The sequence below is a fragment of the Adiantum capillus-veneris genome, chromosome 1 (genome assembly GCF_014529385.1).
Source record: "Adiantum capillus-veneris isolate H3 chromosome 1, ASM1452938v2, whole genome shotgun sequence".
Taxonomy (NCBI): Eukaryota; Viridiplantae; Streptophyta; class Polypodiopsida; order Polypodiales; family Pteridaceae; genus Adiantum; species Adiantum capillus-veneris.
Window position 1 is genome coordinate 148,675,058 of NC_140931.1, and position 72,089 is coordinate 148,747,146.

The 72,089-nt window shown below is 43.5% G+C and overlaps 1 protein-coding gene and 1 pseudogene across 2 annotated transcripts; both read right to left on the reverse strand.

Annotated features, from left to right (window-relative positions):
* Positions 1 to 2,436: 2,436 nt before the first annotated feature.
* Positions 2,437 to 5,273, reverse strand: LOC147465774 (uncharacterized). 2 transcript variants are annotated; one of them, XM_086521673.1, is made up of 2 exons: positions 5,021 to 5,273; positions 2,437 to 4,626 (listed from the first exon to the last, which is right to left on the reverse strand). In XM_086521673.1, the coding sequence occupies exon 2, from the start codon at positions 4,444 to 4,446 to the stop codon at positions 2,689 to 2,691; it is 1,758 nt and encodes a 585-aa protein (XP_086377799.1). In that variant the 5' UTR covers positions 4,447 to 4,626; positions 5,021 to 5,273; the 3' UTR covers positions 2,437 to 2,688. The 2 variants fall into 2 exon arrangements, with proteins under 2 accessions (XP_086377799.1, XP_086377790.1); XM_086521664.1 differs by having other exon boundaries at positions 2,437 to 4,765.
* Positions 5,274 to 27,993: 22,720 nt separating this feature from the next.
* LOC147465775 (protein TIC 20-I, chloroplastic-like) lies at positions 27,994 to 36,641 on the reverse strand (annotated as a pseudogene).
* Between the last annotated feature and the right edge of the window lie 35,448 nt (positions 36,642 to 72,089).

Sequence of the window (72,089 nt, forward strand, 5' to 3'; positions counted from 1 at the left end):
TTAAAGCTTGAGCTCACTATTTTTGCAAGTTCAATTAGCTTCAGAGGGGAATGCATCAAGGCCATGTGGGGCATGGCGGATAGCCATTAACTAATTTAGTGGGGGGTGGGGCGGGGGGGATGTGAGCATACCTCAAAAAGGCATCTAATTGAATTCAATGCAATTTTAGGTCTGTTAGCACGTATTTATGCACGTATTAAATCTCTTTGAAAGGCTATCGAATGCCTTGAGTTCATTCAAAGCACCTTACTCCTTGTTTTAGGGTCACGTGACCTTGTTTCCATGCTTGGCTTGAGCCCTTTGTACTACCAACCTAGGGATCACTTCCGGCACCAAGGCTTCCAAAGCCCACTCATCGGCCGAGGGAAAGATTCTCATCAAAGAACCAGAGACACTCCATGTTAACAGGCATTTCACTTGGGTAGCAGAATCTCATCTTTAAAGTTGTCAAGATATACCCAAAGAAGTTTCAATGCCTTCCTAAAGGAACTCTAAAAGGAATGTTGCAAGGTGAATTTCTCATCTCTCTCTCTCTCTCTCTCTCTCTCTCTCTCTCTCTCCACTATACAATCAGCTTCAAAATCTTTGCCACCCAAGCACAACATTGCATTATATACAATCATCATCATGTATGAATATGATTTGACCTCGGTCGTGCTAATGTACGGAGCCCGAACACTAGTCCAAAAGGGAGATTCATATTCAAGGGGAAAAGTATTAGTAGCATTCCTTTAGCTTTGCATTAGTGTTAATTAGCTTCATAATTCCATTCAATAAAGTTCACGAGAAAACTAGGGTAGTAGCAACAACATCGAGATCAACGAAGCACTAAAGTCAAAAGACGAAGATAAAGTAGAAAAGTGAACAACCAATGGCAACGATAGAGTTGAAATTTTCTCTATCTCTTATAGTGGAGTCACATTAGGATGAGTTTGGATTAGTTGTGTCTTGAACTTATCGACATTGTTTCAAGGGAAGCATTTCTTGCAAGCTCTTGGATCAAAGATTTGCAATAGCTCTTATTTGTTTGTCTCTTAGATTGGGGATGTTTGATCTTAAATTGGAGTGTGCCATAGTTGTCACCTTCCATAGTTCAAACCCTAAGGGGAGGGTTGTTGATGTTTGTGGCTTTTAGCCTATCTTGGTATGTATCATCCTTTGTCTACTTGACACCTGAGAGGAAGAATTGTATGGTAACATGTGGAAAAGGCACCTTAAGTATGTAAGTACCCACTTTCTCGCTTAAACTTGGTTAAAGGGTGCAAAAAAAGCTTAAAAGAGTACCCACAAGTTCTCTAATAATTTGAATAGATTTGGAGCTTCTTATGATGTCATGTACAATGCCAAATAAGATACCTTGGCTATTTCTCTATAATGAGCTTCTTTGTATTCACTTTCTATTCAATCTAATTATCATTTTTGTGTCCACACTCTGCTCCAATCTCTACTATATGATTAGGTAATGATTAGCTTGTTAATGCCGTGAATCATCCTCTATTTTGTCCTCCATAATCTCTACATTGACTTAGAATACAAACTTGGAGCAAAGAGCAAACCATGAGCACCTCAAGGGGTTCAGCTATAAGAGATAATCTAGAACACATGCATTCAAAGGGTATTAAAAAATCCCCATGTACTTCCATGCTGGGAGAGAAAAGGAAGATCCCTTTTTCTCAAGGGGTTCACTTATAAGACATAATCTAGAACACATCCATTCAAAGGGTATTAAAAAGTCCCCATATAATTCCATACTGAGAGAGAAAGAGAAGATCCTTTTTCTCAAGAAACTTACATATTCATCTTAAAAACATTGTCAAAAAACCCCTTTTGAAAATGTATTCTTGTATTGTTAAAATTTTTATAAAATAAAATACCCCTTATTTTGAATTCACGTGGTACACTCCTACTTTTGGAGGTGTGACCCACCAAAGTGAGTACAAGGTTTTGAGTTCAAAAACCTTTGAAAGAGAAAGGCAACAAGCCAACTTAATCAAAGGGTCAATCTTTTTTCTTTTTCTTTTTGCAAAACTCACAATCGTGAGTGAATTGTATTATAACCATGGAAAGAAATACAGAATGGCCTCAAGCTCAAACCGAGGCTTGAGGTTCGGAAGGTAACAAACTGGACGCCTTTACATCATAAGGTTAAATCAAAGGGTCAGTCTTAAAGGTGCTTGAACAATGTGCTCAAGCTTGAGGATTCAAAAACCAGAGAGTCTATACTAGCTATACATGCAAGCCTAGAACTTAGAAGGAGGTGTGGTGTGTTTGTGTCTTCTCTTCTTGGCACAAATTGAAACACAAACAATGTAGTAAGAACAAGTTACCTTGAAATGTTGTGAGAGGCTAAAGTACAAAATGTCTCGAGTTCAAGAATGGTCTGAAACATAAAATTGGTGTGTAGGTCATAGGGAGTGGTAAAAAAAAACTCAGATATACACACATTCCAAATGGCATAATTAAAAGGCTAAAACTGAAGGACACTCTCTCTTCTTAGAGTACAAAATGTCTTGAGTTCAAGAATGGTCTGAAATCTCTAACTCTCTCTCTCACACACATTCCAAATGGCATAATTAAGCTCAGAAAAGCAACTGAGCTAAATGCTTCAATATTTAATAGAGGACATTTATTGTGTATGTGTGTGTATTTGTGTCAGAGGACTCACATTGGCATGACTGCAGTGAGCTTTCATGAGAATTTGTTTCTATACTGTAATGCACAATCAATGTACACCTTGGCATCAGCAGGTGATGCACAGATATCCGAATTAATCACAAGGGCCGCAGTGCCCCACCGCTTGCTCTTGTGATTGCCTTGAATCATGGCATACCCAGCTCTCGAATTTCTCTTCAGGAAAAGAGAAGATTGCTGAGACCCAACCAGAGAGTGCACAAAAGACTCTCCATTATCCAAAAGATGTAAATGGTCTAGCACTCTCTTCCCCAACACTGATGAGCTCTTGTGTAGAAGGTATGAGAGTAGCACGCTATCCGGAAAGGTGTCGCGGTTTGTGCGCTGCATTGCTACTCTTACAATTTCTGTTACCATAACATTGGCCAATCCTCTGATTTGATGAATGCCACCCAGAATGACCCCACTATTTACAAGCTTCTTCCTCCGCTCAAACTCCTCGAGTGCACTCCACATGCGCTTGCCATAGACACGCTCATAGAGCCCACCTACACCAGTGCCCCGCCGCAATCTCCTCTTTGCCCCAACCCCTCTTTGATGCACATCCAAATGCCCATTATTTTGCCTCCTCAGAACTGCCCTGTTTGTTGATGAGAGAGTAACTCTGTCACGTCTATTTGCGGACATGCTCTCAGAGTAATCTGCATGTAATGTGCTTACATTGACTCCCAATATAGCCGCACTCGATGCACCCCATGTCCGGTCCTCCAGGGATAGATAGAGACCCACCTTCCTCCTTGTGGCCAATGCAAATGGGTCTTGGAGCATCGCAACACCGCTCACATCAGTGAGAAGAACATGCTTGAATCTATGCCTCACCATGCCCAGCAACATTTGATAGCATGGCCACCTTCTCAACATAACAGGAGGATGATCAAAAAATCCTGCTAATGTATCATCTGCGTTCAGTTCCAATGTGTCGAAGCCAACCATCGATCCCCACCTGAATAACATCATGGCATCCGACTGGCAATTTTGCGAGCAATTTGTTGTATGGTATCCCCAGAATGGTTGAGAAGAGGACTCATTCTCTGAGCTGGATTTTCTGTAAGCATTGATATTCAATGTGCTTATGGTTGTATTAGATGAGGACATTTGCAAGGACGACGGTGTTGATGCATTGATGATGCTTTGCCCTTGATCGCCATCCTTCGAAGACATGCGCAAAAGCCTGTGAAAACTGTGGTTTTCTTCATATATCACATCCAGCATAGACGACAGTAGCGCATTCGAATCAAAAAGAAACACCAAATCTGCCCTCGCTAGCACACCACTTCGGTAAGAAGTTCTTAAGAAGAGCCTGAGCTCCTCGGGCCTTGTATTTTCAGCAATGTGAGCAACTACAAGCTCACTCATGGCCCGTGTGCCCCTCAGAAAGACAGTCCCGAGGCCTTTCCATGCGTGCAATGGCTTGTCTGCATGTGGAGAGGGTACTACCCCTTTTGAACGGCAGCACGTGACAGAGAAAGAGTGCTCGACAATTTGGGGTGGGTCGATGTTGCTACAAAGGAGGAATGCAGCTATGGTGATGATGAAAAAGAAGAAGATGAAGCAGACGCAAGTGGATAATGTCGAATCCGCTTTTCTGCTGGGAGATGGAGGGAGAACCAAGCTGTGCTTTTCCTGCGGCTGCAAATGCAGATAGTAATGATGATCTGCAAAGAGATTTTCTGAGCTTGAATGCTTTCGGATGCTTGGCTTGGAAAAGGAGTTTGCTGTACTGATGAGGGGCGACCGCATTGCTTCTCCGCACATGCCAAGAAGAGAAGGAAGCAAGACCCTTTTCCTTGAGCAAAGACTGCTTTCTTGCTTTCCTGCTCGAGCTATCTTGCTCTTCTTCTGCTTCAATGAGGAATGATTTCTTGGTTCTCTGCTTTCGCAAGCTCTGCCTGTCTTGCTTTTCTGGTATCAAGCACCCTTGCTTTCTGGTTAAGCCTGCATTGCAATTTAAGTGTGTATTGCATTATGAGTGCTTTCCTGCCCTATTGCTTTTCTGGTTGAGCAGCTTCTGCGGGTGCAATGTAGTACCAAATCTCCATATCTCTTCAAGTACTTAATCAAGCAGAAATGTACTCTAAACAACACAAATGTGCTTTTAACAAAAGGCACAGGATATAGATTTACGGATGCCAAAAAAGCAGAAAAGCGAACACCAGAGCAGTGATGAGCCTACAGAGAAAGCTGTTAGATGCACAAAATTGAATTGGAAAACTGCGGATAGCAGTACGCACTTGTGAAAGCAGATTATTATCAGTATCAGAAAATTTCCAGCATTGGGCGCTCATGCAATGATGTAAAACGAGCAGCCAAAGAGAAACCGAATACGTACCACAAATGGGCGCAGATGATTTAAGCAATGAAATAATGGTATCATCCTGCTGGATTGAAACAGAGCCAACAGAGGCACAATGATTTTGTGTGTGCGCGTGAGAGAGAGAGAGAAAGAGAGAGAGGGAGAGATGGGTGTGAGAGAAAGCATTTAAAAGAAGTGACTCACTCTCTCTCTCTCTCACTCACTCTCTCTCTCTCTCTCTCTCTCTCTCACACACACACACACACACATGCAGCAGCAGCAGAGGTGAAATAATATGGGTTCAAGGAGCATTTAAATGGGTGAAGAGATTCAAACCCCCTCTCTCTCTCTCTCTCTCTCTCTCTCTCTGGATAGGTGAAGGAGCATTAAAATGGGCGAAGTTATTATTCACACTTTCTCTCTCTACCACATACACATTGCAGATTCCAGAAGCACGCTCGCCCTGACTCTCTTTCTAAATTCTCTCTCTCTCTCTCTCCCGCGCACACACAGTCACTCTCTCTCTCTCTCTCTGTGCTGATCATAATACATGGAGGTGTGCTTTCCTGGCGGCTTGTGGGTATCATGCAGTAGAGTGTGGGCCTTTTCGCTTTGTGTGTAGGCCTATGTGTGGTCACTGTGGGGTGGTGTCCATACTCCATGGCATGTAGCTGTAGGTGATTGCGATGAAATTGTCCTCCGCCCGCTTCTCTCTCTCTCTCTCTCTCTCTCTCTCTCTCTCAATCATCAATGACTCCCCCAAGCTCCTCATTCAATTATTTTGCCAACCCATCACCCTCCCTCCACACTAGGAGAGAGAACGATCTTGTTTTGTATAACACGTGTGCCCTTTTAGAGAGTGCATGAGTGTGAGAGAGGGACTCAGGGAGGGGGAGAGAGAGAGAGTACGTGGTTATAGGCTGTGTGTGAGAGCAAGAACGACGTCATATTTTCACAGTAGATGGAGAGAGAGACAGAGAGAGAGAGAGAGAGATGGGTTATCGTCCAGATCTGCATGTGAGGGGAGAGAGACTGAGAGAGAGAGAGAGAGAGTGTTTGTGGTAGTAGGATCGATGATTCCATGGATGAGGATGTCGGGAAGAACTTACCACTAGCTTACACTTGGCATTCCGTCAAGTGTGTTCTACATAAACGAGAGAGAGAGAGAGTGTTTTTTGTTTTCGTTTGTGAACCATTTTGGGTGTGGTCACACTGGGCTCAGTTCTCCATTCAAATAAGTGAGTCCCAACTCTGCTTGTATTATTCATTGCTAGTAAAACTACAGCTTTGCAGTGGTCACATGAGAAGCAATTTTGTCATCAAGCATGATGGAGGTGAAGGGAGACAACACTGATTGGGTTGTATTGGTAGAGAAATAGGGAGCGCAAAATCCATCGTCTATTGGGACCCACTTTGTGCATAGTAAAAGTTGTAAGCGATTGCTACTTGCCACACATGGGAACTGCAATTGATCAAAGCTATAGACACTAATTCTTTTTTAACCCATCCGGTTCCAAGTGCAACTATGCGGGAATCGACATAATAAGGCGGCGCAATTATATTTGCATGACCACAATGCATGCTCAATGATCCGCCCAAATAACTAACGCCGGTGTCACATCGAGGCAGGCGGACGCCCTTTTTGGGCTCATCCACCAATCAAGTGTTGTGCCCGCAAATATCCCTGTCACATTGGGTCGCTGCCCATCTTTCCACAGCTGCGTTGGTAGTCCACCTCAGCGGCCAGGTTTTCTGAAAAGTGTGCGGGCCTAGTATGCCCGCCCAACATCAGCCCAAGAGCGAACCGTGCAATCTGATTGGAGGTGCAGGGAGGTGCAGCAGCTTTTTCACTTTCTTTTGCCTGCTCCAGTGTGACACCATTTTCAACACCTCTTGTAATCCAAGAGGCTCTCACTCACGAGCACAGTGGTCATGGTTGTCCAGCTCAGGAAGGACGGGCGCCCCAGTCTGACAGGGGCCTAATAACCAAGCCTCGCATGACCATTGCCTTTCTTGACCTTGGTTTTTAAGGTCAAGCCATTCATATTTATGCCTAAATTTAAGACATTCATCGGGGCATACAACTCGGGTAAAAGCCCCAATAAATCGTCGAGTCCTTGTAGAGGGACCCGTCAACCCCTAGCACTAGTTCAAAAAACCTCCAAAAATGGGACATCAAACATTCAATTCCGATGTGGTTAGCATGAGTGAATGCAAATCTCCACCGTCAAATTCTGTGTTCAAGCCTTACTGGCGTGCTGGATCTCTACTCCCCTTGGGAGTGTATGCTCACTTGCCCTCAATTTTATTACACTAAAAAATTGTCACGCCATTGTTTATCGTCTATGCATCGCTGCTCACTCTGCGACTTTTACTGCAGGTAGATGTTGCCTTCGGCCATTTGATGCACCCCTTCGAGCCAATTGAAATGTAGATTAACTCATTTCAAACAAGGATAGAGGGAGAAACCATTCATTCCAAAAAAAGAAAATAGTAGAATAATTTTGGAATTTGTCAAGTTCTAATAGTACTTTGTGTTTGCCACAACTCGTTCAACTAATAAAATCACGAGGCCTGCATGTTGGTGTTGGGATGTTCCGATCTGCGGCGATGCATCCTCAATCTTATTTTTTGTGGTGGCATCTTGGTTCATAGTGGGGATCTGACTTTCGGCATTATGCGGAGGCTCTTTGGGTAAGTGGATCCTGGTGGTAGTAGCTCTGTCTAAAAGAGGTGGCACCTCGAGAGTGTTCCATTGGTGATGGGGGTGGTGTCAAGCCAAGGGCCACCCTAGAGGTCAGGGACCTGGCCAAGGACAAAAGCTGTCGAGTGGAGAAGGGATCTTGCAAGCCAAGGGCTATAAAAAGGGTGGTTGGGTGGAGGATCGTTCACGAAAGTTCCCAAGGTCTTTCACTGGAATCAGAGCCAAGGGAGAGCAGCCATGGAGGGGAGGGAAAGGAGAGTTGCATGGCTTCTCTCTCTCTCTCTCTCTCTCTCTCTCTCTCTCTCTCTCTCTCTCTCTCTCTCTCTCTCTCTCTCTCTCTCTCTCTCTCTCTCTCTCTCTCTCATGCGAGATTTGCATGACTGGGTCGACCACAGTAGCACGATTGTGTGTAGCTTCCCTTGCACGAACAACCGAGGACGAAAGGGCCGCGTGTAGCAACCCCAGCAAAGGGGGAAGGAGGCGGGTCGACCTGCTTGAAATCAGGTGTAGGAGGGCTTGGCGAGGTCACTTTGACCTGCTCGACAGTTTACGTCACACGCATGCAAACCGGGGAGCCTCTCTCTCTCTCTCTCTCTCTCTCTCTCTCTCTCTCTCTCTCTCTCTCTCTCTCTCTCTCTCTCTCTCTCTCTCTCTCTCTCTCTCTCTCTCTCTCTCTCTCTCTCTCTCTCTCTCTCTCTCTCTCTCTCTCGCGATGTCACTGCGTCGACCCCATAGCTCCAAAGAGGCTTCGTTTCAGATTCAAGCGCCCAACCTTAGGCCTTTTAATTAAGCCAAGGGAGGGTGCCCACGGGCTAACCCTCCCCCCCCCCCCCCCCCCCCCCCCCCCCTTTCTTTCATCTCTTTGCTCTCCGTTCTCGGCAAGCCACCGTATTGGGGTGAGCAAACGATGGAGCAACAAGGGTTTTGGACGTGCATAATTTTTGTAAATCTCAGAAATTCACAACACTTATCGAGTAAGTGCAAATTCAAGAAGAAGTTTGCGGGAATCTCTATAGCGATAGTGGCCTTCCAAGGCACGGAGATTCCAGATTTGCAGCAATACCAGACAAGGCACGTGACATAGAATTTCAACTCTTGCATCCAAGCAAGTGCGACGACGAGACTGATGTAGCTTTCGGATGGTGTGACTAAACTTCGTCTCTAACCTTCAAAGGTAAGGTATGCATAGATTCGGTTTTTTGTTTGCCAACATTTTTGAGCCATGTCATGTAACTCGCACATGTACTAGACGTGTACGTGCATCCACAAGCAAGGCTTGTACCAAGCACAAGGTGCTTCTGTGGTTAACATAATCATAACAAGCACGAATGTTCTCCATCATTAGTACGATCAGGCATGCACGGCATGTCTTGGAAAATTATCGTGCTTGACATAGCATGGTGGATAGGTCGGATGTTTTCAGTCAATCCGGATTTGCAAATAGCTTTTACATGCTTCGACAAACAGTTTCAGGTAAGCTTTGTCGATGCATTACAATGCTCCTACTCCATTGTTATCTGCATAACTTGATCTACAATTAATTGTTGTATCTCTGCATAAAGTAATGTATGAGAATCGCAAGATAATCTTTATATGCAACAGATGTGAGTGCAATTTAGGCACTCCAAGCACAAGCATGGCTTGTGACAGTTGTTTTAAGCATTACACTTTTGTTGGCATCACACCAATGCTTAACCTGCCAGCTTGATTGAAACATGGCTTAAGTACCTACAGCCCTGATTTGCTGCACGGATCATCAGCAGTTCAATTTTGATGCCCATGGAATCTCAAGGAGATCGGCACACCCTGTGGCTCGACTTCCTGAAGGGTGCACAGATCCCGGCATGGCCGACTTCTTGTCACTGCTTCCAGAAGCTGGTAAAGATGCTAGCCACACAACACTAGCCAATTTCATTTGAAATTGCTTGACACAGTCAATTCTCGTTTTCCATGCTCTTTGTACATCGGTACCAGCATCTGTTGGCTAACAAAATTACTAACGTACTTATACGAAGCAGGGCTTCGATTTGGGCATCTCCATTGAAGATTCCCACATTTGGACTATGCTATGAGCATACAAACTTGGAGGAGAATTGGCAATATGCTTGCAGGTTATTCCATTACATACCAGACAGGCATACATGATACAGGAGGGTGTATATGGTACACACGACAATTCTCTCTCACGCAACAGATAGGACTATGACCTGCATTTGAGTGACTTTTTCCTTGACATCTCAAGACAACTGGTTACAGCACAACGACCAGGTTAGATATTATAATTTTTCTTGTATTTTTCCATGTTTTCACGTTTACTTTGGAAACTCTTGATGTTGTGCAAAGCAAAGTGCTTTGACAGTTTCATCATGAAGCAAGGCTTCTACCGTGTGCCACGATACAGCCCATTGACTTCAAATCAAGGGCATTGGCACCCAAGTTTGGGTAACTAGTACAATAGGGATTTCATCTCACCAAATCTCTACTAGTATAGATTGTGCAAGGCACTTATGGTTTCATCTCTCATGTTTGTGGCCGTCATAATCGCCAAGGGCATACAATTCTACATGCAACATGGTCTAGGAACTCAAGGAGTTCGGTTTAGCCAGTGTGGAGCAATGATAATGAGGGTCCCTCTCACTCGCATCGCGGAGTGCTCATAGTTCCCTCCACACACAAGTACAATTTGTGCTTGATAGATGTCGCTTTCTCTGCCATCCTTACTTGAGACATATTCCATATGTGGCGAATATGCGTCTCTGGGACTGACATTGGTGCCTAATTCCTAATGATGTGTCTCAACGAAGTCCCTACGTGCTGGTCGCATCTGTTTATTAGACCATTTGGAGCACACCGTATCAGGAACAATTTCAGTGGCCATAAATTGTCGGGTACTAAGTCAGACTTGTTACGATTACAAGCTGTCTAACCAGCTTAACGGAGGGTCGTTTCTACATATAGCCAAGGATGCTAAGTTACTGAAAATGTCTCATGGTTGGTACCTAGGTGTGACTTGAGTTTTCACATTCTGTGATGATCCAACTCTTGTTGCATGGCTTTCACGTACGTGCCATGGAAAGTCTCGTCATGGAATTGCGGTTCGGATTTGTTTGTGTTAAATGCATGCACACTAGGTAGTATGGGCCCTAGTGTTTAACACAAATTTGTTCAGAGCGGCATGCAAATTCATGGACTTTTTTGTTTCTGCAATTTTTTGCACTTCCAGTACAACTTTTTTAAGCAGATTTATGAGTTTACACCCTACCGTACAAGGTAACGGCTCACGATGGGTGTCTGTGGTTGGATGGTCTAAACTCTATGAGCTTACTCCACTCCAACCCGCTTTCAACCTAGTTGGTTGCCTCCACTGCATATCGAGTATATGGTATAAGGGAAGTATGTGCCACTTCCCCCAACTTGCGAGCCCCGTTTTCATGTGATTACTTGCGTCCCTTGTATTCGGCACTTTCTTATGATATTGATCATTCGTTCGCGTCCCTCACTCTCGTGTCCCTCTTGCGTTCAGTTTTCAAGTTGCGTTCTTGTGTATGCGTTTGCTTGCCTGCAGGTCATCGCAGGTGAGCCGGCGCGGCTCCTTTTCCGCGACGCCCCGAACGAGGGCGTCACACTTGGTATCAGAGCTTCGGCTCGAGTCCCCGCCGACCCGACGTCGGCCCGTGGCCCGTGGTTGTCACCACGTTCTCGGCCCGTTTGCCCCGTTTTCACCACGTCCCTTGCGTTTTCTCCACGTTCCCCACCGTTTTTCGCCGTTTCGCCCCGTTTGACCCGCGTTCTCCGCGTTCTTGGCCCGTTTTGCCTCGTCCCTTGCGTTTTCTCCACATTCCCCACCGTTTGTCGTTGTTTTGCCTCGTTTGACCCGCGTTCCTTGCCGTTTTGCCCCCAACAACTGGCCTAACCCACCCGCCGGGCAAGGCCGCGGATTTGTACACAATAACAGAAGCAATGTTCCCCGCCCACCCCCACCCAATGCCAACCCTAGATTAGGCCGCGGAAATGGCGCCTTAATCCCACGCAGCTCTTTTGCGAGCAACTCTTACAGCACCATGTCCACCAATTTTGCCCCCAACACCTACCACGGCAATAATAACAATCCGCACCACGATCGCATCTGGTGCAGTGACTGCCGAATTGCTCATGGTCCCAACTACGCTTGTGTGCGCAAGCGCAATCATGCTTCATCATCATCCAGCAGGGCCAACACCATCCAAATAGAAGAACCACCCTCCCCCCCCCCAAAGAAGAATCGAAGAAATGGATAACCCTGCTGCTGACCAACAACTTCGGATTGGAGCAGTATCCCTCCACCCTCAATGCATGGCAGCAGCTATCACGGACATTAAGAACTTATATGTCCAGGAAACAATTGGGTCCCAGCAGCAATGGATCATGGTAGACTCAGGCGCTACACACAACTTTCTATCCCCGCAGTGCGTCGCTCGCCTGGGCCTACGCCTCACCACCGTAAATGAAACCACCGTCAAGTTTGCCCAAGGAAAGGATAGCAATGTCAAGGCAGCCCGTCAAGTCAGGATTGAGATGGGTGAATTCACATGTCGGCTTGACTTCATAGTGGTACCAATGGACGACTTCGAGGCAATCATTGGTCTGTCCTTCAACGACAAATATCTCATTGCACTCCTAGGCATGAAGGTGGACCAATTGCTTCTGAACAATCAAGGCAAAGCAGTTACAGTCCAAGGTGCTAGACTCACAACAAAGCAAGCATTCACACATCAGGCGCATCTTCAAACCAACCCCCCCCCCCCCCATCAACCGCCAAGACCCCGCTCAGCTAGCAGTGATGAAAGGTAAACAGAAAGTCCCAGAACACTCGCCCCCCAGACTCAATCTCATGAGTGCAAAGCAAGCAGAGCGGGCTCTCAAGAAAGGAGCTCAAGTTCACCTCTGCATCATGCAAGCACAAGAGCAGCCCACAGCAAGGCTCAACTCCATCACCATCGAACAGGCCAAAGTGGGTGACCCCTCACTTACCCCCATCCTCAAGAAGTACAAAGATGTCATGCCCCTAGAACTTCCCCCCGGTCTACCCCCTCCCCGTCAAATTCAACATGAAATTGATCTCATCCCAAGGAGCACACCCCCGGCGAAGGCCCCCTACCGCATGAACGACACCGAGCTAAAAGAGCTCAAGAAGCAACTCCAGGAATTGGAGGATCAAGGTTTCATCCGGCCCAGCAACTTTCCTTTTGGGGCCCCAGTCCTGTTTGTCAAGAAGAAAGACGGTTCGATGCGACTATGCGTGGATTATCGAGCCTTCAACAAGATAACTATCAAGAACAGGTACCCAGTCCCCCTCATGGAAGATCTTCTGGACAGACTACAGGGTGCCCAATACTTCACTCGCATCGACCTCCGCTCAGGCTACCACCAAGTCTGCATCGCCTCTAAAGACATCCCGAAGACCACCTTCCGCACACGCTACGGCTCCTGGGAATGGATGGTCTTGGGGTTCGGTCTCACCAGCGGTCCTGGCACTTTCTACAGAATAATCCATGACAGTTTCCGTGACATGATAGATGATTTCCTCATTACTTACATTGACGATCTACTCATCTACAGCAAGACTTTAGAAGAGCACCAGAAGCATGTTGCCGCAGTACTACAACGCCTCCGAGAACACCAGCTGTATGCCAAGATGGAGAAGTGTGAGTTTGCGGTCCAAAAAATCGAGTTCCTGGGCTTCATCTTCACGTCAGAAGGTATTATGGTGGACCCCAAGAAAGTCGACGCCGTCATCAAGTGGGCCCCCCCGACATCCATCAAAGAAGTCCGAGAGTTTGTGGGCTTCTGTCAATACACACGCCGCTTCATCCGCGACTTCAGCAAGATTACTGCGCCACTTACAGAGATAACCAAAGGCCACAAACCCTTTCAGTGGACCCCTAAAGAAGAAGAATCCTTTGAGAACCTGAAGATCGCCATGTGTAGTACCCCCGTCCTCCAACTACCCAACTTCACCAAACCATTTGAAGTGCATATAGATGCCTCCGATGGTGCCATTGGTGGAGTCCTCATGCAAGAGCATCAACCCATCGCCTACGAATCTCACAAGTTCACAGATGTAGAAACAAGATGGACTACACATGAGAAGGAAATGCTCGCTGTCGTCCACTGCCTCCGAAAGTGGCAACACTATGTCCAAGACAAACACACAAAGGTCTATACAGACAACATCTCCCTCAAGTACTTCCAGACACAACCCAAAATCACCCCCAAGCAAGCTAGGTGGCAAGACACACTGGCAGAATATGACATCGACATCATCCACAAACCGGGTACCACCAATGTCATGCCCGACGCCCTCAGTCGAATGCCCACCCTCACTGCTATCTCCACCGCAACCAGGACTCTACGCCAACGCATCCTCGACACTCAAAAAGGTGATCCTGCTGTCCTCCGCATGCTCAACGACCACATCTCTGGGAAAGCTGCAGTGGGTCTCTTTGAAGTCAAAGATAACCTCTTCTACGCGCATGGAAAAATCTACATCCCCAATGATCCAGAGCTAAAGAAAGACCTCATGTGGGAGGCTCATGACTGCAAGCTAGCTGGACATGGTGGCCAGAAGAGATCTTATGACAAACTCCATCAACACTACATGTGGCCAAAAATGAAGGACGACGTAATCGACTACGTGCGCACCTGCCCAACCTGTCAACTGGTCAAAGCTCAAAGAGTCAAGCCTGCTGGCCTCCTCCACCCCATGCCAACACCCTCCCGGCCTTGGGACATGGTAAGTATGGACTTCATCGTCGACCTCCCCCCCTCCCACGGCCACACTACCATCATGGTGGTCGTCGACTACTTCACCAAGCAAGCCCACTTCATACCTGCAAAGCCTCCCGTCACCGCCTACCAAGTCGCCAAACACTTCTTCACCAAAGTCTTCAAATACCACGGCCTCCCCCTAGCCATAGTTTCTGATCGCGACACCCGCTTCCTCAGTGACCTTTGGCGCGAGCTCTTCAAGCTGCTAGGCACCCAGCTCCGCTTCTCCTCCGCCTACCACCCAGAAACCGATGATCAAACTGAAAGATTCAACCAAGGCATTGAAGACTACATCCGCAGCTACGTCAAGGCAGATCAGAAGGACTGGTCCGAATACATGGACGTCCTGGAATTACACTACAACAACTCCATCCATAGCAGCACTGGCTACACCCCCTTCGAGCTCTCCACAGGTGAAGAAGTCATCACACCTCTTGCACTGGCAACCGGCGATGTGCATGCCCAGGATCTGGAATGTGAAGAGTTTCTTCAACAGTGGCAAACCCGCATGCAAAGGGCAAAGAAGAGTCTCGAGCAAAGCAAGGTACGCATCGCCAAATACGCCAACCAAAAGCGAAGGCCTGCCGAACTCTTCCAAGAAGGTGACTTAGTCCTCGTCAACTCCCAGAATATCACCCTCCCTCAAGGCCTCTCCCCGAAGTTCAACCACCGCTACTATGGGCCATACAAAGTGCTCAAGTCCTACAACGACATCACCTACAAGCTGGATCTCCCATCACACATCAACATCCACAATGCCTTCCATGTAAGTCTACTCAAAAGGTTTGTGCCGGATAACACCTATGGTAGAAGCCTCCCCGAATATGTAAAGGATGGCCCGCCACATGAGCCGGAGGCCATCCTAAAGTCGCGCTTTGGGCGCCGGGGACAACTCTTCTATGTCAAATGGCGAAATCGCCCCATGACGGAATGCACTGGGGTACCTGAAGAAATCATGCTTCGACTCGGAAGACCCCTTGTGCTACGCTTCTACAATATGCCCACTGAAGAGGAGGACAACACACTAAATGAAAACCATATAGAGTAGTCCTCCCCCCCACTTGTAACTAGCATAACCCTAAGTAGCTAGACATTTTTGGGCAACACTTCACTCCCCCCTTGTACATATCCGCCCCCAAAACCTCGGCATCAACTTTTGTATCGGCACCTCTCAAAACCCCGGCTTGACGTGGGCGTCAAGCTCTCTCAAACCGGGGGTGTATATAAGGGAAGTATGTGCCACTTCCCCCAACTTGCGAGCCCCGTTTTCATGTGATTACTTGCGTCCCTTGTATTCGGCACTTTCTTATGATGTTGATCATTCGTTCGCGTCCCTCACTCTCGTGTCCCTCTTGCGTTCAGTTTTCAAGTTGCGTTCTTGTGTATGCATTTGCTTGCCTGCAGGTCCCGTTTGCATCGCAGGTGAGCCGGCGCGACCCCTTTTCCGCGACGCCCCGAACAAGGGCGTCACATATGGCTAGATACTCATTGGTTGAGTCATAGTTTATCGTCAATCGTGGACCACTGTCTGTAAGTGGTTGGGGAAAAGTACCTCACTCTTACTGCTGCTATTCATCCCGCGTTGGATGGGTAGCTTACAAGTATTTTTCTAGTGCTAAAGGATTTGCTAAGAGCATACGTTAGCACAAAGCATTCTGAATGGGCGATTCTCTCCCTATTCTAGAATTTGCTTAGGTTTTCAACTTTGAACACCTGTTGTGGTGGGGTTGGATACCGATTCAATAGTTTCATACGCCAAGGACTTAGTAGGTGTGCTGACAAAGCATGTTGGCATGTAGCCTTCATTAAGGGTGAGTAGGTAGTTCTATGTGTTCCAAAATGTTCATACGTCTGACATGAGGAAACTCCCTATTCTATCCCTTGGTAACTATGGGCTTTTCAAGACACTCACGCCAGTTAGGAATCTGGCTCACAACTTCATGAATTATGCGCACTCTTGTAGTTATATGATATTTTATGTAAGCAATTTACGTAAACGCTTACATGGGGACAACAATGTCATTGACCAACAGATTCTAGTTGATTTCATTGAACCTCCTACCCAACCGCATAAACCTGTGTGAATTTTAGACTATCATGATTTACGTATGCATCGTCGTGTAGGTCAACAAGTTCTTGTACAAAGGAATGATTGACCTAACCTGAAGAAGGTGCCACTTGAGAAAACATTAGTGTTCTTAAAAAGAAGTAACCCACTTTTGTTTTCGAGGATGAAAACACTTCTCCAAGGGGGGAGTAATGTCAGGCCAAGGGCCACCCTGGAGGTCAAGGACCTGGCCAAGGACCGCCGGCTACCCAGTGGAGAAGGGATCCTGCAAGCCAAGGGCTATAAAAAGGGTGGTTGGGTGGAGGATCTTTCAAGGCAGTTCCCAGGGTCTTTCAGGCGGTGGGCCCGATGCGATCGGCTAGCTTGTGGCTCGTCTCTTCTCTTGTCTATGCTCAGTCCGTTCTGTAGTCTTGGTAAATGCTTATGGGTGGCTCTCCTTCTAAGCCGATGTAACATTTTGGGAGTGTGCTATGGTTTTGGTTGGTTATGCTATGGGTTGGTTGGTCATGCTACATATCTTTGAAATAGTTGTGGTTGGTTGGATTACATAGCCAAGGTTGGCCATGGCTAACTTTGTAAATATTTTGTGTTTAATATGTTATACACTCACATATTGTGAGTACTAAAAAAAAAATAACGAGGCCTGCCCATGATGAGATGCACATAAGAAACAAAAAGCGAAAAACTCACTAAATTTTTCAATAATCCTTTTTTTTTCCAAACTCATTGTGAGTAGATGTATTGTATTAAACATCAAAAAATGTATAATGGCCTCAAGCTCATATCAAGCCTTGAGGGGCCACTTGAGACATGAGAAGGCTTACACAGTGCCAAGTAGCGGTGAGCCATTACCCACGCACCCTTACTTGTTGCAAGAGGTCATGACCGCTAGAGATTCATGGCTCCACTCGTCCAAAATCTTCTTTTTCCCCATGGATAATGTCCTTGAAGCTAACTGCCATGGTGTCATTCTCAAAAATCCGACATTTCCTGGCTTTCCACATGTGTTGAAAAAAGCAGAATATGATAGTTTGAGTACATATCATCAGCGCTTGGCTTTCAATCGCTTTCCCTCCTAGGAGCAATTCATTCTTATAGAACCCTAGCTTCCATGTCCTTTGGACCCATTTGCAAAGCTTGCCTGCAAGGCCTCTAATTGCAGGCACTCCTTGAATAAGTGGAAGGGATCCTCACTTGCAGTTCTGCACCCTAACACCTATCTGACCCAATGCCTCAAACTAGGATTGCGGTGCCTATCGGCAAGGTTCCCCATAGCACCTTCCACAGAAATATCTTCATTGCCAAAGGCCACTGTGGGTACCAACATATGTTTTTTTCTACTACTACCCATCTAGCTTCTAGCCATTGTTTTCCCCACAGTTTGTTAAGGGGAGCAAACCAATCAGCCTTGAACATCATAGCATGGTCTTGGTATGCGGTTTATAGAAGTGGATGTTGTTAGGCCAACGCCAGGCTTTCCACTCGAAGTTGGACTCACAAATAAGCATCAGCCTTTCCACATTTCTGTTGACCAGCAGTCTTTCAATTCCATCAAGGTGAAATTGTATAGCCACTTGTTCTACATATTTCCAACTCTTACCGTTGGTTGTCCCAAAAATGGCCCAAGCGATTAAGTCCTTTGTTATTCACCTTTCTGGCATTTTCACTCCAAAAAGGCTTTACTACCATGCTACCATCTTTGGAGAGCCAAGGGGACCAATGTGTTATGAATTTCTAGAAATATCTAGTTACCTCCCCCACTCTAGTGCCTCCATTGCTCTGCTACTTTTGTGTATAAGCTCACCCGTTGTGCCACCAAGCCTCAGACTCGACCACTGAGGGGCCAAAAGTTTGTCATGGACCTTTATCTCTTTCCATTGGCCACCATGAGAGTAAAGCTTTGCCTTGTCCATCATATCCTTTGTCGTAATAGCACATGCCTGGTCTTGCTTTACAATTGAGACTACAAATTATGCACATTGGGCCTCATCATGAATAACAGAGTTGAGTATCCCGATACCACTGTGCTCCACATGCCTAGCCATTGCCTCCCATTTTGCCCATTGCCAGGGCATCGAGTCTTTGGTGTTATTCTTCAACAAGAATTTTTTCATCGGTTTCAAGAACTCTTTTCAATTACATTTGGCTATCTTGAGGAGTGGGCCCATGAAGGCAATGTAAGAAATCATAAAGGAGTTGATCGCTTTAACCCGCGGGTAGGAGTACATACTCCCATCTTCTCATTTTATACCTGACCTTGTCTAGACCCACTGGAATATTTTGCTTGTGTGTGACGTCGACTCCCAAGGGGGATCCTAGATGTCAAAATATCTTTCCTTTTGACACAATCTCTCCCGTCTGAAAAGATGGGTCAAACGACTCATTTTTTGATAGTGATATCAATCTTGATTTCTCAATGTTGCACTTTGACCCCGAGGCAACGGAAAAAGTTTGCACAATCTCCAGAGACTTCCTAACTATCTGAGGGCAAGCTTTCAAAAAAAGGAGGGAGTCGTCCGTGAACAACTTGGCCAAAAGTTGGTCATTGCCAGACAAGTTCAACCCTTGGATGTCTCCCCTCATAGCACTAGCTTCGAGCATAGTCACCAGAGGATGGTGAGATCTGATGGAAAACAACAATGGGCTAGAGGGCATCCTTGCTTGATGGATCTTTTGACTTCAAATGAGTGGCTACCAATTCCAAGAGCGTGAACCAACCAACAAAGCCATGGCCCAAACCCAAGTGCTTCCATGACATCTTCAATAAAGGACCATGTAATCCTATCATATGCTTTTTCTAGTGCATGCTAAAGAAGAATGCATTCCTACTTGGTGAAGGTAGCATAATATATCCCCACCATTTCTACATGGATGTTGTCATAAATATACCTACCTTTGATAAACCCATGCTGATGTGGGTGATGGCTTTGTCTAGAAGGGGGGAGATCCTGAGGGAACTGATTTGGCAATTATTTATTATGCCACCAACATCATAGAGATGGGCCACCAATGTTTTCAGTTGAGAGCAGAAGGCTTGAGGGGAAGTTTCATAAAATCTAATCTCTAACCAACCCAAATGATTTTCTCATATTAAACTGATCATTTAATGTGGGAGAAAAAACGAGAACAAGGGTTAGGATATAGGAATGTACTTACAGATCTATCTCAACACGGGGCCAATGGTAAAGGGGCCCAAATGAGAGATGGTATGTCAAAGAGCAAGGCTAAACAATGGAGCATAAAGACCTTAGGGTAAGCTTCATTAAAGAACTCCAAAGGTTAGTGTTAAAAGTCCTCTAGGGATGTGCTTGAGGTGGGAACCCGGCCCAAGCTTGAGGTGCTTCTCGTGCCTGATGACTGAGATGCTTGAGATATTGAAGTGCTTGATTATTGAGATGCTTGAGGTGCTTGTCATGCTTGATGCTAGGGTTGTACTTGAGGTGGGAACCCAACCCAAGCTTGAGGGGATTAAGGGTCGAGCTTGTGGTGAGAACTGGGCCCAAGGTTGTTGAGAGGCTTGAGGTGTCACAAAAAGTCAACACATATCCCTACAAGGAGGGGGCAAGCCATGCAAGTAGGGGGGGTGGTTGCTTGAACATTCTCTCTTCTAAAGGGCACCCCTTGCTCAAGAGGAAAGTAGGACACATGTCAAGCCCCTAGCTAGGTTACCCTCAAGGAGTGTCCAAAGCCTATTGGTTGGCCTCCCAAGGGGTCCAATGATAATTAAGTATATTTAATAAATTGTTTTTTCATTGATCAAGTACTCTCTCTCTCAAAGGGGAAAGGGGGAAACTTGTCCCAAGACTACCCTTGTTGCTTGTAATGCATCCTGCATGTGATGCCAATCTTGCAGGGGTCCAATGAGCTTCAAGCTTGTGCTAGAAGAGGGGGTCGACCAAAGCAATTAGGGGGCATGCTTGAGGGGTATACTCTCCCACACACACTCACACACACTCTTATTGTGTGAAGTGCAAAGTGCAAGAGCTCCATCTCCTTCTCCAAGCTAATAGAGAAGTGGAGAGCCTACACCAACACTCTTGGCTATGGAATGCAAATCCAACCAAGAACCATGCTTCAATGTTTAAGCTTGCCATCTTCTCCATCTTCATTACTATGCTATTATGTATGCTAGCAAAAAGAGTGATGATAAGTGAGGAACTAATTCTTTCTCTTATGAAATGTTTCTTCTTCCTCTTCCCTACCCTCATTCCCCGCTAGCTCTCTCCACCTTCGAAGGTGTTTGAGGCCTTGGGATAGTTAATGCTTTCTACAAAGTTTATGTTATGATCGTGATGCATGAAGCTTTCCATCTTCATTGCATCACCCTGGTCACAAGGAACACCAAGATTGTGTTGCACCAAGTCTCTCTTGATGGGAGAAACTATAATACAAATGTCTATTGGAGGGGGGACTGGCTCCACATAAATTCGGTCCTCAAATGTTGTCATGTTCTCTAAAATCTCTCTCTTGTAAAATTATTGTTCATGCCAAGTTAACTAAATACTATGTTTATGTTGCTACCATCAATTAAGTTCACCTTCTATGCTCACAAAGTAATTTCACAAAAGTGCTTTCTCTAATTTCCGCTACTCTCAAAGTTCATAGGCCATTTCCATTACATTGTATCAGAGTATTTGGTTTCTCTTTTCTTGCTTAAGAAGAGAGGTCCTTAAGTAGCCTATAAATGGTTGATTTTGTTAATTATATTAGGGTAAGTGGGATTGGGATCTATTATCACTTTTGTTGAGCCCGCTATATGGGATATGGTGCACACCTCAGGAGCTTTGGTCTTAATAATGGAGTCTTTTTAGACTTGCCTACGGCTTTACAATTATTGAGCCATAAGAAGTCTGAAAGGAGCTAGCCCTAAGCAACTCTACAATATTAGAGCTAGCCCTCAGAAACTCTCTATAATTAACCAATTCGAACCGTGGGTGTAGATACTTAAGTGCTGATTTTCAAAGGCTAAGAGGAGTAGCAACTAAGGTTTTGAATTGCCAAAGCATACACTAAGTAAGTACACAAATTTTGTTAACATGGCTGACAATAACCAAGAGAGTAGAATGAACATTGATAACTTTGATTTTACACATGAAGGTGCTAATGATGATGCCCCCATGTTTGTCAATTATCTTGTTATTAGGTTGCAGCAAGCTATGGGCAACCCTGCTTTGCAAGCCGAAGTTACTCAACAACTTCGTGCTTATGGGATTTCCCTTCCTCTCCAAGAGGAGAGAGAGCCTAGGAGGCCTCTTGAAGAGACCCCCAAAAGAATACTTTATCCCATACGAGAGGAGGAATCCAAAGAGCAAGAAAGTAATGAATCTTTAAGTTCCTATGAAGATGTGGCTCCACAAAGACGACGGTCTAGATGATCTCTAACTCCTCCCAAGAGGAAGCGTTCAACCCACAGTCCTTCCCCGTGTCACTCAAAAAGGGAAAACAAAGGAAGAAAAGGCCATTCCCTTTGTTAAAAAAATGGGTTCTAGTAGCAAGCTTAGAAAGGGTGATATCAAGGACAAGAGAGCCACATGGGATCGAACTCACGTATTGGCCAATGAGAAGACGAGATGTAGTCTGGTAACCATCCCACCATACCCACTTGCGCTACCTCAATTCAGTATTTAGCTCTTATCCCACTCTCTTCATGATGTCACCCCATTATTGGCCCGCATACCCTAAAGGACTTTCCTACACACTATGTACGATTGAAAATGCATAGTTAGGCAGGTTTACTTTAGGAAAGAAATCAAGGGAGAGGAGCAACTCTATCTCAACTTTTACCGGTTCGAAAAAAAAAAATTGCAACATCATACTTTCATTTGACCTTTATTTGAAAGCCAAAATTTGGACATACAAGTTTTTTTTCCTTCTTTTTTTACAAAACTCACCACCGTAAGTAGATTAAAATTAGTCAAAAAATTTACATGGCATGCTCTGCTCACAAGATGAGCCAGGGCATCAATAGAAGCATCATATACAATACCATAAACATCAAGTACACTGCCAACAGCAAAGGGACAAGACCAGGCAAAGCAGTGGAGGTCATCCCCAACTTGCAAGAACTAGATGCATACTAGATATAGCCGATAGGGTGGGGCCCCAAGTCCCCATCACGATGATACATCCCGAGTTGCCACCAATAGGGCATCGCTACCACTGGTATGCACGTTTCCTTGGAGAGTACCTAACCCAAACCAAGAGAAGATCATAAAGCCGAAAGAACATGGGCCATCCAAAAGGGACAGTGCATGACCGTCCAATGTCATGCAGAAGAGCAGCAAAAAGAACCGAACCAGCAACAACGTCCGACCACTTCAGAGCCACGTGTGGAGGTCAACAAGGATCCAAAAGAGATCATGATGGGCTTTGGAGGGAATCCTCACCGATTGGAGATGCCACAAGTCGGCCACAACGCTTCCACCAGAGTCACTTGCCTCGCCAGAACGGGGCAATATGCTAGACACCAAATATCACCCCAAAAGAGGGGCTGGAGGGTGTCCTCTCCAGTGCAAGCAAAAATAGTTGGGGGAGGTTGAAGATCTGCCATGCAGGTAGGCACAGTTGTATGCCCCCTCCTCTCGAGGCACATCCAACCTTTTGGCCTTGTCGTATCCCTGTCGTGCAACCAGATTTGTACAATCGCCCAACCCGCCTAGTCATAGACCACCAAGAGCATCTCTCGCGTGTGCCTCACAGGCTACAGGGGTAAGCAGGCGAGTGTCCAATTCTTTTGTGAATCCCACTTAAGTGGAATCTACATAGATTCACTTTCCAACTCTTATGCAATTCAAGTTTGGCTAGGCAAAATCAACCTCGACACCTTGCCTTACAAATCAAGGCATTTGTGTTGAACTACTCCACTGTGAGGACCTAGTTGTTGGGAGCACGAGGCACTGGCTATCAAAACAAGAATCCCCCGCGTCGCTCATCGGGGTCACCGCTGTAGACACCTTGTTCTGTGATATGTCCCTCACTTCCACCTTGCCCCTCCGGTGCACCCTAGCTTGACCTCCCACCTATGTGCATCGTCACCTCACCCTTTCCACCTTCCCTCAATGCCTTTTTGTTGCCTTCACTCTTTAATCACAAAGAGGCGAATCACGTGATCATCCGAGATTTTTCCTAATAAACTCCTCCAAATTATGCTCCTCTATTGGCTATCTAGCCCTAAAAATTGCAGGCTCTAAAGATATCTAATGGCATTGGAAAGTAAGTCTTCACAATTTAAAGAGAAGGTGTTGGCTCTATGTGTGTGTTTGTTTGTTTTTTTTTGTGTGTGTGTGTGTGTGTGTGTGTGTGTGTGTGTGTGTGAGAGAGAGAGAGAGAGAGAGAGAGTGAGAGAGAGAGAGAGAGAGAGAATAATAAATTCATGCTTAGAGAGAAAACAAGAGAAAAGAGAACTTTTAAAGTTGCAGGAACAATTTTAAGAGACCCCATAGATCTTTATGGGTAATAGCTTCATTGGGAGGGTTTACCGAGAGAGAGAGAGAGAGAGAGAGAGAGAGAGAGAGAGAGAGATTTAATTATCATCCACGGAGGTCAGATATGACCTATGGGACCAAGAACAAACATTAAAACATTTTCGTCTCAACAAAACATGGCAATACATATCAGTTAAGCACTGAGGGTCCATTGAGAGGGTAAAAAAGGAAAAGGAAAAGAGGAAAACAAAACCTAGGGAGGGTCAACTATGGGAAGAGATGATTTGGGATTGCGAAACTCTTGACCCACCTTGGTAGATTGCCTATTTACCTTGTTTGTGTGCTTCATGTACCTTCTTTAGCTCGCTTGCTTTAGCTTTGAGTTGACTTGCAGTTAATTCTTCAGCGATCCAAAACGGTTTGCCCTTCAGGAGGCGAGATTGTAGTAGTAGCTTCATCCGTTCTTCTTTGTCCTTGAAGGTGAGGATGCAATGCTCAGGTGGCACGTGTCTATGTGTATCGTTGATCCAAGAGTCGGTCTCATGCTTGATGTTGACAGGCTGAAGAATGTCATTGGGCTTGATGATTGCTTCTTCGAGAGTGTCCTCGTTGGTGCACCATGGTGCGTGAAGTCCTCCAATCCTGAGCTTAAGGCTAAGGGTTTCTTGTAGTCTGCATTCTTGAAAAACTGCTTGTATCTCGGTGTCAATCTTTCTATGTGTTGCTTCCTGGACTTCCTTCACTGCCTTGACAGTTTTGGTAAGGGAGGCTTCGACGCCTTGGGCTTTTGCGAGTAGAGCTTGGCTCTCTTCTTTCTTCATCTCCTCTAGCTTAAAAGATTGAACACTCTTAGAGAGAGAGAGAGAGAGAGAGAGAGAGAGAGAGAGAGAGAGAGGAGACCTCTATGTGGTACACTTACAGGGATATGATATGTCTAACTAGGTTGGGAGTGAGGGAGAGAGTGAAGGTCACCCTTAGACTTTTGTTTAGACGAGGGTTGAACTCAGATGAAGGTTAAACTTGTGAAACAAGTATCAACGAAGCACAATGGTAAGATAATTTGTTCAAGCATTGTAGCCCATATTCAAAGTGCATCCACAATACCTATCACTAAGTTCAACCAATTGCTTGATGTGTACACTAGATTGGGCATTTTCTATTATTTGAGCTCCATCGTGCTAGTTCACTCTATCAAGACAGGTACTTTGGGTCTGCTTGGCAACCAATTACAAGAGATGGGAGGATGCACCGAGGAAGTGTTTGACGAAGGAAAATCTCTAGCCTAAAAGATTGAACACTCTGAACTGTTCCTGGATAAGTTGCAAGCTCTGATTGAGGAAGTCTCCCAACACCGAGTCTATAAATATGAGATTTTTTTTTCCTCAGAAATGCATAGCTACTATGCTCTCCCAACTAGTGGTCGAGAAAGTCCTTTTTCCATAGACGTCCATGTTGCATATGAAAATCGGAAATACTAGTAAAACTTTCAAGATTTTTGAATTATTTTGTTTTATTTTTTCACGGAATTTTCTTCCCTTTTCTTTGGTTTCAAACCGGCTACTTTGAATTTTGAACCGGCTCTAGGTTAAGCTGAGGGTAACCTTTTCTGAACATTGCTCCCAACCACAAAAGTTTGAACAATGCCTATGTATACTCTCAGTGTAGCTCCCCCTCTTTTGTATTCTAGCCCCCTATCTCAATTTAGCTCCCTATGTTTTGGACTCATCCTCTTATTTCCCTTTAGGACTGGTTGTAATCTTTTGTTTTATCTAATGTAATTCAAAGCGCTTTTTTGGTTTTTAACAAGTATGTTATCATAGAAGCTTTCATAGTAGTCGGGGACAACTATTTCAAGACAAAAAAAAAACATGTTTGGCTATGATAAACTCATGCAAAACAAGATCTTGCTCAATTTCCAAGTTCAATTGTACATCACTCCATGGTACTTGTTTGTGTAGAAATATCACCAAAGCAGTGTTAGAAAAAAACCGGGGTCTAGTGTATTTTAACCGGTTGAAATTATAAAATCCCGGTTTGATTTTGAGCTTGCCTTTAAGAAAATTGGCAAATTTACACAAGTTTTAGTGTAATTACCGGCAAAAGCTTCAAATTTTGACCTAGAAACCGGGAGAATTTCAAGTTTCCCCTTATTTTGTTCGGTTAGGAAAAATGTATTTTTCTAACCCTGCACCAAAGCCATCTCTTCTGCCAATAAGAATAAGCAAGATGCATGCTCCCATAGCTCCCATAATGAGTTCACAATATAGGGTAAAGGGGCAATCATGGGATAGGTTTCACTTTATAGCTTTACCTTACACCATTTCTAGCACCAACGGGCATGGTTTTAATGGTCAAGGTAGCTGATGTGGAGTCACACCATCTGTTGGATCTGAGTTCAAATTTGGTATGTGACAAAGCTTAAAATGGCCCTTGGTTGTATTGTTTTCAATTTGTACACTTTTCTTCCTTGAGATCACTAAACGTCTCTTGCATTGATTTTTAATCTCCAACTTCGGCCCATTGTTGGTGGGCATCTGTAGCACTCTTCAGAATTGCATTTTTTGCTCGCATGCTCAAGATTGACCAGTGCAATAAAGGCCATCATTAACAGTAGGAATGGCAAGTTGTAGGGCCCATGCAAGCCAATTTTAGTGACACATGTTAATGTTTAACATTGGATCTCCCCTTGCATGTCACTAGCAATGCTCTAAATTATTATTTTTTCCAAAAGCTTGAAAAATCTACATCTGAAAAATAAAGTAAAACTAACTAAATTTGAAGGTTTTCATGATAAATTTCTCTTCAAAAAATTTGTGGATTACAGTGAACCTAGGCTTTTTTCAAGCCCAGGGACTCACTATCTCCCAACAATAATCACATTGGGGCTTATCATCCCATTCATTTACGTGTTGTCATTCACGTGCATTTGTATAATCCAGCTCAAGCATTGAGTTGACAATTAGAAAGAAATTAACATACATGCTACTGCATAAATGTGTGTGTGTGTGTGTGTGTGTGTGTGTGAGTGAGAGAGAGAGAGAGAGAGAGAGCAAAAGAGATCAACTTACGTGACCCAAGCCATGAAATGTACCTAAATGACTATTAAGGTACAAAAAGAGATAGCCTTGAGAATATTTCCTATGACAAGCTTTAGATGAGTCTCCTTCTATATAAAGGTGCTTGCCTTTAGTTTGGGCACTTTGTGCGGACTCCAACTTGAGTTGGACTGACAACTAGGCCAACTACTTTTGTACAGTCTTTGCCACCTCCACGCTTGCCCTTCCCCTTGCCTCTATCATCTCCTTACTTAGTCTTCATCGAGAAGAAGAGAGATAAAGTGGCTTGTAGTTGCGCACACGATTGCCCTAGAACATGCTATTGCTCACCCTCATAGCCACCGAAGTGTAAGCTCGGCAAAAAGAAGTAAAATCCAAAAGAAAAGGGTCTGTTCAAATTTCACATGAGGAAACCCCACGGTCATACCATTTCCAACGTCATGCAATTCACACAAAATGTGCACTAGGGGAAAAAACACGTTGACAACTATGCTTCCTACAAATAAAATTTGAGTGATCTGATCTCTAGCTATGGAGTTGGCTCTTCGCGTTTCACGCCTCATCTATAAGTAACATATACAAAGAGTGCAGAATCGATGGTCCCTGAGGGAACTTCATGATTTAAGAGATTGAGGACGTCCAATTGCCGCGGCAAGCGGGGGGGGGAGAGGCAAGTTTTTTATACATTTGGATTCACAACACTTTTAGCATGTCGCGCTAGGCGAGCTACGTAGAGCGTACACATGTGAAGGTCAAGTTTGAAGGGTCGATACTTGGCATCGCGAGAAAATGAGGTCATAATTTTTTTATGATTGACATAGTGCCACATAGATTCATCCCCAGCCATAGATCCCTCTATCTATGATGTCACTAATAGTCAAGGGTGAGGCCACCTGTTTCAAGGTGGGTCTAAAAGGAAGGCTCTAGAATGCTCCACAAATCACATCATATCATGCTCCTACATCAAGGCTTTGTTTTGTGTGGTCTGAACACCCTCTAAGCTTGCAAATCCTCCTAGTTCTCCAGATTCTAACATGCCCATCAGCATACATGCCCTTCAATGCACACATTATGCAATCTTATCACTATCACTATCACTATCACGATAAAGAAGAAGGCAGAAGAAAAAGCCAACCAATAATGTGCTCTAAGGACTACGGAACCCAATCACACTGTCCCACTCACTTGGACAAGAATCTCAAGAAGCGTCCCCATGACAACATGGAACCTGAGGAAGTGTGGCCAGTGATTGTTGTAGACAATTCTAAGATAAGAGCCAAAGGAGTAAGCGAGTAGAAACGATGATGGAAGCTTGCCAATGAACACAAGAAAAGAGTATGTGAAAAATTCATAGTCTTCAAGAAATGAATGCAAGATATATGCAGTTTCTTGATACATCCATGTCTCACTGAGATGCATCAGTTATAAAATGCAAGCTAGAACTTTCCACCACCACCTTGGTCTTTTCATCATCGGAGGATAACCTTTGAAGGTTGTCATGTCCTCTGCAATTGCCCTTCGACAACATGACTTGCTTGAGGTCTTAATTTAACCGAATTGTAGATGTTTGTATAGTCCTCTAAAATACTCTCCTTCAAGGAAGGTTGTAGAAGATGGCGCGAGTCTAGAAACTTGATTCAAGTGCTATTGGACCTATGTCGAAAGGGTCGAATGAAAGAAAGACAACCTGAGTGTAGGAGAAGGGCCCACATAGCTTGTTGGGCACAGGAATGCACTTGACTAGATGAGGCTCTCCATCTCCTTCAAGCCAGAAAAGTCTCTCTCGAGGGAATGCTTTTCGGTGAAACACATGTCTTGCAAAAGATCTAAGAAAGGTAGCACCAAGAAGAAATGGTTTTCAAGGTGTCAAGGCTGAAATGATTAAATGGACAAGGAAGAAAACACAATATTGGATATGCGATATGTTTAACCTTGCACTTCAGCATGGCATGCCTCATGATTGGAGTGAAAATTGGATCAAACCTTTGCACAAAGGAGGAGATGTAAACAATGTGAACAACTATCGCACTATAATGGTTGGTTCTTTGATGGCAAAGTTATTTGGATGTATCATGGGGATGAAGATAAGTGAAATGGGCTAAAAAGAACGGCAAACGTGCACTAGGCCAAGGAGGTTTTCGAAACGATCATAGCACTATTGATCACCTTGTCACTCTTCGAGTTCTTATGGAAGCGTCTTGATTGAAAGGAAAAAAGTTGTATTGTTGCTTTGTGGATTTCAAGAAATCTTTTGACATCGTACCGCGAGGAAATCTTTGGAGACGTATGCAAAGCCTTCAAGTGCCGAGAGAATTTATACATGCAGTCTTTCGCATCTACCAAAAAGTGATACGTCGACTTCGTATGGAAGATGGAATTTCAAAATTTTTTGCAAGCACCATTGGTGTCAAACAAAGATGCCCACTTTCCCCAACCCTCTTCTGGGCTACTCATTGATAAATTGGAATGCATGGTTCTTGACTTTATGCAACAAGAAGGCATAGAAGAGGTTAAGATTAGAAATGCGGTGATCATGCTTTTGTTGTTTATGTTGATGATGTAGTGCCTACATAGCGGGCTGATCGTGAATGGATCCAAAACCAAGGTTATGCTTGTAAAGACCCCCAATGATGAAAATCCATGCATTGTATATAACAATGAGCAATTTGAAGTGGTAGATAGCTTCAAGTACCTTGGCCTTGAGGTTCCATCCAATCATAGATGGAAGGATTGCGCAATGCGTCGCTTGGAAGCCGGAAAGAGGACTTATTATGCGTTTGAGAACATGTGCAATGCTAGAGAGATCAAGTTTTGGGCTCTCAAAAAGTACCTCTTTGACACATTGGTGACACCGGTGCTTCTTTATGGAGTGGAGGTGTGGGGTGGGAGCATCGGGAAGTCTACTTGGAAAGAGTTTGAGAATGTCCAAAAGCGTTTTCTCACCAACTTTCTCCAAGTCAAGACACAAACACCCTACATGCTCTTACTTCTTGAGTCCGGATTGCTTCCCACTGAGGTCTTGGGCATGCAAAGGGTTGTGGAGTACATGCTTAAGACACAACGTAGCCCTTTGTATCGACTTCCTAGAATCTCATATGAAGCAAGTCAAAAGGTCCAAAAGGCATGCAAGAGCAAAATACTAAGTTCGGGCTGGATGCTTGACATCAAGAAATGGTTTGGAAGATGGGATGCATGTCACTTGGTCAAGGATGCCTCGATCGACTCCCAAGTTAATGAGGCCTTCTTACAACACCAATGTATCACAGCTTGGGAGAAATCCAGAGGTTCTCGCTTCAACCATTACACCACACACATTGCCCCAAACTACAAATCTCTCTTCTTCTCCGAGCACGGTAACCGAACCCATCCCTACATCCTTGAGCCCATCCCATTGAGTGTGATCTGCACCATTGCCTCCATTCGTCTTAGCTCCCATTCTCTATGTTGCGAGATAGGACGTTGGGTCACTGGCGAGGAGTCTCATCGACTTTGCACCTTATGCCCTCGTCAAGTGCGAGAGAGTGAGTACCACACACTACTTGAGTGCTCAGCTTTTGACCACATTAGGTTCTATTTTCCCCATATATTCAGCCATGAGCTCTCCCTCCATACCTTCCTCTCCCAACCACGATGTGGACTCTCTATTGCGACGCTCATTTCAGCCATTTTTGAGCATCGAGAGTCACTTATGACCTCCACTCACACCATGTGACATGTTCATTTGGTCCCATAGGTCATATTTGACCTCCGAGGACGATAATAGAACTCTCTCTCTCTCTCTCTCTCTCTCTCTCTCTCTCTCTCTCTCACACACACACACACACACACACACACACACACTCATAAAAATCGGATGTGCATGTTACTTTGCCATCAGAGGATCGACACCGAGAAGATAGATTAAACACTCTACCGTTTATTCATGGCTACCTTATCTCAAATGACTGTAGCTCGGGAGCCCCTTTCTTGCTCATAACAAAATCCTCTTGAGTTCCAGATTCTCCTTAGCCCTCAGCTTTCATCCTACGTCCCTCATCAATCTCCACCACTTCCCTCTTACCTTCTTCCTTAGCTTACTAGTTTGAGCTTATTGTGAGCCCTACACATCACATGAAACTACCACGAGTGCAAGCACTTGCTCATCGTGTCCATGCCTCAGCAAATGTGACCCGCGAAGACAACGAGCTTGCCCTGCAAGGATCACTTATGGCCACTGCCTTGATAAGAGAACACATGAACAGGATGTTGAAGTGAAGCAAGTGAGGAAGGAAGATGAAGCATCTCTCTCTCTCTCTCTCTCTCTCTCTCTCTCTCTCTCTCTCACACACACACACACACACACACATTACGGATGAGGGTGTCGAGTTCACTCGACTATACACGGGATTATATAATATGTGACACCTTTAAAAAGCAGCTCGAGTATCCCTTTCTATACTAGTACTCGCGAGTTTAGCGTATTGCATTTGCATTGGCGGTGAGAGAGGGGCGCAACAGTGTTCAAACATTTGCTTCAGGCAATCCATCATGTGCAAGAGTTTGCTTCACAAACATTTACCGGTCAAGCACAAACAACGACATGACTTTTCATATGTCCAATGAGAGCATCGATGGAGAGGCGTTGCCTTTGGAGATAGTAGAAGATTGCACGGCAACGAGGGGAGCATTGTGACATTACTTGTGGGAGTGGAGGGTTGTTACCTGCATATGTGGAGGGATCACTCTGTTACACAATTGTTGGAGCTAGGGTACAATAGATAGAGAACAACTAACCTTAATCTGAAAATGTAAATATTCTTGAAATGCCCCATCACTGGCTTTTCAAGAATTACACTTGAGAACAAGCTTGAGAATCTTTTTCATGTTTGTTTGTAGATGTGAATATGTTTGGTTGTCTTTGTAATGTATATATTCTGTCTTTTTCAACCAATAAATTTTTTTTAATATATCTTTTTTCATTAGCAAAAAGGGGAGGCATCAGTAAAGCCTCACCGCTTTGGGGCATGCCAAAAAAGTGCCACACGCAATCCACCCCTCTTTTACTCTCTTTGCCTCCACTATATCTCTCATCTTTATTTGAGAGGAGTGGGGTGTGTGTGTGTGTGTGTGTGTGTGTGTGTGTGTGTGAGAGAGAGGAGAGAGAGAGTGAGAGAGAGAGAGAGAGACAATATTTGTGTGTGTGTACTCACTTGACTAGTTTATAAAAATCTATGTGTACTCGGTGTGTACTCACTCTTTTTGTTTAAACCCAAAGAAATATTGTGATGGAAAAGAGACCTTCATGGAGTCATGGACCATCATAAATAGATTTTCAACTTTTTGTGTTTTACCTTACCTTTATGTGTAGAACGTACTCTCACTAGTCTCAACCCTCCGTCCACCCACCACAAAAGAGAACGAACACACACACACACACACACACACACACACACGCACACCTACTACTTCATTATTATAAGGCTCAAGCTCATGTTGCTCAATTTTGCGCCACCCTTTTCACTTCACTTAGCCTCCTTTTAAACCCATTACAGGCAAGCATCACCTTGACATAACACACACATCATCCTTAGTGCACTTCCATGATCCATCGTCCAAAGGAGTAGGTGTAAGAGTTGTGATTGTAGGTCAAACAGTGTCCTTTGCTAAAGGTTAGCTCCTTTCCATTCCTTGTGACTCAGGAAACTTCCCATCTATACTCTTTATTGAAGAGCTTCAAAAGTACTCAGAGCTCAAGCTTCCACTTGTCACACACTCGGCTCCCTTCAAAAACTCATAGAAAAGTTTTCAAACCATATAAAGTGCAAAAGTGAAGGATAAATTGTAGGGAATGAATTTATACTCTTTATTAAAGAGCTTAAGAAAATAGTCATAGCTCAAGCACTCACATGTCACTTATAAAATGAAGCAAAAGATCGATCAAGCAAGGTTGTCCTCTTGCATCGCTGTTCTTTGCAATTGGCCAACACCGTCTAGTAACCTCGCTCGAAGACAGTGCGAAAAACAAAGAAATTCAAGGACTATCAAGGGAAAAACAATTGCTTGCGAAATTGTATGTAGACGATTCATGGCTTTTTATAATAGCCAACCCACGAATGCTAAGAAGAGCTTTCAAAATCGTTCAATTATTTGCTATCGCTTTTGGCTCAAAGTGCAATATCACGTCCAATTGTTTTCTATTGCTTTCGGCTCAAAGTGCAATTTCAAGAAATCTAGATTGATCTTGCTCTCTAAAAGTGACTCATTTGACCTCTCCGAGTGGTCAGGGAAGGTATCAAAAAGAACACTATGTTTAGACACCTTAACATTCCACTTGGGGTGGACATCTCAAATAAGTAAAAAAATGAATTGGGTCTTGAACAAGATCCATAGTAAAATGAGAAGGTTGGGGATGCGCTCCTCCCTTTCCACAGTAGAGTTACTATTATTAATGCCTTCATGATCCCATACATCAAATTTGTGATCTCGCTAACTACTCTAAGGAAAGAATGGATGGTCATGGCCTGGCACATGATTAACAAAGCAAAGCTTGTATCTTAAGGAGGCACATGGAAGGTCGCAAAGGTACATGATAAAATTCGGGCGCCTAGTTGGACTTTCCTTAAACTTGGACGAAGCATGTGGAAACTCTCATAGAAGTGCAACAAAGTAGCCTCGGCTGTGGAATGGAGAGAGACTAGAGATACTTCAAGTGCTCCATTTTGCACTGGTTCCCTTGGCTTTCCAAACTTGGAAGGGGATCCTTAAGCCCTTTTTGGAGGAAACTCGTGTGAAAGGTAAATAAAAATGGGATATCTAGCCTTTAACATCTCTCGGATGACAAAAACTTTGCTGTGAGGAACTGGAGCAAGTAGTGATTCAACATAATTTTCTATTTATGAAAGGCTTCTAGTCAGTAGAGTCTTGGAAGTTATATCCTTAGGTCCTACGCGTGTGACATGGTCAAAGCTCGATTGGAAAGCCTAGCGTTGGCCAAGATAGAGTGTTTAGCCTCCAAGATACCTATACAATTAGCTGATATACAAAGTAGAATGGTTTGCTCCACTTGTGACGATATGGAAGGAAAATTGGTCAAAAGAGTGTCAATGGAAGAGTGTTAATGCTATCTGAGAATAAATGGTGAAACTACATGAAGTTGTTTGCATGGAACGCACTCTAGGGAGTCATCCCTATTGGAACAAGATTTGTGCTAGAGGGATTGACATTGACACTTGCTCTAGTTGCAGATCTATCTCATAGGACCCCCTCCACATATTTCAAAACTACCCTCTCATGTGGCGTCTAATCGCCAAAAATCTGCAAATGGGCGCAAAAGACCTAGAAGATCAAAGTAGATCGCAAAGCCAAGCCATTTTGGTTTGCACCAAAATCATCATATACTAATACCTGAAATAGATATGGAAAGCCAAGAACCTTCACGTCTTTGAAGGAAAACATGTCATGGCTCAATTCAGTGTTGGTATGACTGAGTGCGCTAAGCTTATCTATGTTATAGGATCAAAAAGAGGTGAAACGTCTCATACCAAATAATGGGAATATGCACTTAATTGCATCAATTACTTGAGTGGTCATACTTAGCAACTCTTTGTTTGGCTCTTGCTTCATATCTATACATATCCCGTTTTGGAGACATTGCCCCTTCAAGGCACATGTAGTACTTGAGGTTGATTGTATATTCTTTGTTTTTTGCAAAACTCACAATGGTGAGTGAATTATATTAACAAAACTAAGAAAGTACAAATCTAGACATGCTCGTGTCAAGCCATGATGTCATCCAACAACCCAAGATACATCGGTTGACAAGGGACCACCCCACGCCACTGAGAAGGACATCAATGATGAGAACCTAGGTTGACCATTGCAAAATATTTGACTTGACAGGGGACCCACATATTACTCAATCATAATGGCCCCAAAAGCCATGTTCCACTCCTCGGAGTTCATCCGCTTCCCAATGGCGACAATCATTTCCCTGCTTTCTTGTACAATCTCCATGAACTTAGCCATTTTCAGAGTGTTCTCAAAGACTCAACAATTCCTGGCCTTCCACACATGTTTGAAGTAGCAAAATCTTACAATTTGTGTGCCAATAAGCATTGCTTGGCTCTTGAACACCTTCCCCCCAAGAAGAGATCGTTCTTGAAGAAGCCTATCTTCCAGGTCTTTTGCACCCACTTGCAAATCTTCCCTACAAGGCCACATACCATCAGGCATTCCTTGAATAAGTAAGGGAGGTCCTCACAGCTAGTCTTTCTCCATTGTGAGCCTCTATCAGGACCAATACCTTTGGCTAGGACCTTCAACCCAGTAGGCAAGGCTCCCACAAAACTTTCCAAACAAAGATCTTCATCCCAAGTGGCCAATTAGGGCACCAGATGTTCTTCACGATTGTTACCCATCTTAATTCTGGCTAGTGCTTGCCCCATTGTTTTTTTAGGGGGGGAAACCAATCTTTCGAGACCATAGGGAGTTGCACATGTCCTTGGTTTGTGGTTTAAGGAATTTTCTATCCGTGGGCCAACGCCATGTCTTCCACTCAAATTTGGACTTGTAAGAAGGCAGCCAACATCTAGGAAGCCGTTCAAGGGCTCTACTAGCCAGCAGACTCTCCGCCCCAACTACACTCAACCAGTGTATGTGCCACAATCCCCAAGAAATCAGTATTCCACTTCTTTCCCTTTTTTCGCAGTCTCTGGAGGTGCCCCAATGTCCTTGGGAGAACCAAACTCTTGACCTTGCTCGTCCTGTGTGTGTTGTTGTTCCTCCCCTTGCGAGTTACTTTCCTCCTTTTTGCTTCAATTAGATTCGTCAGATGATTCAAGATCATCGATGCATGGCTTCTTTGATTCTTCTTTTTCCCTTTGCTCCATCTTTCACTTGAGTTCATTATGGATTCATTGCCGCATATGCGCTGGCAATCTCACGTTTTTCTTCAGCTTTCTGCCTCTTCTGATGCTTGATCCTTTCTAAGGCATTTGTTTGCCTGCATAGCAATGGAATGTTTTCGGCTTCTTCCTCCTCTTCTCATCATCAACTTTGGTTCCTTGGGTTTGTTTCTCATCATGCTTTTGTTGGTGGAGCCTTTCCCTCAATGCGTGAGCTTCTTCCCTTGTCGTCTTGGCATGAGTAATGGGAATAGCCTTTGCCACATGCACAACTTTCTTTCGCAATCGTGTATATCCAAGTGTGTATTGGCTGTCATGCTCCTCCTCCGAAGACTGGTACTCCGAAGGAGTGTCTCTCTGTTGGACCCCACTTCTTGGCTACTCCGAGCATCTGACTCTGTCTTTTCGCTGTCATAATCTTTTAAAGGTGCGCTCTGCCTCATCTGCTTAACTTCTGGTTTTGTCCTTGTGGAAGGTCCTACCATTGGTCTTACAGCTCTTTTAGATCTGCAGATCAGATCTATCTGCGCTTCGGCTGGTGGTAGATCGTCGATCATCCCCAGTGCTTGATAGGCAATACGCATCAGCATTGGTCCCCCGTTCCTGTAGGCTTTGCTTCTTTGGCTCCCATTCAGGCTTGCTTCGACAATATTGTCAAGAAGATAATTGTCAAAGTCGCAACTGACCACTCTTCCTTCAGCCAAGTCCATTTCCATTACCTCGGTCATGTGCAACAAAGGTTCTGTATATTTGGGCGGCTTCTGCACCTTGAAGTGTTGCGTTATAAGGCGCAATGGCAGTTCAGTTTTTGAGTATATCAAATCTTGATACGCCAGCTTGTGGCCTCGTTGCTTCAGGAAGGCTTTCTCGTTTTAGGAGATATCGGTTATCTCATAGGGTGCAACATTTCACTCCCTTTGTGCTTTCCTTCGAGGCATCTTGCGGTCAATTTTAGCATTGAAAATAGGTTTTAGCCATTGATCAGAACTGTCGAAAAGTGTAAACTTGACCATAAAATGAAATTTGAGCATAACTTTGTCAAATCTACCCCAAATTTGACCAAATTTCACCAGTGCATCTAGGATTAAAAAAGCACAAGGATGTAATGTAACATATGAATTTTGGCAAAAAGAAACATAGATCGCGATCCATGTTGGGAAGAATTTTGAAATTCTAACTTGGGGAAGTTGTTCCTGGGCATATGGGGATGCTACTGTGTAATTTTTTTTGGATTTAGAGTTGGAGGAACATGGATCGCGATCCATGTTGGGCAACATTCTGAAAATATTATGATACCATCTGGTAGGGTTCATCTAGATGATGCCTTGGTCCAAAATTTTTGGGATTTGGATCAAGGGTTTGACACTTGGGCTAAATTTTGGAAATTTTTTGCAGACTTAAAGATTTTTGGCATTTTGAAGTGGATTTTGGGATTCAAATGGCTTGAAACTCGACGGCTTGGCTTTCTTGAACATACTGGATCAGATGGCATGGTTTTTGCTTTGATTGGGCAAAAAGGTACATGGATCATGATCCATGTTGGACAAAATTTTGATACTGTTCTTTTGCACATATGTTCCTATAGGTTTTCCTAGTACACTGGTGAAAGTATGTACATGTTTTTCCTTAGTTTGCCCCATTTCCTAGTTTATGGCTATGTCTTTTCCATTTTGACCATATCTGTTTCTTCCAACCATTTTTGGACACATGTTTTTCGTGAGATCTACATCAAAAATTCAACTGCCATTGCCATGTTTTTCCATCAAAAATTGAATCCATTTGAGGAGACAAATTGATTCCTGTAATTTGCACCATTTTGCAAGTAATCCTTTGCTTAGTTTTGATCCTACCGCCGCCATCCTTAAGTTACATTTGCTTGTTGATAGGCTCCAAGGAGAGTGTGAAGTCTCCCAATTGTCTTTACCAGCAATTTGCAAACTTGTCAAGAACTCTGTTTTTAGCCCTTCTTCATAAGTCTTGCTGGCATCCCAGCATTTGACCTCTCCTTAGTTTTTTTCTGGGATCCCACCTTTTTTCCTTTTGAAAATGACCAAAGGACCAAAGGACCATTTGTAGACTGAAAGTAGCAATCCAGGAGGATTTGATGATCTTAAGAGCAATTTTTGTGATTATTTTTGCAGCACCGGTACTATTTTTGCATTCCCCAGCTAGTGAGCCACTTCTGCCCTGATTTTGGCAAAAAGGAACATGGATCGCGATCCATGTTGGGATGCATTTCAAAAAACCAGTTATAGGAGTTTGTTCCTGGCCATCTATGGGTGCTCCTATACAATTTTCTCTGTTTTTAGGATTTGAGGAACATGGATCGCGACCACCTTTTGCTGCTCTTTTTTTCCTGCCTGATTCTGTCAGCTATTTGGGGTCTACTAGTGAATATTTTTTTGTTTTTGATGGGTTTTGGATTTTCCCATTGGCCCTGTTAGTTTGCCAATTTTGTGACTTTGTACTGCTCTGATCTGTTGTTTTGGCATTGTTGATGCAGTATGGGGCATACACACATGCTCTTGCAAGGTTAATGATCATACCTGTCAAATCTGGTGCAGTAAGATCCACCGAGGTGGTCGCAGCTATATTGAATGGATATTTTATTATTTATTGCAGCTGACAGGTGGAAAAGACTAGACCCAACTAGGCCTATGCGAATGAAAATATATACATTGTACATTTTATTATTCAAGTGCTCTTTTTTGAGCTTTGGCCGTTTATAACCGACCGGCCAGTTTGTAATCAATTTGACCATTCAAGAATCTATAAATTAAATACGTGCAAGAGGGAAATGGTCACTCTTGCACGGGGGGAGATTGTACCCAGTGCTTGTGTCTTGTTCTCTCCTCTCCTCTCTTCTCTCTCGTCGTGCCGGCGTAGCACTCCGCTCTAGGAGGTGCGCCTGCACACGTTCTTTCGCTCTCTCCCGCTCTCTATCTCTCTCTATTCGTGTACGACTTGATTATATGCTCACAGGCTTTGTCAGGTATGCGTATTTGCAGTGTTTTGTTGTTTCCATCATGCTATTCGAGGTATTTTGCAGGGACGCTACGTCTTCCGTCTGTAGCAGTGGTATCAGAGCTTAGATCGACGTCCTTGGTATACAAATGGTTGCTATGAAGGAATTTCGATTCACAATATTGATGAAGCTAAGTTATCCTTAAATTTTATCTACTTCTTTGCTCTCCTTATGTTTGTTGACATTGTTTTTGTTGTCTTCACCAATCGAAGCTCTCGATGTATGTATGATGTATGTATTAAAGAAACTTATGGCTTTTGCATGTTTTCAATAGAGGGGACGTATAAGCTAACAAGAGACATACCTGATAACAACGTGATTTTGATTAAACGCATAAAAGAGAATAGCATAGATATGTGGAAACATCTTCGTAAGTAGGTAGATTAATTAATATTATATACAATGTTTGATAGAAGAAGAGAGGGAGGGAATCCCTCATCCCACGGGAAGGAAGGATATTCGAAGAAGATGATTGTTCGATCATCAAAACCATGTCACCATCTGCCTAAGATCAAAGTGTGAAAGCTAGGGGATAACTCTACCACACTCCCAAGAAACAAATAGCCGCCAGGACACTATGTTGAGAGACCACATCTTGCAAGGGACAATGTCCTCATGACGGTTACGAGCAGAGCCATGAGAGTGCAGCTTTTGAACTATCGGAGCAATAGCGATGGCGCATAAGCACTTAACAATGGAGAAAGGGAAAAAAAAATAGCTGAAGCAATAGACGGTATCAACAAAAATTTCACCACGACGAACCCTTGGGTCTGCACCATCACAACAGTGGCGACAATCATTTGACAAGGACCAGCACACCAACTCGACAGAGCCATACAACATGCATGCAGCTAACCACCCGTGAAACCTTTCTGATCACTCCCTCACTTAAGTTAGCATGTACTATTGTACGCAGCCACTGTTCTTCAATGGCCCACATCTGCACGAACTTATTTGCAAGAGAAGCGGCTACTCTAGTGCATGGCCGGCTACTCCAGTTGCGACTGCACTCACTCCTAGCCCCACGCAATCTCTCTCACTTTCTCTCTCTCTCCCCTCCCAGTCAGCCTACCTACTGAACCACCCCGTATCTATCTCTTTCTCTCTCTCTGGACTTTTTTGAGCCGCCACCTTTCTCTCTCTCGTGAGGTGACAAACTCTCTCTCTCTCTCTCTCCCTCTCTCGTTGTCGCCCACACCATGCAAAGGGTGGCTGCCTACTCTTTCTTTCTCTCAGTTGTGCTGCCATCCGCCTGGACGCCTCATGCAAACGACTCTCTCTCTCTCTCTCTCTCTCTCTCTCTCTCTCTCTCTCTCTCTCTCTCTCTCTCTCTCTCTCTCTCTCTCTCTCTCTAAAAACGCAGTCGTTTTTTGTCCTAGTAGACAGTAGTCCACTCTTTTGATCATAACTTCTTCATCCGAACTCCGATTTGGGTGATCTATAGCCTCAATCGAAGAGCACGAAGTCCTCTACGCATTGATGTAAAGACAGAAATTTTCAGAGTTATGGAAGGCTTTTCTGTAGCAGCATTTCCAAAGCGAACAGGTTCAACAAAATTGATTCTCATTTCCTATTTTACATACAATGTCTTCCGGCACTCGCAAGGGTCCTTCTTCTTCAACAAGGTCCACAACCATTGTGGAAAATGATCCAAAATCTCCTAAGTGTGGAGATAACAACACAACCACCCAACCAACGACATCGGAAACCATGATCATGGCGTACTTGGTATCATTGCAAGAGACCGTAAACAAACAAGGTGAAGACTTACGAGCACTTGCAATGAAGAATGGCACACTAAGGGTACTTGTGGTTGAGAATGAGAATCTCAAGAGGACACTTGAGATGCAAACAACACGTTTGATGCAACTTGAAGAGGAAGTCAAGGAATGTAAACGCTCTCTTGTGGACTTGAATGCTTTGAAGGAGCGGATGAGCAAAGCAGAGCATGACCATGTATTGAAAGAGGAGAAATTTGACACTATGAGCCGGGATGTATGCGACATGAAAAATGTATGCACAAACAAGTCTTGGGCTGACGTATGTGGTAGCAATGTGGTTTCTAACTCCTCACTCATGCAAGCTATGGCTCAAACAAAGAATGTTGAGAATGTGGATGTGGAGGAGTTGAAGGAACGGGAGCGACGTTCCAAGAACATTGTTATTCGTGGAATTCCCGAAGAGAAGTTAGAGACACCTCCTTCTCTTGCCATTGTTATTGAAGATTTCTTCAAAACCCACTTTGGCATGTCCGGAGTTATGGTCTATGGAGCACATAGAGTGGGGAAGCAAGGAGCTCCTCGCTCGGGAGAACGGCCAATTGTATGAACCATGCTGGATGAGACCAAGCGAAAGATTATCCTTGATAATAGTTGGATCTATTTGAGAGATACAAAATGTTTTGTATGTGAAGATCATTCTATTAAGCAACAAAATATGCGTCGCAAGGCATATGAGGAAAAGAATAATAAAAACAAGGAGATCTCTCATGAAGAAAATGTGCCCAAGGAGGAGACAAGTCTCTCAAGCAAATAGGGATGCGTGACCTATGAGACCGAGTTACGATTGAAAATATGCTTTTGGAATTGTAATGGATACCCATGGAATGCGGGGGTTGGCATTGATGAACTAACAAGCAAAGCCGATGTTGTACTTCTTGTTGAAACTTGGGAGCATGATACACAAAGGATTAACGGCTTGGAGGATTACAATGTACATTCATTGATGTGGTCAAAGAATCTCAAGCAACGAAGAGGACAAGGAGGGTTAGCATGTATGGTTAAGAAAGGATTGGAAGATTTTGTATCAATTGTGAAAGATGACAAGTACAAACGTTATGTATGGCTGAAAATTATGACACCAAAAAGAGCACCCATTTTTGTAGCCGGTTGCTACATTCCTCATCATGATTCTCCCTTTTATGCTTGCATGGATAAAGATCAACCATTTTCTGATTTGGAAGAGGACAATGCTTATTTCAAAGGTGAAGGTGTTGTTATTGTATTTGGAGATATGAATGCTCGCACAAAAACATTGCAACATGATACTCAACAATTTGATATGCCATACATTTCAAGGGAGTTGGAGGAAGTTCACTTGTATGATCGTACTTCAATGGATGAGAAAGAGCCGGATCACTATGGAAAGTTACTTTTACACATGTGTGATAGCACGGGTATGCTCATTGCCAATGGTGTATCTTTGTGGAGTGGAACCAATGGATTTACATGTAGGAGACATAATGGGGATAGTGTGATTGACTATATGCTACTCTCTGAAGTCATCATGTATCGCATAAAGAGTTTTATGTTTGGTCAATGGACCCCGGAATCCGACCATCGCACCTTATGTATTGACCTTTCATGTGGAGAAGCAACTAAGCATGATAATCTCAGCCAAAGGAAAGAGAAGTTATCACTATGTATGGATTTCAAACGGGCACCAATGTACATTGAAATGGTTGAGCAAAAATTATGGATGACAAAGCTTCAATGTGATGCACCATTGGAAACTAAATGGAAAGCTTTCAAGAAATCTATTTGTTCTTGTGCGGAAGAATGCTTTGCCATAAAGCATCTCCATGGTATCAACAAGGTGGTTTGATAAAGAATGTCAAGATGCTCGAAAGTCCTTGATAAAGCTTGATGCAACTATGGACAAAGACAACTATCAAAGTCATTTGCATACATACAAGGCATTGATTCAAAAGAAGAGAAAAAGATGGGAAGTAAAGCAACAAGAATTTCAAGTCCAAGAAAAGGCACATGCATGTGGAAGATTTTGGAGAAACTTGAGAGGCAAGCGGGTTGAGAATTTTGGTAACTTGAGTCTAGTGGATATGTACACACATTGTAGGCAATTATATGAGCAAGCAAATACTGAAAAAATGCCATTTTATGGTTCACTCCCATGTATGCCGTCTTTTTTTACTATTGAGGATGTATGCGGTGGGCTTGAAGGTTGGCCACTCGCAAAGCGGGAGATCTTCAAGGTATCAAGCCGGAGATGATCAAATGGACGGGAGATTTTACCCATGAGTGGATGTGTGATATGTTCAACCTTGCACTTCAACATGGTATGCCTTATGATTGGAGTACTAATAGGGTTAAGCCTTTGCATAAAGGAGGGGATGTAAAGAATGTAAGCAACTACCGGACTATAATGATTGGGTCTCTTATGGAAAAGTTTTTTGGGTGCATAATGGAGATGAAATTGAGTGATTGGGCTGAAGAGAATGACAAGCATGCACAGGGACAAGCGGGTTTTCGTCGATGCCATAGCACCATTGATCATCTTGTCACTCTTCGTGTTCTCATGGAGGAAAGTCGGTTGAAAGGCAAGCGATTGTATTGTTGTTTTGTGGACTTTAAGAAAGCCTTTGATATGATTCCACGTAACAATTTGTGGAGAAGGATGGTAGAACTCCAAGTGCCAAGTGAGTTTATGCTTGCGGTTTCTCGAATCTATGAGAAGGTGATTTGTCAATTGCGCATGGGAAGAGAAATTTCAGAAATTTTTGTAAGCACTATTGGGGTTAAACAAGGATGTCCATTGTCACCAACTCTCTTTGGTCTATGCATCGATCAATTGGAACAAATGGTACTTGACTTTATGCAAGAAGAAGACATTGAAGAGGTCACTATTTGCAATGCGGTAATCATGCTTTTGTTGTATGCGGATGATGTAGTGCTTCTAGCACACACTTTAGAAGATGCACAAAAGCTTATGGTTGTCCTTGAGAACTTTTGCTTGCATAGTGGGTTGATTGTAAATGAATCCAAAACAAAGGTTATGCTTGTGAAAACCAACCATAAGGAGAAGCCATGCATTGTGTACAACAACGAGACACTTGAAGTTGTTGAGAGCTTTAAGTACCTTGGCCTTGAGGTTCCATCCAATCACAAGTGGCATGGATGTGCTATGCGTCGTTTGGAAGCAGGAAAGAGAGCATATTATGCATTTGAGAACATGTGTAATGCGGGAAACATCAAGTGTTGGGTTCTCAAGAAGTATCTTTTTGATGCATTGGTGACACCGGTTCTTCTTTATGGAGTTGAAGTGTGGAGCGGGAGCATCTCAAAGTCTACTTGGAAAGAGTTTGAGAATGTCCAAAAGCGTTTTCTTACAAACTTTCTCCAAGTTAAGACACAAACACCATATATGCTCCTACTTCTTGAGTCGGGATCTCTTCCAATTGAGGTTATGGGCATGGAAAGGGTTGTGGAGTACATGATAAAGATGTGTCAAAACCCCTCACATCGACTTCCTACAATTGCATGGGAAGCAAGCAAAAAAGTTCAAAAGACGAATAAAAGCAAGATCTTGAGCACGGGATGGATGCAAGACATAAAGAAGTGGTTTGGGAGATGGGATGCATTACACTTGCTACATGATGCTTCAATTGACTCTCAAGTGAATGAAGCTTTTCTACAACACCAATGTATTACGGCTTGGGAGAAATCCGGTGGGTCACGCTTCATACATTACACCACCTATATTTCCCCCAACTACAAAACCATGTTCTTCGCTGAGAGAGGAAACCGTACTCACACTTACATGCTTGAGCCTATTCCCTTGTCCGCGATACGCACTATCGCAGCAATTCGGCTTAGCTCCCATTTCCTTCGATGCGAGATAGGGCGTTGGGGCAATGGAGAAGAGTCAAATCGATTGTGCACATTATGCTCACTGCAAGTTCGAGAGTCTGAGTACCACACACTACTAGAGTGCTCAGCTTTTGATCACATCCGAACTTGCTTCTCTCACATTTTCAGCCATAACTTAGACCTACACACTTTTCTCTCCCAGCCAAAGTGTGGGCTCTCCATTGCGACTCTCATCACTACAATTTTGGAGCATCGAGAGTCACTCATCAGCCATACACATACTACATCACATGTAACTTTGGTCCCATAGGTCATATTTGACCTCCGAGGACGATAATAAAATCTCTCTCTCTCTCTCTCTCTCTCTCTCTCTCTCTCTCTCTCTCTCTCTCTCTCTCTCTCTCTCTCTGTTTCCTGCATGTCGTCACCTATCCAGGAACCTGGCGTGCACTCACTCGACATGCAGCCCGCTCGCAACCGGTGGCTCTGAATTACCTGCCCCGCCAGTATCCTACCTCGTACGGCTCGTTCTCATAGTGGCTGCAGGTGACGCGACGGACCTCACCTCAGTGACCTAAGTATGCGTCGTGAAAATACGTCTACCATACCTCTCTCAACATCAACCAATGGCCAATAACGGTTCGCTGCATGGCTGCAGCACACAACCAACCTATCCTAAGCATGGCAGCTGTGGGTCCAAGCATCTCCAACACACGCACACAGGAGCGAAAGAGTCTGGCAGACAGTTTCGTAAGCAGTATCGGAACGCTACTGACCTTTTCTGCTAACTCCATGCCTGTTTCTTCTCATCGACTAGCCCCATCGCTATTGCTTGCTAAGGTTGCAGCTCATGATGGCGGAAGCTTTTGAAGTGGCAGCTTGGCTCAAGTCATGTGCGCTCCTTGCCGCACTGTCGAAGCAAGGGACTTTCCAATACACCGTGTGCGAGCCACAAATGGCTCCAAGCACACAACAAGCCTAAACTAGCAAGCTCAAGAGAGCAAAGGGTGTGTCACTCACCGCTCTATGCTCGCCTTTGTGGTGGATTCCTCGCCGCGAAGAAGAAGAAGCTGCAGTCGTGCCGCGCTCAACCGCTTCGCCGCCGTCGTGCCTTTGTAATGCTCGATCGCACACACACTCTCCCTCTCTCTCTCACACACATACACACACACACACACACACACACACACACACAAGGAGGTGAAGAAGAAGAAGATGGAGATGGAGATGGAGCAAGAGCACTCTTCTATTGCACAAATGAGAGAATGAGTGAATTTTAGGTTTAGTTGGCTTTTATATGAGCTCACCCCATTCACACTTGGGCGCCCATGCTTAGCCAACTAATCCCTTGAATGTCCCAGTTAGAGTGCGCCTCTCATCGGCAATCACTCTTACCCTTTTCCTATTGGTCCGACAAGCCCGGTACCTGACTCTACCAAATACATAATACACGTCCGTCGTAAGTGATGGGGTGTCCGTGAGCCGTGAGGGTTAACATGCCCCCCTTCCTGATGTAGATTCCGTCCTCGGAAGCTATTGAGTTGAAGCTCGTTCGTCGAGGTGGAAGAGCATTTGAGATGAATGTCCTTAGCCTTCTTCAGTCACTGCAAAATCAAACAACATTGGCACAGTAATTTCATTCTCATAAGTGATTAAAAAGCATATGCAGTTTTAGGTAGACAAATTGATTGGTAAAAGAATTTCAAACAATTTGTCAGCAATGAACATTAAATTGCAATGTAATCAAATGCATAAACAGATGTAAAGGTAAAAAATTAAACAAGTCTGGAGTCGCTAATTTGACGGTCGAAAGGCACTAGAGATCGAATATTAATACCATGGGTAAGATTCTTAATTTTCTCTGGTAAATTAAGTTGTTAAATCGCGAGAGCCAAGTATTTCATGTTCGAGGGCTGACTAGAGGCTATACCTAGAAGACCTTGTAGTTAAGCTACGATAAAATGAATTTCTCATGAAATCATCGCCTGACTGATTACCTTTTCTTTGACCCCCCAAAGTCTTTTCACAGTGATTCAATTTTGATGTGTGTGCTTGTTTTGTATGCCTTGGGTTTTTTGCTTTTCAAGGAAAAGCGCCCACACTGAGAACCTCTAGGGCTCTAGTACCATAGGCGATACATGTGAGTGAAGTACCCAATCAAGCTGAGATTTCTCTTTCAGCTTAAGATTTTACAATGTGGCACTTTGATTTTTTGTTTGTTCATTTTCAGCATTTTAATTTTGTAACTTGGGGGGTCATATAACATTGATACACCTCGCCAGGCTCATCACACTAGTAAACTCCCTTTATAATACTTAAGAGAAAGGTCAATAGGGTCAAGCCCACTAGAAAGCCCTAGTACATTTCACACAATGCTGCCTAAATCGGATTAAGAACCTAAGTAACCATTGATTATTGGGAAGGCATTGCCCATGGTATTAAGAGAAGATTTCTAACACCTAACTTGGTCAAACTAGCTTAGTCGGACTGCTTGATTTTTAAACCTAGACAAGTGATTATGACAAAAAATTACATTGAATTAAATGTTTGATACTAAGCAAATGCGGTGAATATTAGGCTACCAATCACAATTAAAGTAGACAGTCATAGATGCAAAAAAGATAAGGGGCAATGCTAATGGACAAGAAACACCTGTTTGTATCGATGGTCGCGCTTGATTTGAAGAGTGAGTCGAGATAAAGATTCCATGAAGGTCCAAATCCTATCAATAGCAACACGCTCCTGTACACACTAGGAAACAAAAGGAATACCTCCATGAGGCACATTAGTGAGAAAAGGTACCAACACTTATTGAACACAACAAAAAACATAAGGAACCCTAACCTAATTATTTGCACTCCCCCTAGAGAGTCAAGGGAATAGGATATTGTAGAGGTTGGGGAGAAACCCTAAGGCTAAACCCCTATCCTCGTCGTCGAGATAAACAAAGTCATCATCCATGAGACCATATGTGCCATCCGTGTAGTCCTGTAAATTTTCTTCTTCATCATAGGTGCCCATGTTTACTAAGAAGGTCACTAGACGCCTATAGTCATCTTGGTCAAAAGGGTAGGCTTGTGCAATGGGAGAAACGCTCTCTACTAAGTATGGATCAGATGTGGTCAAGAGACGTATCAGCCATTCTAACTCCTCAAAATTCCTCTCACATGCTAGCGTACCTATCAAATCCCATTCACATGCAAGCACTGGAAAGACCATGTGAAATATTTGTGAAAAGTAACGAGGGTACCTCTCACCCAAGACAGGAGTGGATGACTCTAGCGTACTAGCCATATTTGTACACACAAATAGATGATGGTTAGAGTGCAAATATTACAAGGGTCGTGTTCTTGTGCATAATTTGTTTTTATGATTTTGTGTTATGGCTCTTGCTCTTTTACTTTTTTATCTTGTTTTTGTGAGTATAAGACTTTATATATACATTCCCTAAGATTGGAGATTAAGAGGTCAGGGAGAAAGGTTGAGAGGGAAGCAAGTGAATAATGGATGTCCACAAACACTCCCCCCTTCCTTGGGTAGATCATACCGTTTGAAATGATGTCCTCAACCTTTGAAACCAGTTGTTCCAAGTTGTTATAGGTGAAGATTTTTGCCAGTAGTTTCCTATTACCTTAGGTGCCGAGTTGCAAGGGTAGTAAGGTACAATACGTCGAGTTGCAAGGGTGGTAAGGTACTCTCCCAGGATCGAACTTGAAGTGGTTCATCAGGTGATTCTTGAACACTGGAAGGTGTGGATTCCTTTGTAGCTTCATGGAGGTCCACTATTGTAGGTGGAGGATGTGTAGAAGCTTTTACCTCTATGGATGTATTACATAAGGAGCTCAAAGCTTCATGGAACTCAAATTGGTTTTGCCTTGGAGCCCAAACTAGCTCTGGACTAGGTGTGTAGCATTCTGTGATCTTTCCCTTCCCACGGTCTGCCATTGGCTTTAGCGTTACACTGTTTGACTCATATGGGTTTGTTGTCGATAGGGAAGGACACATTTTACGTTTAGGTACCCAAATTTGCTCATTTCCATCATAGTAGCCTTGGGCTTCTAATAGTCGTTTTGGAATCCATCGTGATTTGGTCTTGACTCTCCTAGGGCGCGCTCTTGGTTTTCCGGGGAAATTTTTTCTTGGAATGGATGGGAGGGTTGAGGTAGTTGGAAGTAAGGCCTTGGGGACCCATTGATATGTACTCTTAAGTCGTGCAGGTTGAGTACTTGCAATATTACTGCTTGCTGCAACTACAAGTGTTGAAGTGCTAGGTTCATGGGTAGCCGGCAAAGACGACTTAACCACCTTGGCTTGTGAATGTCGGCTATTCTTCAACTTTGCTAGAGTTTGCAACGTAGGTGACTTTGCTTGAATGATAGGGCTAAGAGTCGGTGGTCGCGTCGTGACACTACCAGTATCCCAATCAATAGTGCATTTGGTTGCTAACATCCACGTGCGTCCCAGGTTTACGTTGCCTTCCATAGCTCCCGCGGGCATGACTAGAAACCTCTGCACTATGCTTCCATTGTCATAGACAACAGGGGTCTGAAGGACTCTAAGAATAGCACTTTTCTTTTTATTAATGCCCTTGACTTGCATCGTACTCGGGGATAGGGTCGGTTTCCCTAATTGACACCAAACTCCATAGGATAACAAATTGTGTTTAGCTCCCGTATCTAATAAGGCATTGTATAGTACTTTCCCAAAGGGGCTATTTAGCTCAATTGGGTATCGTAGGGGTGGCTCAGATTCTAATGAGTCGTCATCTGTGTCCTCGAAAAATGCTTGCGTGATTCCCAGATTAGCCTCTCGTTGGCGTCTAAGACGTTGTTGTCGTTCTCGAGCCTCAACTCTTGCTTGGACTTTTCTAAGCTCTGCTTGTTCCTTGGCAGCCTTCTTTTGATGGATGGCTTGCAACTCTTCCTGGCTTAGAGGATCATAATATCTTTTGAATTTACTCCCATTAAGGAATCCAATGGTTTCAACTCCATCTAGAGTCTCCACACGAATGGTACCTTGCGGGGTAATTTCACACACTCGATATGGTCCCTTACCAGCGTATTTCAATTTCTTCTTTTCATTACGTACCCTATACATAAGAACTTTATCACCAACCTTGATGTCTTTATCCTTTGAATGGCTATCAAACCACTTCTTTCTCCTATCCTTCTCCACTAGAGCATTTCACACAGCTAATTGCCTCTCTTCATCTAGCCTTTCCAGGATATATAATCGCTCAACTAAGGGGTTACCATCCCAACCTTCTTGAGAAGCTACTCGAAGACTAGGAATGACAAACTCCCATGGCATAACTGCTTCTTGGCCATACACCATCCTAAACGGTGTGCAATTAATAACAACTTTATACGCAGTACGATAAGCCCATAAAGCTGATGTAAGCTTTAGGTCCCAATCAGTGCGATGAGCCTCCACTGTCTTTGTCAAAATGGAGATGAGAGTTTTGTTGGTACTCTCAGCTTGGCCATTTGCTTGGGGATAATAGGGTGTAGACTTGTGGTGAGATATCATGAAGTTTGATGTGAGTTCTTTTATTACTTCAGTTATAAAATGAGTTCCATTGTCACTCACAAGTTCGAAGGGGCATCCAAACGTGTGATAATGTTCTCAAAGAGGAACTTAGCTGTTGTTTTTGCATCCGCCTTTTGTGTTGCTTTTGCTTCAGCCCATTTGGTTACATAATCGGTAGCCACAATGATATATCGTGATTGCGTGTTACGTGCAGCCGGACTAATCGGTCCTACAAAGTCTAAGCCCCACTTTTCAAATGGTTGGGTTACCTTGATGGGATGTAGAGGCATCCTATCCCTTCTTTGTGGCTTGTTGAAGCGTTGGCATTCATCACATCCCTTTGCAAAAAGTGATGCATCCTTAAACAAAGTGGGCCACCAATAGCCAGACTGTAAGATCTTTCGGGCAGTCAACTTTCCTGAAAAGTGACCACTAGCTACGCCCATGTGTGCCTCTTGTAGAATATATAAATACTCATCCTCGCGGGCACAGCGTCTAAGAACATCATCTTTTTCTCTCTTATAGAGAGTTCCAGCCAGTAAGCAATAGGGTTCGCATTCCTTGATTAATTTTCGAGCTATATCTTTTCGCAGCTCTTTGGGTGGAAAACCATTAACTAAGAAGTTAACAATCTTTTCACTCCATTTAGGCATTGTCTCAACAATGAACAAAGGAGTATCAGGCAATTCATCATCAACCCCCGTAGGAGCTTCGCCATTAGGGATACGAGATAAATGATCCGCCATGACATGTTTCCTCCCAGGCCTCACAACAACGGTGAAGTCAAACTCAAGAAGAATTACAACCATTGTGTAATTCGACCTGTGGAACACGACTTGTTTACCAAATATAGCAATGCTTGATGATCAACATAAAACACAAACTTGGTAGCAAGAAGGTAATAGCGAAATTTCTTTACTGCGTAAATCATAGCTAGACCTTCGCGCTCTGTAGTAGTGTAGTTCATCTCGGCATCATTTAATTGGCGACTTGCAAAGCTAATAGGGTAGTCCAATTTATGTTCTCCTGGTTGAGTTAGAACACACCCAATAGCAAAATTTGATGCATCAATATGCACATGAAAAGGTACATTCCAATCAGGTGTTCGCAGGATTGGAGCACTTGTTAGGGCCTTCTTTAGTAACTCATAAGATTGATGACATTCTTCCGTCCAGTGAAACTCGATAAGAAGCTTGTACAATGGACGCTCTATCTCGGCAAAGTTTAAAATAAACCTTCAATAATAACCAACATGGCCCATAAATCTTTGAACTCCTTTATAGTTCGTAGGTGGTGGCAAATCGGCAATGGCTTTAATCTTACTCTCATCTGTGGATATCCCGTTCTTGGACACTATATGCCCTAGAATGACTCCATGCTTAACCCAAAATTGGCATTTGAAAGGGTTCAATGAGATGCGATAAAATCTGCACCTTTCAAATATTTTTCGTAGATATAACAAATGCTTCTCCCAAGAAGAATAAACACAAAGGTCGTCTAGGAAAGCTTCACAAAACTCCCTTAGAAATTATTTAAACGCAGTGTTTATTAATCGTTGGAATGTAGCAGGGGCATTTGTTAAGCCAAAAGCCATAACACGAAATGCAAACACTCCAAACTCTGTGATAAAAGCAGTTTTAGCTTGGTCCTCTAATGCAATTGTGATTTGATTGTAACCAGAGTACCCATCTAAAAAGCTATAAGCTTCCTTGCCCGCAACTCTTTCAAGCACATGTTCTGAATATGGCAAGGGATAATGATCTCTTCTAGTAGCTGCATTAACTTTCTTGAGGTCCACGCACACTCTTAGTTTCCCATTCTTTTTTGGCACAATGACTATTGGAGAAACCCATTCTGAGTGCTCAATAGGGTATATGAATCCACATTGGATAAGTTTTTCAATCTCCTCTTGTACAATTTTGGCGTACTTAGGATTCATTGGATAGGGTCGTTGTTGGACAGGTTTAGCAGTGTTGATCATGGGAATTGTATGTTGCACCACAGAAGGTGGAACGCCCTTCATGTCATGATATGTCCAAGCAAAGATATCCTTGTATTCCTTGAGGAGCTCCTTAAGTACAGCCTCTTCAGTTTCGGTAAGGTCTTGAGCAATAAAGACTGGTTTAGACTCCTCACCTGGTTCTGCTAATTCTATCTCTTTAACTACCGCTGGACCATCATAGACTCCACTGCTTCCATTGGTAGGTATTCGTTGGGCTTTGGCATACACAACCTTTCGCTCCCCCATGGTATAAGATTTAAAATGTTCAGGAGCCGTATGTAAGTCAGCAGGCTCTTGTCCTTACGGAGATCTTTCTTTTAGTTCTGCCTCCTTTTGTTGTTGTGCTAACTCTCGGTTTTGACGTCTTCTTATAGTTCGACTCAATTTCGGCTTTGTAACCTCTAATTGAGCGAGGCCAATGGGTCGCGGGCTGCACCACATAACACTCTGGAGATGTTCACCCCAATTGTCTACTAGCTTTCGATGAGCATCACATGCCCCTAGATAGCTAAGCCATTCTGCAGTAGATCTTTCCTTGTTTATCGTAGCTCTCACATTTGCTCGATATCATCATCTCTTATATGACCTTTGTTTCTTGTTAAGGTTTTGATTTTGGTAAATGTTTGAACTCGACTCGCTTGATAGGTCTTCGCTTGTATCTTCTTCACTCTCATATAAATTACCATAGATGGTCGTACTAGGCCTTGAGAGTTCAGTTTCTATACTTGGCTCACTCGATGTTTCCTCAGGTTCTGAATCCATTTCTCCCTGAGATTCCGTTTCTAATGTGTATTGGCCTGAAGCCTTTGAGGAATCATCGGTTTCACTCTCAGGTAGGTGTGCCTCTTTCTTATCATCGGATGTTACATGCGCTACACCTAACATGTTTACTGGTGCAATGTGTGGTATCTCTTCCCCATCTGGTGTTACCCAGGTTGTTCCTCTAGCTCCCCATGTATCTATAGTTGCCGCTAGGAGCACCCAATCGACATTGTCTGACTCAGCCATTCCGGGTAGGATATCCATATAAGGAGAGTTCTCTCCAATATCCGTGTCTTCGTTACACGTGTAACAATACTGTAATGGAGCTGAGTGAATTGTTGTGTCTGATCGATTATCAATGATGAATTTATTTCCTAGAGGATGCGTTCGACCACTTAAAAGATCAACTCGAATGACAGAGTCTTGGAACTGTAAGTAGACGTGGTTTTTGGACCAGTCATGCACCATTTTTGCTTCCCTCATGAATGGACGCCCTAAGATCATCTCAAATGACATAGGATGCTTGGAAAAATCCATAACAATGAAAGTCTGCCTTACCTTGTGTCCCAAGACTTTGATCCTGAGAACCTTTAGCATTCCAATAGGCGTAACAATAGATCCATTAGCCATTTTTACCACTACGCTTGTGGCTTCAAGGTGAGGTCGCCCCATAGACTCCCAAAAACTCTTTGTCACCATGCTGACTCCCGCACCACCGTCAAGGACCCCCTTTACAGTTAATCCTTTAGTAGTGATTGGTAGAGTAGCATTAGATTCATCACCTTCAAAGTATTGCCCCAACTTGTTAACGGGTACTTCAATTACAGATTCATGTCCCGCTAGGTCAGATGGTGGTGCTAAATGTTCCTCATCATTCATTACCAAGTCAGGTTTGTTCATACGTGCAAATTGTGGTAATCCGGCCTGTAATTCTCCATTGAGGAAGGCTCGAAGAGCTGAGACTAGCTCAGGGTCTTTATATAGTTTGGACATGATGGTGGTTCTAACTTCTGAAGACATGAAATCCATCAATTTGGCAACATTTAATGGCATCTTGTGGGACGTAGGACCCTAACAAGAGAATGGTGAAGATGGAATCTCCACTTCCTCAAGGGGGTCGGGCATTCCCTCATTGAACATTCTCTCTAGTAGGAAAGGTCTGTATCCACTTTCAGATGTCCTACCCTCACTCTCTTCCCGAATGATACTGGGTATAGCTAACGGCCTGTAGTTCTTGTGAGGTTGAACTTGTGTGGGAAACACTGTGTCCGACATCTGGATATGTTTGGGTTCAGGTTCTAATTTTCGTTGAGTTTCTTCCACCAAACCCCTCAGTTGTTGGACTCGTTCAATTTCCACTGTTGGGTTTGCATAGGTTCCAATCTTTCTCTTGCAATCCTCATTTTTTGTCTCTCGTGGCTTATCTTGGGGGTTCGCAACCGGGTGGTTTAACTTTGAATACTCTTTTGGTGTTCGTCGTAATTCCCTCTCATGATCCTCCTCACCTTGGCCCTGACGCTTGCGAGCTACTAGACTTCGGCTCGGCAGACACTCTTTCTCCTGCAATCATTAAATTATCCTCCAATTGGATTGCATTCATGGTGACTGCTTCCCAAGTAGTGATACCTCTAATGACTAGGCCATTATAGATACTTTCATGTCGTAGTCCCCTAATGAATCTATCGAGCAATTGGTTGTTGTTGAATCGCTCGTTTGGATTGCATCGAGAATTCAAATTCTTTAGGCGACTAATGAAGTCTCTCACAGATTCACCTTCTTCTCGTTGGGCTTTCTGGAGCTGAGAGGCTACACCCCAAAGTACTCCCTCTCGTATGTATTCTTTAAAGAACAGTCTCCTAAGAGTAGAGTAGATCGTTTTCTCTTCTACTCTTAAGGTTCTATACCAATCTCCAGCCTTTCCGCTTAGGGTCAAACTCAAAGCCTTACACTTATGTAGCTCATTGTGCTCTTCCAAGGAATCGCACACATGTTCAAAGACTTCCATATGCTTTCTAGCATCTCCGTCTCCACTGAATTTCTGTGTGAGCGTAGCTACTTGAACTGCCTTGCTCCTAGGCTCTCTATCAGGTGCAGTACGCATGTTTTCTGCAATAGAGCGACCGATAGTTTGAGCAAATGTTGCCAAATATCCTATTTGAGCAGGTATAATGGGTGTATGTGCTCCTGGAACCACATGTGAGATGGGAGTTGGCCTTGGCCTTGGCATACGCGCAGCTCTTGGGTCCCATATTTCGTATGGTGGTGTACCAGACGGTGGTCCAAAGTTTACAGGCGTGACCCTAGGCATAAGGGGTGCCTGATATGGCATGTTATTATTAAATGGCATGGCTCCACTTGTATAAGAGATTGGATAATGCCATTGTGGATTGTAAGCTCTTGAAATAATCGGAGGTGTAGGAGCTACATGAGGCTAAGGTACGACAGGTGCACATGATTGATACATACATGTAGGTACAGTTGGGGGCACTGTGCTACTAGGCATCGGCGCAGTATTAACAAATGAACTCCATGGTGTACTTCTTGTCATGATCACCACTGGGATATGCATGGTAGCCGTAGTGTCATTAAGAGAAAGATGAGCTAGATCTGGGAAGGTAAAGCTGCCACTTGTGGGTTCAGATTGTACTGAGGCTCCTGGCGAAACAACATATGGAGGATCAAGGGGGCTCACTGAGGGAGTCTCCATTTGTGATAGGGTTGGTTGGTTGGCCTTTCCCGTATCCAAGAATCTCATTAGGCCTGTTGAAGGCATGTTGATCCCTGTGTTCTGTCTTTCTAACTCGACAATCCTATGGAGAACATCACAGACTTTCTGTTGTTGCTCATCTATGCTAGTAGCACCTGATGTGGATTGTAGAACATCTAACCAACCCACATGATAGGTGTGTCCTGTGTACCGATCTGTTAAAGCTTCTTCTTGTAGGTCATACTCCCAATTTTCGTTTAGGAATATCCCATCTAGGCCTGGCGTGCTGGAGGTTTCCCTTGAAGTGGAAGCATTATTGCTCCCCATTGCTTGCCCCTCCGTGACTGCTACCTTGGGAGCACTCGGTTGCTCGGCTGGCATGATTGTTGTCATAGGAGCCTTTGCTTTCAGGGCTCGACTTTGTTCTAGCCTTCGTAGGTTCTCAATTTCCCTCTCCCTTGTTGCTTGCATATAGCGTTCGATCTCTTGCACTTCGGCAAGACTCCTACCATCGGGTAGTAGAACCTCAAAGGGAGATAGTCCTAAAGGATCAGGAGGTGCAGTGGATGGAACATTCACATGCACACTCTCAAGAATCATAGGGTCTATTTTAGGCATGAATGACGAATTTACTTCCCCACTCCCTTCATTTATTTCATTAACCGCATGTTCGGAGCGAGTAGCTCTACTAAGGGTCTCTTTTAAGCGGGTAAACACGCTGGACCCAGGCCGTGGGGCCATGGCATGCATGTCTTGACTTGAACTATCAGGGTTTGGTGTAGGATACCCCTCCATGACTTCGTAGTCAGAGGAAGAATCACTAGACGCGATATGAGGATCTTGGGTCGCGCTACCTTGAGTCCCGGCCGAAGGTCCACAACCTAGGGTGGAGGAATAATGGGTGCCCGCGTAAATGGAGGCACTACCAATATGCTCGTGCTCTAACACTCGTCCAAAGCGTAGGTTCATATGACTTCCACACTCTAAGCGCGTTGGTGAGTGCCCGTGAAGGCCGCTCACTTAGTTTTTTTTTTTTTTTTTTTAAGGTGTTTATAACCCAAGTTTTTCGTTATTCTTGGTTATTTTTTGTAACCAAGCCACAAAATATGGCATGTAATAGCTCAAGATGAGCGTTTTGGCTAAAGGAACGTGCCGTGCTTTACAGCTACCTATTCGGCTACGTGAAGCCCTCGAAATCCTAAAAATAGTCTTTATAGTCCTCGAAATCCTAAAAATAGTTTTTAAATATAAAAAGGTGTATAAATTATATTTTAAAACTGAGGACTGACGTCTAGGTTTGAGCTTGGGCTTGGGAAATGATCCCCAGCCCGATCCTTCTTTTTATTTTATTTTATTTTATTTTTTCCTATTGGTCCGACAAGCCCGGTACCTGACTCTACCAAATACATAATACACGTCCGTCGTAGGTGATGGAGTGTCCGTGATCCGTGAGGGTTAACAAGTCACTACCATATGCGCGGGGGGTTTCAACCCACAGTGACTGAGTTCGCGGACCCCATAGCAGAAGTTCGAAGACAACGATAATGGCTGACCTCAGTCGCTCTCTTCTTCTTAACACTTCTGACTCGGGCTCCACCCATGGTTCCTCGACATGTGAGCTTGAGGTGCGACGTAGTATGGGCGGTTGCATGCCCCCGCACAGGTAGGTCATCACAATATGAGTGGTTGATGTCCTCTTTTGTAGTATCCCCTCTTCTTGCTTCATTGAAGGAGACGAGGAGCTTAAACCCTTGCCCACAAGCTCGTCTAGCAGAGTGGGGAGAGCTACACCTTGGCGCAAAGCCAACAATTTTCTCGTGCCTGTTTGAAAACTTCCAGAGATCTTTCCCGCCTGTAAACATGCCGCTAGATGCCGCTTTTGGTTTATCTGGTCTTTTAGCACTGCCCCCCCCCCCCCCCCCCCCTTTCCCGCTCTCTCTCCCCCTCGTTTGCCGCATCCGACACCCACACAACAGTGGCGTCCCCCCGACTACTTAGAGAGACAGACATTAGCAAAGCTCTTCGGTGTCCGATGCAATACTTTCTCGGATACTGCATGACACGGCATTCCCGGGACATTGGTGATAGGGATCTTGCTTTCAACCGGGTCAATTTTAGTCTCTCTTTACCTCATTTGATTTTGTATTTAGACATTGTGTTCGATTCACACCGATTGTGTCAATTTGGCCTAATATGTAAATTTGGCCTTTTTGAAGACGAGTAATATAACATTTCGTTTCATTTTGCTCTCTCTGTTTTCCCCCCACTACTTAAAGATCCGTACATTGATGAAGTTCTTCAATAATCTCTATAATACTTTCTCCGAGAATGTGTTGTGGGCCATTGCTGATGATGATGCTAGCTTTTAATTTCGTCAAGTCTTTCACTTTATTTTTGTACCCCGACATTGGAGATAAATTCCCAAGGATTGTATCTGATTGTTCTCATAGGAAATTTTGTCATTTTGAAGACTGTTAATATAACATTTCATTTCATTTATTTCTCTCTCTCTCTCTCCCCACCTCGTCTGCGATTCGTGCACACATACCCACAACCAATGCCGTCTATCAGTTCACAATGAGTTATTACTAGGGTGACATCTCTTTTGATTAGCATGGAGTATTATTGCAATTGTTCTAATTAAATTGAGTTATATATATTGGCAATGAGAACACTTTAACTAAAAATGCTTCTCAAATTTTTCTTAAATTTTTAATTTTATTTTTGTGGCTTTCTACACACACTCACTTGTCAATTCCTATGATATACATACACACACACACACACACACACACACACACACACACACACACACACACACACACACACATTATGTTTGAATATCTTGATAATATGGCATTCCCTGCTTGATGCATCTTTATTCTTCTATTCAAGCTAATTAGACCTTTACTTTGCCAATTTTGAATGACAAGGGTATACCTCGTATTGTCCGTGTTATCTGACTATCAAGGCATTATTTAGCCTGCTTTAAGTAATTTGTACAAGCGGTAGAATCCCATCATACCCACTACAAGTTTAACCGACAAATTTAATTATGTGGTTTTGCAAGGCATTTATTTTTATGCTCAAGAAACCTCCATTCTCCTACATCATTTTATGTCTAACTAGAAATGCATGTCGTAAATGAAGGCTTCTAGGACAGAGCAGCTAAGACTGTATTAATTTTGTGTTGTTTATAATTCCCCCTCACCTTTTAATTGATCCAAGGCTAATCATAATAAATGATTGTAAGTAATCAGTGTACATTTGTCTCATAAATTGCATTATACAATCAAATAGGATCTAGTTCCTATATTTATGTATGTTTGTAACTCTAGTGGATCTAAGCTATTAAAATTAAAACTGTAGAGTTTTTTTCTTCCTACTCAGTTGTCATCCTCTCCCTATCTAGACTATAAACTAATAAGGCGGAATATGCTTTTATTTTCTAGCCAACTATTAACACCAAATTAACACATTTTTAATTTGTTAATCATACTTTGGTATTAGTTTGCTAGTTAGAGTTGTCTCCTACTTGTACCTCTCTCCCCACGCACAAACTGATACATATTTTCAGATGCAGTACATAATCGAGAGTCTAATGATTTACGGAAAGCACACAAGTAAGTTCTCTCCACAGTTTCAAGTTTTGGTTTTGAAAAATCTTCTCATAAACACAAGAAATCATACAAAATTGTACGATTTTCAAAGTCCTACACATATACCATTCCAAAGAGAACAACATAGTTACATAAATTCAACGCACATGGCTTACTTATCAACTCGATTACCATCTATTTTTAACAGACAGTATGGCTCCTTTTTACTTGCATTTTATAACATTGTGTCAATACTTGTATTAAATGAGATTGCTATTGCGATCATTTCACATTGCGCTATGCATCTACTTACATGAACCGAGGTGCTTCTACCAATGCATTAAAAAAAATGTCAATACTTTGTTACTCAACCTTACTCCAATGTGGTGTGAACGAGGTAGTACATTTTTAATGTTTTTATGCCTGGTCTAGTCCATTGGTCACATGCACACAGATTCGTCGATTTAGGCAGTGTGTAGATACTCATCTTGGTGCAGATCCGCCGATTTAGGCAGCACATTGATCAATTGCAGATTCATGATTTTTAAATAGTATCAAATGCAGATTCACCGATTTAGGCAGCGCATCTTAGTGGTGTAGATTCGCCGATTTAGGCAACACCTATCACAAAATCATGCTGCAGTGGTTGGCCACCACTGCAATTGGTATGATTTTGTTACCCGGGTACATAATGAAAGTGATTTGAATTTGGACTTATATTGTGGAATTGGAATTGGATTGGGATTTGGTATCTTGTGATTATTACGGCAGTGCTTATGAGATGAAACTTGACATTATGAGATTGATGATGAGCGTGACCAATGATATCCTGATTCATCAGGGTATGACATATACTGCTTATTCTAGTGGTATGGGACACTAGAATAGGTAGTATGTGGATGACGACAGGCATAAGCAATATTGTCTAATTTAATGCATTTTTTTCTTTTACTATTTGATACAGATTTCTAATCATTGTTTTTGACAAGTATTGTCTGTAGATTTTTTTTCTTCGCAACTGAGGACAGTTGCTTTCCAACGGAGAGGTATGTTATAGAATGGATATTTTATTATTTATTGCAGCTGACAGGTGGAAAAGACTAGACCCAACTAGGCCTATGCGAATGAAAATATATACATTGTACATTTTATTATTCAAGTGCTCTTTTTTGAGCTTTGGTCATTTATAACCGACCGGCCAATTTGTAATCAATTTGACCATTCAAGAATCTATAAATTAAATACGTGCAAGAGGGAAATGGTCACTCTTGCACGGGGGGAGATTGTACCCAGTGCTTGTGTCTTGTTCTCTCCTCTCCTCAATTAAATACGTGCAAGAGGGAAATGGTCACTCTTGCACGGGGGGAGATTGTACCCAGTGCTTGTGTCTTGTTCTCTCCTCTCCTCTCTTCTCTCTCGCCGTGCCGGCGTAGCACTCCGCTCTAGGAAGTGCGCCTGCACGCATTCTTTCGCTCTCTCCCGCTCTCTATCTCTCTCTGTTCATGTACGGCTTGATTATATGCTCACAGGCTTTGTCAGGTATGCGTATTTGCGTTGTTTTGTTGTTTCCATCATGCTATTCGAGGTATTTTGCAGGGATGCTACGTCTTCCGTCTGTAGCAGCAGCGGGCAGAAACAACTCCGAAAACTCTATGCTCCTATGGCTCTCTCTCTCTCTCTCTCTCTCTCTCTCTCTCTCTCTCTCTCTCTCTCTCTCTCTCTCTCTCTCTCTCTCTGTGTGTGTGTGTGTGTGTGTGTGTGTGAATGCAAATGAGCTCATGTTGCCCCATTTGACTATATGTTCCTAGTCTACCCGGAATGCCCCATTTATACTTACCTCCATTGATCATACCTAGTTGTTCATATCACCTGCGGTTCGAATCGTTCATCATTCTGACACTCGGTTGACAAATGGTGTTCATTCTGCAGTTTTGATTCTTTAGAAGTTGGCTCAAAATTCATCTTGTGTCGAATCTTTCCATATTTGCCATGGTCGAAGTCCTTGCTTTGAAGTTTTGGCGTTTGCTTTCAGGAGTCAGTTCGGACTTTCGTGGCTCGTCTTATCAATTTTTGTTGATTTTTTTGTCATTTTTTGGTTTTTTGTAAAAGAAATTTATTTACAGTCATTATTAGTCGGCCAAAAATTAGCCAAAATTAGTGTAACCTCCCCTACATACATACTCTTATTCTGGTATGGATGGTGACGGTATGGCTCATGATTATGCCGGCTAAGAGTTATAAGGCTCTGAAAAACTTGTTTTAAAGAGAAGAAGAAAGGCAAGAAAAAGAAAAGAAATCAACTGATAATAATAATATATACAAATGAAAATCCTGACGCAGTTTCCCCCTTCCTAGAGTGAGTCATCCCCGACGAACATGTGGTAGAGTGCATTTGAACAAAGCACGTGTCTATGCATAGCCGTATAGTGTGGCTCTATGATGTTGATGGAGGATATGCATGGGGAAATAAAATGTTGTGCAAGAGAGAGGTGTTGAACAATATGTTCAGTGGCTGCTGCTAGAGAGATCTCCTTGAAGCTGCGTGGTCCGAACATTAGTAATTGGAGAAGATGCGCCCTGTGTTTGACGGTGACCTGTAGAATTTTTTATGCAGCTGGTTGTTTTGCTGGTTTGCTTTGCTTTGGTTGTCAATGAAATTTCTTGCTTGTGGATTCTCTAGAAGAGGCATCATGGGAGCGAGTTTGTTTTGGTTTCCATACCCACTTGACATTGTTGGACGGCCGAGGGTGGTGTTGCATTGGCTTAGTTTGTCTGACAAAAGTCGTAGGCAATTTGGCGAAGTCTGATTTCTCTATAGATAATGTAAGCGGACTTGTATTGTTTTGTCGTTTTGGTATCCACAATTGCTTAGGATTGGTTTGCATAATGGATTTTTTAACCCATATTTTCTTGACCACGATTGTGGAATATCGCTGAGTTGGTGCATGTGGCGATGGTAGAGGTTCCCCTACATGGTCTGTTTGTATGAATGGCATGGCAAAAGATTGGCCCTCTTGTTTGAACAGTAAGGTAATTTCCTGCCAATTTGGTGTGGCTTGATAAGTGCACATCCACGGCACTCCCAGAATAATTGCTTCGTTAAGATGTTGATCGTCGACCACATGAAATTGATGCGGATAAATTGTTCCATCAATGGCAATTGGTAAATTTATATGGCCCAGACTGTCCATAGTGCCTTTGTTTACTACCTTGAATCCCATAGTGTTTGGCATTAGAGGCTCTTGAGTGATTTTTCTGAAAGTGGAGTAGTTAACCACATTAGCTCTGGCCCCAGTGTCCACTAATGCTCGCTCTGTTATGCCATCTGCAAGTTGTAGATTAGTGCGTAGATCCATTCCTCCTAACCTGTAGCTATCATTTGTATGTATGCTATCGGAGCGGTATCAATAGCCTCATTCTGTTGTGCTTTCCTCTGAAAGTTTGCTTGCTCTTTGCGCTTTAATATTCTGATTTTGGCTTCCTGCTGTGCCTGTTCCCGAATGTCTTGTGCTTGACTTCTACGCTGAGCTGCTGCATGTAGTGTTGCGAGTTCTTGTGGTGACAGCGAAAGAAGATATTTCTTTAATCTGCAGTCACTCATCCAATTAGGCATCTCCTCACTGCTAATGTTGCTAGCTTGATGGCATCACTTTGTGATATATCATGTATTACAAAAGGCCCCATCCCTCGCTTTTTGAGTTTTTTAGAATTTTTTTTGAGGGCATACATTAAGACGTAATCCCCTTTTTGGAACTCCTTGCCGATCACGTGTTGATCCTGCAAAGCCTTCATTTGTTTTTTTTGAGCATATATCCCAGCTATCGCTCTAAGTCGGGTTTCATCTAATTGTTCCAGGGTGTCTAGTCTCTCGGATAGTTCATGGCCCATCCATCCCAATTGTGTTGCCACTCTTAGGGTTTTGATTAGGAATTCCAATGGTAGGATCGCATTAATCCCAAATACTAGGTTAAAGAGAGTCGTGCCGATGGATGTTTTAAAAGCTACTCTGTAAGACCATAACATCGTGTGTAGCTTTTGATCCCAATCATTTCTTGAGTCACTGACTATTTTGGTGAGTACTCTGCATAAGATTTTGTTGGCACTCTCTATCTGCCCATTAGCTTACGGATGATAGAGTGCCGATCTGCGATGGATTACCATAAATTTGTCAAGGAGGCTTTCAATGACGTCGTTTAAAAAGTGTGTTCCCCTATCGCTCACTATTTCGATATGTGGTCCATGTCTCGTAAAGACGTGCTTGAAAAGGAATTGAGCTGTAGTTCTTGCATCGTTTTTTTGGGTCGCTTTTGCTTCCGTCCATTTCGTCATGTAGTCTATTGCTACAATGATGTATTGTGCATGCGTCCTGTATCGCGGAGGTATGATGGGACCAATGAAGTCAATGCCCCATTTGGCAAAAGCACGTATCTGTTACAAATACATGTGGTAGTGATATGTGTGAACACACTAGGACCGCTAGGGCATTTTTTCCCTCTTTAGGAGGTTTTTTCCCCCGTGCATTGTATATACGCCCATCACTCTAGGGCTATCTATCTTTCCATTGCACACTAAGTAACATACTCTCCATTGTGTGCCTTGAGCTTCCTTCGTCTTCTCCAAGCTGTGTGTGTTTCTCTGCAACCCTAATTCCAACAATTGGTATCAGAGCAGGTCACGCCCTCCCGGGCTTAGTCGCCAGCTGCTCCAGCACACGCCTGCTCACTTTCTCCGATTTCAGTGAGCTTTGGTGAGCGATCGCAGGTTGACTAACATTTTTGGAGAGCTCGACCAACTCGGTCTGCTCAGAATTTTGATTTGGGCTCATTTCGGCCTCCGTTTCCACTACAGATAGTACTGCATAGGCTATTTCGTCATTTTGTGCAGAATTTTTGTCAGTGTCGTTTTCTGCATAAGAGGTGCCTTATGGTCTTCTACGGTTTGTGCTATATAGCACAGGTTGTTACCGCTCCGTTTCTCCTATTTTCGGGCAGTTTTCACATCAGGTGCAGCATTTACCATGGTTGACAACAACAACACAGATGTGTTCAAGATGTTTGCTGTTGAGGACAGGTTGGATGGGGACAACTACCCTATGTGGGCTTATATGATGCAACATGTTCTTGTGTCAAAGGGTGTCTGGAACATTGTGCAGGGCATTGATGTACGTCCTGGTTCTGAGGATGTAGGCGATGTTGAGGATGTTGCAGGTCTTGCTGCAAGGATTGCAGCTGTTAGAGTTGTTTTGCCTACGGCAGAACAAGCTCGTTGGGATGTTAAGGATACGCAGGCTCATGCATTGATTGCGTTGTCTGTGAAGCACACCATTGTTCCTCACATTCGTTCAGCAAAATCTGCAAAACAGGCCTTGGATATTTTAGCAGGTCTTTATGCAACCCGCAATGAGGCTAAAATTGCTTTGTTGCGTAAAGAGCTGGAGTCGAAGATTATGCATGAGGAAGATGATATGGACACTTTCCTTGCTAGTGTCAAGGATATCAATGAGCAGCTTATTTCTGTAGGTGAAGTCATTTCAGACAGTTCCCTTGTGCAGACTGTTCTTGATGCCTTACCAGATTCCTACCAGACTTTTGCTAGTACTTGGAGACTTATGACCCAAGGAAATCCTGAAGTTGTCAAGTTTGATGCATTATGCACATTGCTATTGCAAGAGTCACTTTCCAGAAAAAACAGGACTAGGCAGCGTGCAGTTGAACAGGCTTTTATTGCTTCTCAAAGAAAGGGTGGTAACAATAATGCAGCCACTTCTTATGGTTCTGCTGCGAGTGGCAAAAATTTTGTTCCTAATGCTTCTGCTGGCAGTACTTCGTCTGGCAATTCTAGTGATAAGGGAAAAAAGAAGATGCGTTGCCATTATTGTAAAGCCAATGATCACTTGATCAAGTCGTGTCCTAAGTTGAAGGCCAAAGAGGCTAAGAAGAAAGAGGATGGTTCCACTGCAAATGCTGGTTCCACTCCAAATGCAGCCATTATTGAGTCTTCTGTGAAAGGAGACTGTAATGCTGATGTTGATGCAGAATGGGCTTTTAGCGCAGAGTGCACTTACAATCCTGCTGTCCATGATGCATGCTTGTCAGTTACTGCAGATTCACATGTGTGGTATGTTGACAGTGGTGCTACAAAGCACATTACCTCACATTGTGAATTGTTTACCTCTCTCGAGTCTGTCCCTCATGGGAATTCAGTCACTTGTGCCAATAACGCCTCTTATCCAGTTCAGGGAGTTGGAAAGATAGTGCTCACTACTACTAATGGCAGTTCCTTCACACTTGTTGATGCACTTTATGTACCTGGGATCAAGAAGAATCTCTTGTCTGTATCCGCACTTGCTAGACTTGGACTTGTAGTCAAATTTATGGATGACAGATGTACAGTTCATGATCTATGTTTTGGTGATGAAATTGTTGCATCTGGCCTTTTGTGCCGTGGGCTGTATAAGCTCACTTTGTATGACAAGTGTGGACAAAATTTTGCAAATGTTGTTGCAGATTCAAGGGCTATTTCAAATGCAAAACTTTGGCATGCACGTTTTGGTCATCTCAATTTTGCCAGTTTGTTGCGTTTGCATAAATCTGATATGGTTGCTTCTTTGCCGCCTCTTGAAGCACCTGTCAAACATGTTTGTGAAGGCTGTATTTTGGGTAAGATGCAGCGTTCTAAGTTTCCAAAGGATGGTTAAGTTCGGGCCACATGCAGGTTGCAGCTTGTGCATAGTGATGTTTGTGGGCCTATGCAAACTCCGTCCTTGGGCAATTACCTGTACTTCGTGACTTTCATTGATGATTACTCCAGGCATGCATGGGTATTTCAGCTTAAAGCGAAGTCCGAAGTTTTTATGTGCTTCAAACAATTTCTGGCTATGGCTGAAAATGTCTCGAAATGTACTATGGGCACCCTCCGTTCCGATCGAGGGGGGGAGTATATGTCTCATGAATTTAATGCATTTCTGGCTAGTCGTGGGATAAAACACCAATGTACAGTGCCTTATACACCTCAGCAAAATGGTGTTGCTGAGAGGAAAAACAGGTCACTAACGGAAATGGCACGATGTATGGTCAAAAGTCAAGCTTTACCGCATTCTTTTTGTCTTGAGGCCATCATGTGTGCCACTTATGTACTTAACAGGTGTCCTACGAAAGCTTTGCAGTCTATTACTCCATATGAATCATGGCATGATAGAAAGCCTTCTATTGAGCACATGCGTGTTTTTGGCTGTTTGGCATATGCTTTGGTGCCACAAGTGCAGCGCAGAAAATTGGATGATAAGGCTGTCAAATGTATTTTTGTTGGTTATAGTGCTGAAAGTAAAGGTTACAGGTCGTATCATCCGCAAACAAAACGTATTCTAGTTTCACGGGATGTAGTGTTTGTGGAAGCTTCTGTTCAGCCCTTGCGGTCATGTACCAGAGACAGTAATGTAAGCTCACAAGACATTTATGACACTTTGTTGCCTCTTTTCAGTGGTGGAAATACGAATGTAAGTTCCAATGAGGCAAATGTATAGCCTATGGGGGTTTCTAAAAATGTTTTAGATCAGCCTATTATTGATGCAGATGTACATGATCTACTTGATGAGGAAAGGGCTAAAAATGAGCAGGCTAGAGGTATGCTAAAATGGTTGGTGCACACTTTGCGTGACAGTAAATTGGATGCACCTTTGTCTAGTCGTACTCTTTCAGGCTCTCGCCATGCATCTTATGCATCAGATTGTTATGCTTTGGTTGTGTCTAGCTTAAATGATGTTGAGGAGCCTCTGACTTTTGATGAAGCACAAAATTCAAAAAATTGGATGGCTGCCATGCAATCAGAATATGATGCACTTATAAAAAATGACACATGGACTTTATGTGATTTGCCTCCTGGCAAAAAGGCCATTGGTACGAATTGGGTTTACAAGTTGAAACGCAAGCCGGATAGTGAGATCGATCGCCATAAGGCTTGACTTGTTGCAAAAGGTTATGCATAGCAAAAAGGCATAGACTATGAAGAGACTTTTGCTCCCACTTGTCGTATGACTGCTGTGCGTTTTCTATGTGCATTGGCAGCTCATTTTGGTTGGGATGTACATCAATCAGACATTGTTACTGCTTTCTTGAATGGTGGCCTATTTGAGGAAGTTTATGTAACGCAGCCTCGCGGTTTTGTCATAAAAGGACAAGAGGACAAAGTGTGCAAATGTAACAAGGCTTTGTATGGGTTGAAGTAATCTCCTGGTGCTTGGTATGAGAAAGCTGACACTCATTTGGTCAAACAAGGCTTTCGTAATAGTCCAACAAAAAGCACATTGTATGTAAAGCGTGAGGGTGATGTACTTCTCATTGTGGTTCTTTATGTTGATAATTTGTTGATCACTGGACCAAATGAGAGACATATTGCTGAATTTAAGGCTGATTTGAATGCTACTTTCAAGATGAAAGATTTGGGGTTGTTGCATCATTATTTGGGTATACAGTTTAAGCAGTGTGATGGTGGTATTGCCTTGTGTCAGAATAGTTACATAGAGACATTGCTATGTAAATTTGGACTTGAGGATTGCAAACCTATTGCCACTCCCATGGAAACAGGTTCAAAGTTGAGTCTACATGATGCTGGCGATCCTGCTGATGTCACTCTTTATCAAACTGCTATTGGCTGCCTCGTTTATGTATGCAACACGAGGCCAGATATTCTGTTTGCAGTCTCACAAGTCATGAGATTTATGCATAGCCTAGGGTCTAAACATTGGCAGGCTGTCAAGAGGATTTTCCGCTACCTTACTGGCACTTTACATCTAGGCTTGTTTTATCCCAAGGGGGGATCATTGCTACCAGATTTACACGCTTTTTTGGACTCAGATTGGGCTGGTTGTTTTGACACGCGAGTGTCCACAAGTGGTTTTTGTTTCATGCTTGGCAGTTCATGTATATCATGGTTGAGCCAGAAGCAACCTACTATGGCCACTTCGAGTTGTGAGGCTGAGTATAGGGCAGTCTTCACAGCTACGGTTGAGTGTGTATGGCTCAGACGCCTTATGGCTGATTTGGGTGTTGGACACGACACTGCCAACACTATCTACAATGACAGTCAGAGCGCATTGGCAGTTGCGGGGAACCCAGTTTTTCATGCTCGCACAAAGCACATTGAGGTGCATTACCACTATGTGAGGGAGAGGGTCTCAGCAAGAGAGATCAGTTTGGCTTATGTGCCAACACAGGACAACCTTGCAGATCTTTTCACAAAGGCATTGTCTCGTGAGAAGCTTGAAGCTTTCCGCAAAGCTTTGGGCTTACTCCGCTTTGTGGACTGATCTTGTCCTCAGGGCATGGCACTTCCCTTTACTCATGTGCAAGATCTCGTTCACCGCATCACTCCAGGGGGGATTTTTTACCATATACATGTGGTAGTGATGTGTGTGAACACACTAGGACCATCGGGGCATTTTTTCCCTCTTTAGAAGGTTTTTCCCCCCGTGCATTGTATATACGCCCATCAATCTAGGGCTATCTATCTTTCCATTGCACACTAAGTAACATACTCTCCATTGTGTGCCTTGAGCTTCCTTCGTCTTCTCCAAGCTGTGTGTGTTTCTCTGCAACCCTAATTCCAACAATATCCCCATCATTGGCCTCAGTGGAATTTCATCTCTCCGTTGGGGTGGTTTTGTGCGTTGACATTCATCACATCGTTTGACATATGTCTTTGCATCCATAAACAGGGTTGGCCACCAAATGCCTGAGTGTAGCACAAGCTTTGTCGTTTTATCAACAGAGAAATGTCCCCCTGGCTGTCTTGAGTGTGCTTGATCTAAGATAACGTAATATTCGCTTTTTGTAGCACACAGCCGTAGTTGTTTGTCCTTCCCCCGTCTATACAGTTGGTTGGCAATGAGCAGATAGTCTTTGGCCTCTTCTTCTACAGTTTTTATTCTTGCTTTGCCCCATTCCTCTTAAAAGGTTTTATTTTTTAAGCACTCAACTATGTGAGTACTCCATTTGGGCGCTTGTACTACTCTAAACAGGGTGGCATGTTCCACTGGAGGTTGTTTTGTTCATCTATCGCAGGATTTTACATATGTATGAATATTGTGTTCCATGTTTGGCCAGTAGACTCCCAGTCTCTTTAGTCGTTGGCCTGTCTGTGTTTCTCCATTGTGAAATCCCGTATTTTGTATATGAGCATGTTTGAGGTAGTAGGTGGATTCTTCGGGCTGTACACATAGTCTCAATATCCCACTCGTACCGCGTTTGTACAATCTTCCTGCTAAAAGCTGGAGATTTTGTGTTTGATGTATAATCGATGGTTGTCTTTCTATCTGTAATGAGCCGATTGTGAGTAGAGGAATGACCTCTTCGCTCCATCTCGGTACCATTTCGATGTTAAACAGATACGAATCGGGAAGATCATCATCGACACCTTCAGGTGCTTCCCATGAAACAGTTGTGAAAGATGATCTGCACTTGTGTGTGTGGTCCCCTTTTTTACAACTACTGTGAAGTCAAACTCGAGCAATAGTATAAACCAGCGAACAATTCTTCCATTGTTGCACGGTTTGTTTACCAAATATAGCAATGCTTGGTGATCCACGAAGAAGACAAACTTGTTTGCTAGAGTGTAGTGTCTAAATTTCTTGACAGCATATATCATCCCAGACCTTCTCTCTCCATAGTGGTATAATTTTTTTGTGCGTTGTTTAGCTGCCGACTAGAGTAGCAAATGGGAAAATCCATTTTCTTCTCTCCTGGCTAGGCTAATATGCACCCGATGGCATAGGCAGATGCATCTACATGAACATGAAAGATTTTGTTCCAGTCAGGGGCTTGCAAAATTGGAGAAGAAACTAACTGCTGCTTTAATTTTTGGAAAGCCTAATTGCATTCCTTCGTCCATTCAAACTTAGCAATGAGGGCGTACAACGGCTTAGCTATTACAGTATACATATATATGAAACACTTGTAGTACCCACAATGCCCCATAAATGCTTGTACTTCTTTCATCTTCGTTGGTCTCGATAGTGCAGCAATTATTTGTACCTTCTCTTGATCCGTTGAAATTTTGTTTTTGGACACGATGTGGCCCAAATTTTTACCTTGTCTTACCATGAAGACGTATTTTTTTGGGTTTAAGCAAATACGATACGTTCTGCACTTTTCAAAGACTTTCCCTAGATGAGTGATGTGGTCACTTCTTCGATGAGAATGAACACAAAGATCATCCATGTAAATCTCCAAAAATTATATCAGATATTCTTTGAATGCGTGGCTCATTAGTCTTTGAAATGTAGCAGGGGCATTGGTCCGGCCGAAAGGCATTACCTTGTAGGGAAATACACCCCACTCTATCACAAAAGTTGTCTTATGATGATCTTCCACTTTAATCGTCAACTGGTTGTAGCTTGAGAACCCATCCAAGAAACTATACGCCTCTTTTCCTGCTACCCTCTCAATAACATGATCCGTTATTGGTAGTAGATAGTTATCCTTGATGGTGGCTGCATTTACCTGTTTGAGGTTTACACAGACAGGCAGTTTGCCATTCTTTTTGGGTACCACCACAATAGGGGACACCCAATCAGTGTGTTCAATTTTGTAGATAAACTCGGCATCCTTCAGTTTGTCTATCTCTTCCTTAATTATCTTGACAAAAGTCTCATTGTACATGTAAGGACGTTGTATGTGTAGTCTGGCATCACTCTTAAGGAGTATCGTGTGCTGACAGATCTCAGGATCTATCCCCTTCAGATATTTGTATGACCATGCAAAGACATCTTTGTATCATTTAAGCGTATCGACTAGAAGTTTCTCTTCTTCGTTAGTAAGGTCCGTGGCGATGTATGCCCGTTTAGGCTCCTCACTTGGTTCTGCTAAGTTAATGCATTCGGCTTTTTTAGGCCCATCATATGAAGTTCCTGGGTCTTTGGGATCTCGTTTGGGTTTTTGCACCATGATATCCTATCGTGAATGGTTTACTTCTTATAGTGGGAAGGTGCATCAAATTTATCATCATTCGATTCCTCATCAGTTTCCATTTCTGTTGTGCAAACTTCCTTCAAGGCTCGTTTCAGTTCATTGTATCTGATTTTGCACTCCATTTTGAATAACTTCATCGATTTTTCGAAATTGATTTCTTTTTTTGGTTTTTGTTTGTTCACTTTTTTTTATTTTGTTTTGGCTGAGTCAGGTTTCATGTATCTTTTTGATATCCCGTCCTTGAGGCAATACGTCACTTCTACTAACCTTAACTACTACGTTTTATCAATTTTAACAGAGGTACTGAGTCCTCGTTGTGCTTGTCTCGGTTGTTTCTGCGTTTATCGTGATATCTGCATTGTCTTTGAGGATTTTGGTTTAGGAAATCATAGTAGACCACCCGTTGATCTTTCCGTTTGATGCTCTGACTTGAGCTACTAGCCAGCTCATCGTCTATGTTATCCTCTAGCAGCTTATCAGTCGAGTCTTGGAAATCTTCTTCATCCGTTTGGTCAAGGTCTCTTACTGAGATTTCATCCACTATGTGTTGGCACTCAACAACCCCGTCCTTATCAAGGACTTCCCACTCTGACTTCGGATTTAGGCTAACACCCAATATTTGGAATGGAATGATATCATATCCTTCCTCGTCGCAGAATTTGGTGAGGATCACCTCGTTTACACAAACATCAAGAGTGGCTGATATCTATTGCCATCCAAAAGGTTCGAACATTTTTTCTAGAAAAGGCTCTGGTATATAGGCCTCGTCTTGTGCAGTCCTATCAAGAATGCAGTTTTCCTTTTTTAAACTTCCACCTTCGGAAGCTTCTCCTGTCCACTGGTGAGCTTTGTTCTGTAGCCAAGCCGGTATTCCTCCTTCCTGGTCAGTTGTGGAGTTCAAGTCTTAACCTGGGGTTCGTTCTACATCTCTATAGCTATGATCTGCGACACTAATTTTTGTAGTGACATCC

Coding starts and splice junctions, on each gene's coding strand:
- LOC147465774 (XM_086521673.1), bottom strand. CDS start 4,446: ATGTGCGGAGAAGCAATGCGGTCGCCCCTCATCAGTACAGCAAACTCC.